The 72,089-nt window shown below is 35.8% G+C and overlaps 5 protein-coding genes and 1 long non-coding RNA gene across 6 annotated transcripts; 3 read left to right on the top strand and 3 right to left on the bottom strand.

Moving 5' to 3' along the window:
- Positions 1-66: 66 nt before the first annotated feature.
- LOC106153582 (uncharacterized) lies at positions 67-3,646 on the top strand. Its single transcript, XM_013527560.3, has 4 exons — positions 67-402; positions 935-1,075; positions 1,520-1,856; positions 2,196-3,646. The coding sequence occupies exons 1-4, from the start codon at positions 77-79 to the stop codon at positions 2,751-2,753; spliced, it is 1,362 nt and encodes a 453-aa protein (XP_013383014.2). The 5' UTR covers positions 67-76; the 3' UTR covers positions 2,754-3,646.
- Positions 3,647-9,236: 5,590 nt separating this feature from the next.
- LOC147762195 (uncharacterized) lies at positions 9,237-12,309 on the top strand. The gene is made up of 2 exons (XR_015333863.1): positions 9,237-9,949; positions 11,133-12,309. It is a non-coding gene; the product is annotated as an uncharacterized LOC147762195 (long non-coding RNA).
- A 29,142-nt stretch (positions 12,310-41,451) lies between these two features.
- Positions 41,452-43,400, bottom strand: LOC147762194 (uncharacterized). Its single transcript, XM_087010204.1, has 3 exons — positions 43,116-43,400; positions 42,690-42,815; positions 41,452-42,495 (listed from the first exon to the last, which is right to left on the bottom strand). Exons 1-3 carry the CDS (start codon positions 43,144-43,146, stop codon positions 42,275-42,277), a joined length of 378 nt encoding a protein of 125 aa, XP_086866330.1. The 5' UTR covers positions 43,147-43,400; the 3' UTR covers positions 41,452-42,274.
- Positions 43,401-47,180: 3,780 nt separating this feature from the next.
- LOC147762191 (uncharacterized) lies at positions 47,181-61,291 on the bottom strand. The gene is made up of 6 exons (XM_087011430.1): positions 59,720-61,291; positions 49,451-49,703; positions 48,305-48,451; positions 48,102-48,135; positions 47,768-47,824; positions 47,181-47,570 (listed from the first exon to the last, which is right to left on the bottom strand). The coding sequence occupies exons 2-6, from the start codon at positions 49,511-49,513 to the stop codon at positions 47,443-47,445; spliced, it is 429 nt and encodes a 142-aa protein (XP_086867556.1). The 5' UTR covers positions 49,514-49,703; positions 59,720-61,291; the 3' UTR covers positions 47,181-47,442.
- LOC147762193 (uncharacterized) lies at positions 49,751-56,199 on the top strand. The gene is made up of 12 exons (XM_087011428.1): positions 49,751-50,400; positions 51,382-51,501; positions 51,810-51,897; positions 52,084-52,255; positions 52,469-52,745; positions 52,934-52,984; positions 53,526-53,666; positions 54,008-54,117; positions 54,407-54,765; positions 54,991-55,130; positions 55,408-55,579; positions 55,922-56,199. The coding sequence occupies exons 1-12, from the start codon at positions 50,248-50,250 to the stop codon at positions 56,197-56,199; spliced, it is 2,061 nt and encodes a 686-aa protein (XP_086867554.1). The 5' UTR covers positions 49,751-50,247.
- LOC147762192 (uncharacterized) lies at positions 56,240-59,441 on the bottom strand. Its single transcript, XM_087011429.1, has 5 exons — positions 58,743-59,441; positions 58,033-58,203; positions 57,747-57,942; positions 56,942-57,488; positions 56,240-56,658 (listed from the first exon to the last, which is right to left on the bottom strand). Exons 1-5 carry the CDS (start codon positions 59,074-59,076, stop codon positions 56,449-56,451), a joined length of 1,458 nt encoding a protein of 485 aa, XP_086867555.1. The 5' UTR covers positions 59,077-59,441; the 3' UTR covers positions 56,240-56,448.
- Positions 61,292-72,089: the final 10,798 nt, after the last annotated feature.

The following is a 72,089-nucleotide window of genomic DNA, read 5'->3' as shown; positions in this document are numbered from 1 at the left end:
GTCCCAGCGGGGGTACAGTCATTAAATCTCGGTTCTATTCGCCATGCGGAAGCTACCTGAGAAATATTAAGTGCGCATGCTCATCAAACAAACTCGAGGTGAAGAAAGCATGGCGGCTGGAGGCGATCGAAGGAAAAAAGCTCTTCTGTTCTATTATCTTTCAAAACAGAGACGAAAAAGGAATGAATTGGCCCGTAGAGCAGCAATGAATCGGCTATCTACGGAGATAATGTCACCAGAGATATTCACGGAGATGTTCACGGAGATACCCAGCCCCAGTAGATGGAGGAGGAGGATGGCAGAATTTTTGCGTATGCAGTCTCGTCAGAGGGCGCAGTTCGTTCTTATGCTGATGTTTGCCTTGTTCCCCACGCCTGATCGAACTGTTTGGATGAAAGAAAAGTAGGTGACATGCGTCATTTGATTTGTTTTGGTGAGCGAATAAAATTTGCTTCAAAAACTAGAATCAAAAAAAGTGAAACCAAACGTCTGAGTCTCGATTCCATAATTCGCCCATTACATGCTCGACCCAGAATACTGTAGCCTGTGTGATATCGCTATTCGCAATACGCGATGCTTTTCGAGGTACGGGACCCAGATTTTTAATTAACTAGAATGTATTTAAAATAGGTGTATTTTAAATAACTGCTACTGTCCACTGTATGTTAGCACAGGTACATTTAAATCACTTCATGCCAATACCCCTGGTGGATCACTTTCCAGACTTAAGATTTTCATACTTTTCACATTTATTATTTTTTGCACATTATTATCACATTTAGTATTTACTTTTGTCTTATTTTGCACAGTTAAAATATTTTTATAGGTAATTAAAATTTCTTTACCTCGATGAATGAACGTCTAAAGGTGTTGTCTGTATCGTAAAAAACTGGGTTTGTTTTTCTTGACATAAAATTCAAAATTTACATTTTAGATCAAGCCACTGGTGGGAACATATTGTGAATCGGACTTTTACGGATGGAGATTGGATGGAAAATTTTTGTATGAAAAGAGCAACATTCCAGTATCTTTGCCATAAACTTAGACCTTTTCTGGAGAAAAACTCCCACAGAAAGTAAGTGGCAGCACATTCTTGTGGCATAATATAAAGAGGAGGAATGCATGTATATGATTGCTCATGTTTGCAAAAAAAAAAAAAAAAAAAAATTACTGTGGTGTCTTCTTGTTGATCTAAAGGCTAATGACAAATAGCATGCAATTATACAGTCATGTAACGTTACTGTTGTATGAAAAACATATGACCGATTTTGCATTTGTGCAAAATCAAGTTCCAAATTTTTTGTTTACAAAATTTTGCAATTCCCAAGTTGGAGATTATTCATAAAAATGTCTGTAACATTAAACAGTAATACAACTAATGTGGGAAAATATCATGGATAATTGCTGTCGTTATTGAAAATTGTAAGGCAAAGTATTTTTATATTCATAACCAAGACTGTGGAATTGCCATTATGTATTAATATTTTGCAATAACAGCTCAAATTTATGCTTTTTGTAGGTGTTATTCAGTAGAACTCAGGGTTGCAGTGACTCTGTGGATATGTGGCTCTGGTATGGAATACAGAAGCATTGGGCATTTGTTTGGAATTGAGATATCTTTAGCCTGCACCATTTTCCAAGAAACTCTGCAGGCCATAGCCACCCATCTTTCTCCTAAGTTCATTCAGATGCCCACTGGGAGAAGACTACAAAATATTGTGGAGGGATTTGAGGCCAAATGGGGTGTTCCACAATGTGCAGGCGCTATTGATGGAACACACGTGCCCATTATTGCTCCAAGCCAAAACAAGACTGATTACTACAACAGGAAATGTTTTTATTCCATTGTTAGTCAGGTAAAGGAGAATAAATATACAGCGTGCATGATTCTCTCTAGGATCCTTGGTCCTTTAATAGCCAAAAGGTGTCCAATAAGTACAGTTACACCTATTCCACTCCCACCCCTCTTACAAATACACATGAAAAATATCCTCATTACTTTACAACACTTTTTGGTGGTGCTAAGTTGTGTTATTAGAACCTCATAGTCTTGGAATGTGTTCAAATGTTGGGAGGTTGAGTTCAGCTCTAATTTATATGTGGCTTTTTTTTCACTAGATTGTAGAAACAGCATTTATTATAATATTATTTTAGTTTTGTCACATTTTGTATATTTTTTCAACTTTCCGTTACAGGTGATATGTGATCATGAACTAAGAGTCTTGCATGTGGTATCCGGCTGGCCAGGACAAGTGCAAGATGCACAAGTACTAGCACAGTCGAGCATCTTTCAAAAGGCAGAAAGTGGGACTTTATTCCCCCCGTCAAGTCGACTGATAAATGGAGTAGAAGTGCCCATTTTGATTATAGGTGACCCTGCCTATCCCCGCAAACCTTGGCTGTTAAAAGCATTTTCAGACTTTGATGTACTTACTCAAGCTCAAAAGAACTTCAACTATTGCCACACTCGAGGAAGAATGTGCATTGAGGGATGTTTGGGTAGATGTAAAGGGAAATGGCAGATACTTCAACACAGGCTAGATTTTGAAACTGAATTTGTGCCAGTGCTCATCCTGGCATGCTTAACACTGCATAATGTTGTCGTGGTTCACAATGAAGGCTTTGACCAGGAGTGGATGGACTTGGTGGAGGAAGATCGAAATCATAACGGATACCAACCAGGACATGACATGAGACAGTACGATGCCAAAGCCATAAGGGAAGCATATGTTCATTATTTTAACAACAGATAATAAGGTGTCTATTTTGTCTTACATTTTTTAGTCTTTAAAATGTTAAACCATTAAGTATTTACCTACTAGTTTCTGCTTTTACAAACACTATTATTGAGTAATTCTTACTCCTGAGTATTAAAGAAATGGACTTTATGGTACATTATATAGTTTAAATGCAAATAAGGCCTTATAAATATTGCCTACAAGAAAAGAATGTATCTTAATCTGTTTAGAGTTTTAACATTCTTTTTGGGTTGCTTTGTGTTGCATTTTTGATACCAAAAACCCAGGTATTTGTTTGCAGTTCACTGGTATTTAACAGGGATGAGATGGCATTGTATCCTTGAAATTAATGTAGAGTTTTGGAGAGTTTGGATTTGCATTACTGAAGAACAAAAAGAAATTTTGGATTACGTGACTGAATCAAGCACATGAAATTGTAAAACTATTATTTGAAAGTAGATACAGAGCTCTTCTAGTTAACTGGATAAATATTAATGCTGCCATCACTTTCTGAATACATTTAATTCATTGAAATTGGCCAGAAAGGGGGCATTATGAGATTCAATTATATATAACCTTCAATAAGTCATTAGTGCAACATTATCTTTATGTATGAAGCTGCATTGACACACTAACCACTGTTAAGAATAAAGAAATTTGCCAAGTATCATTTTGAACTTGCAAAAAGCGTAAAATGTGTTGGCACAACGCAAGGAGTGTGTGTGCATGTGTGCATACATGCACAATCACATTCCATCAGTGTAATAAATAGATGCCTATTATATTGACCCTGCTGTTTTACCTCTCTCCTTCATGTCCTCTGTCACAGTTTTTGTCTTTGACATCAACTGAAGAATAACATGGAAACCATACTTGTTCACAATAAAGATATCAAATATTCAAAGATATACCTGGATATGTTTTTGAGAATTGTGTGTGTGAGACGTGATTTGAATTGTATTGTACATTGTAATGATTATTTCCTAAGTCTAATTAAAGAAAATATACAATTTCCTAGAGAATGTACGTGTCTAATTCTATTTTGAAATATCTTTAATAATATAGAATACTACGTGTTGCTGAACATGGAAAGTAATTTAACTCGTCACAGGCATTTGTAAGTAGCAGGAGCTCCAGATATGTAAATTAAAACAAATCTGCAGATTGTCACTTTTGAAATTTGTATCGGCATCTTGTTCAAAATAAAAACCATCAACACAAACTTGTAGAAAAATGTATGAATATCAGGGTGGTATTATTGGGGAGTGGGAGGAGGGGTTAGAGGGGTCAAGGTCAGTCTCAGCATCTCTGTGACTTAGGTGTATCCTTCCGTGGTTTAGTGGTCGCCTGCCATGAGGATTCGACTCCTGGCTTGTTTGGAGACATATGAGCTCGATTTCTGTCTTATGAAATGTACTAGTATATTCTTTACATCTACTTTTTGGGGAAGAAATTTTAAGCTTATGGCAGCTGTCTACCACTAGAAGTCCAGCATAGGGCACTTTATGTTGATCTTTGTTTTTTTTTTCCACCAAGTGAAATAAAATAAAAATTTATTTAGCCAATAAGAATATCAAAATATAAATATCAGAAATTGTTTTCATTTGAGAGGTCAAACTAAATAAAGAACTGGACATTATAATATTTATGACCTAGGCTGAAAAGAAGAATTAATATTAGATACTGCAGAGAGGCAAAAACTACTTAAAAAACCATTTACTGACCCTGTGTGTTAAAAGTCTACTATTGCTTGGTAAGAATTTTAAAAAAGAATTTGCTGAATGGATGGGACCCGTCCATAATTCCTTTTGTTGTTTTCTCCATTCTGTCTTCCAAGATACCATCCAGTTAGGGGAGATCTCTGGTTATTTTACTGGCGGCGTCAATAACATTCGAGTTCTTTTCCTGTTCCTCCACTGTAGCTACCATTTATTTAGGGTGATCCGTGAAGCACTTCATTCACGTGACTCGTAAATTTTTGAATTGATGATTTTATTTCCCATGAACTTTGATCACCCCTCCCCAACAGTATCCTCATTTAAGAAAAGAAAGGAAAACAAAATGTACAAAATGTATATTTTATTCTGAAATTACGAGAATGACACTTTAAAGGTTTTTAAATATAATTCAGTTAAAATCTATTAGCTGTAAAAAGATGTTGAGAGTAACTTTACATCCACCAGCTCTTGGCTGCTATCATATAATTACTGCTTTCATGTACAGTTTTACCAGCTGTTTGACAAAGTTTTCTTATAATAAACTGAAAGCTTACTTAATTATTATACAATTAAGACAAAGAGACAATCAAAACTTATTTAAAAAACATAATAAATCTGTCGTTTTCAAAAATACTACTGCAATTTCCTCATTTCTAAATGTCTGAAGTTATTTGATTTATTTATTTAATAATAATAATAATAATAATAATAACCATTTATGTTCTTGGCCTGCGCCTGAAGCAAGACGTGAACAGATTCAATACCCTCCTCCACCGAGATTGGTGGCAATTCTTTGGAGCTGAAATATATAAGACAATATTACTTACTACGATTCAATAATATATGTTTACTATTGTGAGCTATATGTATGAAGTAGTTAGCTAATATGTATTTAAGTATTTGAATGATCTAAAGTAGTTATACTTATTTAAGCTTATGTGCACAATTTATGTAAAACTGTAGTTTAGAGAGCTTGTAAAATGTAACTGTACACATTTTAATGCTCAATAAATTATTATTATTATTATTATTATTATTATTATTATTATTATATAACAATTCAATAAGTAGTCAGTGCCACATCATATTTCATGTATGGAGCTGCATTGTAACACTTTTACCAGTATTTGGAATGAACAAATTTGCCAAGTATCATTTTAAACTTTCCAAAAGCACAAACTGTGTTGGCACAACATAAGGAGTGTGTGTGTGTGTGTGTGTGTGTGTGTGTGTACGCACATGTGTGTACATACACAATCACATAATAAATAGATCCCTATTCTATTGGCCCTACTGTCTTACCTCTCTCTCCTTCACGTCTGCCATCACAGATTTTGTGTCTTTGATATTGACTGAAGAAAGATGGGGGAAAACAAATAAAACCTGCACAACAAGGATTCAATATGTTATTAAATATAGTCAAAGACACATTCAAAGTTTTAGATCCCTTAATTAATTAATTAAATTTCAGTGTTTGTGTGTGAGTCTCCCCCCTAAAGTCCATCTGTGTGTTTACAATTTTCAACTGTCTTAAATGAATCCCTGTTAAATTGTCCTAAGCTCATTGTCTTACCTTTTTCTTTGATGTCCTCAGCATCTGACTCAATCTTTGTGTCTTTGATATTGTCTAAAGAAAAAATGATATCAAATAAAAACTTCATATTCCATGTCTGCGCTTGTCCAAATAGGATTCAATAGTTTAATACAGTTTGTTGAAGACACATCCAAATGTTTAATTGACTTTAAAATAAATTATTTTTTAAAGTATAATTAAGACTTTGCTTGAGCAACATGCATGCAGTGTGTGTGTATATGTGTGTTTGTTAGTGTATGTGTGTGTGTGCACGGATGTTTCAATAGTATATTAAATTTAAATTTTATCGAGATTCCTGTCTTACCTATCTCCTCCATGCTTAGCGTCTTCACAAGTGTTACATTGTTCTTGTCTTTCACTTTGGTATCAACTGAAAGAACAGAATTGAATTTTCAAGACATTCGTATGCATGTTCAATCATTATACACAGCAAAGGCATTTATTCTTTAAAAGATAAAGTATATTCTTCAGTCTGTCAAAGGCCAGACTTTGCATGTGCAACATGCATGCAAGTACAGTACCTTGGTTTGTGTGTGTGTGCGTGTGCGTGTGTGTGTGTGTGTGTGCATGCATGCACATGTATAATCACATATCATCAGTATTATAAATAGCTACTTATTATATTGACCCTGCTGTCTTACCTCTCTCCTTCACATCCTCTGTGATGGTTGTTGTGTCTTTGACATCAACTGAAGGAAAAAAATTAAACAAATTCAGCATTCCATGCCCATGCACAACAAGGATTCAATACCACAGTCAAAGATGTATTCAGAGATTTAGATCACTGAACAGGGAATAAAAACACAATGTTTGTAAGGGGCCCGATCTAGAGAGATTTTCTGATAGTCTTGCAAATTATGTTTGTTGATCCATCCTCCATTGTGGACTGTCTTCTGACAAAAAATTAAATCCCCAACAATGTAAACTTCTGACCATCTTCCAGAAGACCCAGAAGATGGCCTCAATTTGCCCCTGTTTGTGTCTGAGAGCCTGTTTGTGTGTATGTAAATTTTTAAGTGTTTTAAATGAACACCTGTTTAATTGATCTTACTGTCTTACCTCTCTCCTCACTGCCCTCAGCATCTGACACACTCTTTGTGTCTTTGATATCAGCTAAAGAAAAAAATGATATTTAATAATATTTTAATATTTAAAAATACAAACTTAACATTCCATATCTGTGCATGTTCAAAAAGGATTCAGTAGGCCCATTACACTTTGATGAAGACACATTCAAAGATTTAATTGACATAAAAATAAATAACCTTCTTAAGTATGCTAAAAAATAGACTTTGCTTGAGCAACATGCTTGCAGTGTGTATGTGCATGTGTGTTTGTTAGTGCATGCGTAAGTGCAAGTATATAAAAATTCATAATTATTTTACTAAGATTCCAGCCTTACCTAGTTCCTCAATGCTTAGGGTCTTAACAATTGCTACATTATTCATTCTTTCGTATCACCTTAAAGAACAAAATTGAATTTTTAGGAATACCATTTATGTGAGTATGTTGGAGTATGTTGGAGACAAAAAGAAGTGTGTTAGTCTGTTAATCTGATTGTATTCAGTGAGAGTTTCCATGGAGTCAGTGCACATTAGCTAGGTCTCCAAATTCATTGCCAACAGCCCCTGAGGGTCCAAACTTGCACCCTGTGAGTCAGGGTGTTGTTGTAATTTTATTTCATGAATCCTTCCTAAAAGATAAAAAATGCATCAAGTTGATTGAATAGAGCAATGGTGTGGACTTACCACTTGTGTGGACTTCAGGTTTGTACATGTAGTCCCACTCTGGAATAAGATGGCACATTTATTTATTATTTACAAGTTATGATATACACTAAAATAAAGTCTTAAATGTATTTGACAATATTAAAGGACCATTTCATCATTTTTCTACAGTTTTTTTATAGGATAGTGAGATCAAGTAATCTTTTATTCCCAAATGTTGTACATGACAGATATAAAAGGTTACGAGAATTATGAGTTCAAGCACCTTTTATTTCCATGTCCGGTTCTCCCCAAGTACAGGTCACTTCCATGCTGTCCTTAGTGGTCACCTGGAGGCACCTGTTCCTAAAGGGTTCAGGCTCCCATGTCCAGCCAGACCCAGGGTGGTAAGGCTAAATAAATTTAAAGACTGAATGAATGAATGAAAAAACAAACAAATAAATAACTTAAAGATATGTTAATTTCTAAAATGAAAAATAAAATGTTTACTAATACATACAATCTCTGATAAATCAAATACACTAGAAGAAATGAATGAAGGTTTTAATAAATACTTAAATGTATCAGACTTTAAATTTTCTTTTTCAATTTTAAAGAAAATCATTTTTACCTGAGATCATTATTTTTGTGAAAAAAAAGTCTCATACTTACATTTTGTGGCTTAATGAATTTCCATTCTATATTTGAGCCCTTGGGCAGGAGAAACTCTGCCCTGAGGGATGGGGCCTCCATATCAGTGAACCTTGATAGGTTCACACCTTTCTGGGGGTCCCATCCCCCGAGGGCAGTTCCCCTGCCCACCACTTTGGCCTTTAAATAGTTGTTGGTTAAGAAAACTCTTACAGTGGCCTTGGCTGTTCAAAGTAAAAAGTAAAATAACAAGAAATACTATCAATATATCGTTTTTGATATTTACATTACAGACATTCAAACTGACCACTTAATTAATGTAAATAAAGAATAGGATATCTTACTTTCTTATTATGAACAAATTAAATCTTTTTTTTTATTTATATAGATCTAACAACAAAAAACTGCAAGAGTAGTTTTAGGCCCGTTGTATTATAAAACACATATAGTCTGATTATACAAACACGCACACAACTTACGAGCACACTGTTCTTCTTTATTTATTTCATTTTCCATATTAGCTTTCATCTGCAATATGTACAATAATTTGAAGAAATCATGTTAACGGGATACATAGAATTCTGTATCTTTATTTGGTAGTTTGTGATGTAAACTACATTTGTACCATTACCAGAATGATCAGCATATCGTCATGTGACAATAAATTTTTAAGAATTTCATTTAGAATATTAATTAATCACATAAAAAAAAATCATGAACGATGGACAAAAAGGCGCTGTGTGGGCTTACATTGAACTTGCTACAGAAATTCAGATTTGAATAAAAAATAAAACTTACCAGCGACTGTGTAGACATTGTCTCTTTTAATTTGCTTTGTTTACTAAAACAATAAACAGGAATAATTATTGTATAAAAGAATTTCATTGGACGGTTCCTGTATTGTTTCCTTAACTTTAAACCAATCAGATTTACGCTTCGTTGACGCTCTCGACCTTGAGTCTTTCTACTAAATAGAAATCACAATATATCGTTATATATATCACAGTGCCTGGATCCTGGTCATATCTGTTGCGGTTCCAGAACTCTCTCACTCCTCGCACGAGTTTCTAAGAAAGCAGGCGGTGAACCTGTTGCTGATACTGGCCGCAGTCCTTTACAAATCCTAAGTCTCACCTCTTGCATAGCGCCATCTATACTTAACAATTTTTATATGGCGTAGACTAGGCAAAGAGTGACGTTGAAAAGTCGGAATTTTCATCAAACGTTCTGCACACTGAGTTTCCCCATACATCAGGACACTTTTCTTAGATGGTTTTGTTATAGATTCTATTGAAAAACTTAATCAGTGAATTCAGGATGAGACATCTAAAGTGACGGATACATATGCCATGGTATCGACTGTGTCAGTTGTTCACTGTTCACATCACGATGCAATGTGCTGGTGAAGATTTTACAATGTGCTGCAGAACCTTGACGCTGCAGATTAAAAGTGTTTTTGGAAAACTGACACGATTGCAAGCCGTCATCTACTTCAACTTTTCCATTCTCTTTTCTTCTGTAATTACCCAATGGCTTATGAAGGTGAGATAATTAATTGGAGAGCTGACGTTATGCCTTCTAATATAATTTTTATTTTAAGTGGGCATTTTTCTTGTTTCTTTTGAGTCATCTGTCGAAATAGTAATATATGAACTTAACTATGAACAACTAAAACTTCCCATGGCGTGTCCACTTACGTGAACTAGCACTACCATCCCGAGTTTCAGAAAGCACCATAAACCCACCTCTTTAATATCAGTGTAACGCAGTTGGTAGCAAGATGAGCTTTTACATAACATTTAGTAATTAAAACTTCTGTGTAATAGACCAATGCCACACCTGGCTTCCTGTGAATATATTAGTCACACCGCTGTCATCTCTATTTTTATCTCGGATTTTCTGCAAGAGCAATTCCAAGTGATTATCCTTTAATCTCTCAAAGGTACAGAGAAATCTTAAGCTATCTTGAAAGTCGGTGTTGGACGGTGCTACCTTAACTGAAGATGCAATTGTGACCATCGAGCCTTATGAGATTATACATTCGAAGGGCCGCACACGTATTATAGTAAGCGCCCGGTATTATGTTTATTAATCATCAATTACGGGTGAAAGTATTGTTTTATCAACGAGCGAAATATGCAATAGAAGTTTAAGGCCAAGTAGCCAGTATAACTAGTAACTGTTTATATAAAGAGAAATATCCTGTCACCATCAGGCACGGTAAACAGTGACCTCACCCTCAAAATTCAGTATTAAGGGCGTCCCGATTTCTACACCAGAGAACTAACGCTAGACCGATCCCAGGGACGTCAGAGTGACCAGCAACGACGAGAGCACGAGAGGGAGACTGAGGACTGAGGACAGCCGGGTCAATCAGAGCCTAGATCGAGGGAACGATTGGGTCACTGTCTTACCGTAGCGCTGTGCCTACCTGAGCTAGATGTCCCTGTATATGTAACGGGTTAAAGTAATAAACTGTATTAATAGGGAAACCTATCTTAGACTGTTGTGTCCTTCTTACGAACCTCCGCGCACACGCCAAACAACCTCACCGGCCCCGTTACATCAGTACTGGTACAGTGTATGCTTCAGCCTTGACTTACATCAACACTTTTTTTGGTAAATTTATTTTATAAAATATTTCTTTGCAGTTTATTTGATGTAATTCTAATATTCTGGATCTTGAGGAAAAACCCTGGTCATTGACTTTTTTTGTCTTTTCCAGTCTATCATCTGACTCCACACTACACTGTACTACACTGTACTAGGAGGCACAGGACTATACTGCCACAATGGAACACAATGACTCCAGACTACTACACTGTTCTAGTAGACACAGGACTATACTGCCACAATGGAACACAATGACTGCAGACTACTACACTGTACTAAGAGGCACAGGACTATACTGCCACAATGGAACACAATGACTGCAGACTACTACACTGTACTAGGAGGCACAGGACTATACTGCCACAATGGAACACAATGACTGCAGACTACTACACTGTACTAGGAGGCACAGGACTATACTGCCACAATGGAACACAATGACTGCAGACTACTACACTGTACTAGGAGGCACAGGACTATACTGCCACAATGGAACACAATGACTGCAGACTACTACACTGTACTAGGAGGCACAGGACTGTACTGCCACAATGGAACACAATGACTCCAGACTACTACACTGTACTAGGAGGCACAGGACTGTACTGCCACAATGGAACACAATGACTCCAGACTACTACACTCTACTAGGAGGCACAGGACTGTACTGCCACAATGGAACACAATGACTCCAGACTGCTACACTCTACTAGGAGGCACAGGACTGTACTGCCACAATGGAACACAATGACTGCAGACTACTACACTGTACTAGGAGGCACAGGACTGTACTGCCACAATGGAACACAATGACTGCAGACTACTACACTGTACTAGGAGGCACAGGACTGTACTGCCACAATGGAACACAATGACTCCAGACTACTACACTGTACTAGGAGGCACAGGACTATACTGCCACAATGGAACACAATGACTGCAGACTACTACACTGTACTAGGAGGCACAGGACTATACTGCCACAATGGAACACAATGACTGCAGACTACTACACTGTACTAGGAGGCACAGGACTATACTGCCACAATGGAACACAATGACTGCAGACTACTACACTGTACTAGGAGGCACAGGACTGTACTGCCACAATGGAACACAATGACTCCAGACTGCTACACTCTACTAGGAGGCACAGGACTGTACTGCCACAATGGAACACAATGACTGCAGACTACTACACTGTACTAGGAGGCACAGGACTGTACTGCCACAATGGAACACAATGACTGCAGACTACTACACTGTACTAGGAGGCACAGGACTGTACTGCCACAATGGAACACAATGACTCCAGACTACTACACTGTATAGGAGGCACAGGACTATACTGCCACAATGGAACACAATGACTCCAGACTACTACACTGTACTAGGAGACACGGGACTATACTTAAAAAAAAAAAAAAAAAAACAATGACTCCAGACTAACATTTTCAAGATGGTCAGATAACAATAGAGTTTCATAAATCGTCATAAGATGATTGCATTGTCTTCTAGATTTTTACATATTTCAGTGAGTTTTTGAATCTGTAATGCTGCTTAATTACAGCCTTTCAGCAAGTTTTCTTCTTGTTCAATGTAATACCTGATATTTGAGTGATTTTGTGTTGCTACTGATGTAAGAATTTTTATATAAATCTTTCGGATATTTTATTGCTTTGTCAAAGAAATTGAAGGAACAGTTTTTAAGACACTTGAAAATAAAGTAGATTGTTTTAAAGATGTATTTTTTATTGTCTTCCTGTGGATCACACATGTCCTCCATATAAGTATGTATGTGATAATGGCTGCTTTATCAACTTATCATGAAGATGTGACCACAACAATGACTGTAGAGATAACAGTGATGAGGAAGGGTGTAGTAAGTATTGCTTAGAATGAAGATGGATATCAAAGAAATGGGTTGTCAGGTAGTGCACTGGGTAATGGCCTTCATGAAGCTGTAAAGATTGCTTGTCAATTTAGTACACACATGGATTGAGAGACAGGTAATGGGTTCATTTTATGCAGAAAATTAAAATTTCTGTGTTAGAAAATAAGATATAAATTATGTTCCAGATTTTAAATTACAGATATTATTCCTTTTCAAAAATTGTTGCACAGCTGATTCATATACTGCTATTGAAAAAGTTGTATATAGTCACCTGTTGTAAATTCCAACATATATTTAAATTATTGTTAAGCATCATTTGTACAAATGTTAGAAACATTGGACAAGATTTGACAAAATTATTAACGTTTAACTATTTTATGTCATGGGATTTGCCAGTGTTTTCAGTGTAATTTTCAGTTTTTTCAAAGATATTGTCGAAAGAAGATACTTTTCATTAGACACAGTCATTTGATCAGCTTATCACAGGTGTTTATTGTTGTTAAGCATCATTTGAACAAATTTCAGAAACACTGGACTAGATTTGACAAAATTATTAACGTTTAACTATTTGAAGTCCTTGGATTTGCCAGTCTTTTCAATGTAAATTTCAGTTTTCCCAAGTATATTGTCACAAAAAGACACTTTTCATTTGACACAGTCAACTGATCAGCTTATCACAGATTTTTATTATTGTTAAGCATCATTTGTACAAATTTCAGAAATATTGGACAAGATTTGAAAAAATTATTAACGTTTAACTATTTTATGTCATGGAATTTGCCAGCATTTTCTATGTTATTTTCATTTTTTTCAGTTATATTGTTCTTTTTCCAGAGTACCTTTAACATGAAGATGCAGGCAGCGAAAGACAGCACCAAGAGCAACACTATGTCTTATCCATGTGTACAATACATGATATGTGGCAAGACTGAGGACATTGTCAAATGTTGTGATAACAGCAACCCATTCCAGAAACCCATTGTAAGGAGTAATCTGCATCTGGCATTGATAGTAAGGAGAAGTCTTGTATGGGTATATATTGTTTTCCAGATAACAACTATAGGTTATTTGCAACCTCCTACACAAACAACCTCAAATCATCACATTTGCTATTTTATTTTATAATCACATTGCATAATTATTAACATTTAACTACTTTAAGCCCTTGAATTTGCCAGATTTTTTCAGTGTAATTTTCAATTTTTTCAAGGATATTGCCAAAAGAAGATACTTTTCATAAGACACAGTCATTTGATCAGCTTATCACAGGTTTTTATTGTTGTTAAGCATCATTTGTACAAATTTCAGAAACACTGGACTAGATTTGACAAAATTATTAATGTTTAACTATTTTATGTCATGGGATTTGCCAGTGTTTTCAGTGTAATTTTCAGTTTTTTCAAAGATATTGTCGAAAGAAGATACTTTTCATTAGACACAGTCATTTGATCAGCTTATCACAGGTTTTTATTGTTGTTAAGCATCATTTGTACAAATTTCAGAAACACTGGACTAGATTTGACAAAATTATTAACGTTTAACTATTTGCAGTCCTTGGATTTGCCAGTCTTTTCAATGAAAATTTCATTTTTCCCAAATATGTTGTCCCAAAAAACACTTTTCATTAGATACAGTCAACAGATCATCTAATCACAGATTTTTATTATTGTTAAGCATCATTTGTACAAATTTCAGAAATATTGGACAAGATTTGAAAATTTAATTAATGTTTAACTATTTTAAGTCATGAGATTTGCCAGTGTTTCCAATGTAAATTTCAGTTTTCCCAAATATATTGTCCCAAAAAACACTTTTCATTAGATGCAGTCAACAGATCATCTAATCACAGGTTTTTATTGTTGTTAAGCATCATTTGTACAAATTTCAGAAATATTGGACAAGATTTGAAAAAATTATTAACGTTTAACTATTTTATGTCATTGAATTGCCAGCGTTTTCTATGTTATTTTCAGTTTTTTCAGTTATATTGTTCTTTTTCCAGAGTACCTTTAACATGAAGATGCAGGCAGCGAAGACAGCACCAAGAGCAGCACTTTGTCTTATTCATGTGTACAATACATGATATGTGGCAAGACTGAGGACATTGTCAAATGTTGTGATAACAGCAACCCATTCCAGAAACCCATTGTAAGGAGTAATCTGCATCTGGCATTGATAGTAAGGAGAAGTCTTGTATGGGTATATATTGTTTTCCAGATAACAGTTATAGGTAATTTGCAACCTCCTACACAAACAACCTCAAATCATCACATTTGCTATTTTATTTTATAATTACATTGCAAAATTATTAACATTTAACTATTTTAAGCCCTGGAATTTGCCAGATTTTTCAGTGTAATTTTCAGTTTTTTCAAGGATATTGTCGAAAGAAGATACTTTTCATTAGACACGGTCATTTGATCAGCTTATTACAGGTTTTTATTGTTGTTAAGCATCATTTGTACAAATTTCAGAAACACTGGACTAGATTTGACAAAATTATTAACATTTAACTACAGGTATTTGAAGTCCTTGGATTTGCCAGTCTTTTCAATATAAATTTCAGTTTTCCCAAATATGTTGTCCCATAAAACACTTTTCATTAGATGCAGTCAACAGATCATCTAATCACAGTTTTTTATTGTTGTTAAGCATCATTTGTACAAATTTCAGAAATATTGGACAAGATTTGACAAAATTATTAACATTTAACTATTTGAAGTCCTTGGATTTGCCAGTCTTTTCAATGTAAATTTCAGTTTTCCCAAATATATTGTCACAAAAAGACACTTTTCATTTGACACAGTCAACTGATCAGCTTATCACAGATTTTTATTGTTGTTAAGCATCATTTGTACAAATTTCAGAAATATTGGACAAGATTTGACAAAATTATTAACATTTAACTATTTTTTGTCATGGAATTTGCCAGCGTTTTCTATGTTATTTTCAGTTTTTTTCAGTTATATTGTTCTTTTTCCAGAGTACCCTTACCATGAAGATGCAGGCAGTGAAAGACAGCACCAAGAGCAGCACTATGTCTTATCCATGTGTACAATACATGATATGTGGCAAGATTTAGGACATTGTCAAATACTGTGATAGCAACAACCCATTCCAGAAACCCATTGTAAGGAGTAATCTGCATCTGACATTGATAGTAAGGAGAAGTCTTGTTTGGGTATATATTGTTTTCCAGATAACAGTTATAGGTAATTTGCAACCTCCTACACAAACAACCTCAAATCATCACATTTGCTATTTTATTTTATAATCACATTGCAAAATTATTAACATTTAACTATTTTAAGCCATGGAATTTGCCAGATTTTTCAGTGTAATTTTCAGTTTTTTCAAGGATATTGTCGAAAGAAGATCCTTTACATTAGACACAGTCATTTGATCAGCTTATCACAGGTTTTTATTGTTGTTAAGCATCATTTGTACAAATTTCAGAAACACTGGACTAGATTTGACAAAATTATTAACGTTTAACTATTTGAAGTCCTTGGATTTGCCAGTCTTTTCAGTGTAAATTTCATTTTTCCCAAATATGTTGTCCCAAATAACACTTTTCATTAGATACAGTCAACAGATCGTCTAATCACAGATTTTTATTATTGTTAAGCATCATTTGCACCAATTTCAGAAATATTGGACAAGATTTGAAAATTTTATTAACATTTAACTATTTTAAATCATGGGATTTGCTAGTGTTTTCAATGTAAATTTCAGTTTTCCCAAATATGTTGTCCCAAAAAACACTTTTCATTAGATGCAGTCAACAGATCATCTAATCACAGATTTATATTTTTGTTATGCATCATTTGTACAAGTTTCAGAAATATTGGACAAGATTTGACAAAATTATTAACATTTAACTATTTTTTATCATGGAATTTGCCAGCGTTTTTTATGTTATTTTCAGTTTTTTTCAGTTATATTGTTCTTTTTCCAGAGTACCCTTACCATGAAGATGCAGGCAGTGAAAGACAGCACCAAGAGCAGCACTATGTCTTATCCATGTGTACAATACATGATATGTGGCAAGATTTAGGACATTGTCAAATACTGTGATAGCAACAACCCATTCCAGAAACCCATTGTAAGGAGTAATCTGCATCTGACATTGATAGTAAGGAGAAGTCTTGTATGGGTATATATTGTTTTTCAGATAACATTTATAGGTAATTTGCAACCTCCTACACAAACAACCTCAAATCATCACATTTGCTATTTTATTTTATAATCACATTGCAAAATTATTAACATTTAACTATTTTAAGCCATGGAATTTGTCAGATTTTTCAGTGTAATTTTCAGTTTTTTCAAGGATATTGTCGAAAGAAGATACTTTTCATTAGACACAGTCATTTGATCAGCTTATCACAGGTTTTTATTGATGTTAAGCATCATTTGTACAAATTTCAGAAACACTGGACTAGATTTGACAAAATTATTAACGTTTAACTATTTGAAGTCCTTGGATTTGCCAGTCTTTTCAATGTAAATTTCAGTTTTCCCAAATATATTGTCACAAAAAGACACTTTTCATTTGACACAGTCAACTGATCAGCTTATCACAGATTTTTATTGTTGTTAAGCATCATTTGTACAAATTTCAGAAACATTTGACCAGATTTGACAAAATTAATAATGTTTAACTATTTTAAGCCATGAGATTTGCCAGTCTTTTCAATGTAAATTTCAGTTTTCCCAAATATATTGCCCCAAAAAACACTTTTCATTAGATACAGTCAACAGATCATCTAATCACAGATTTTTATTGTTGTTAAGCATCATTTGTACAAATTTCAGAAATATTGGACAAGATTTGACAAAATTATTAACATTTAACTATTTTTTGTCATGGAATTTGCCAGCGTTTTCTTTGTTATTTTCAGTTTTTTTCAGTTATATTGTTCTTTTTCCAGAGTACCCTTACCATGAAGATGCAGGCAGTGAAAGACAGCACCAAGAGCAGCACTATGTCTTATCCATGTGTACAATACATGATATGTGGCAAGATTTAGGACATTGTCAAATACTGTGATAGCAACGACCCATTCCAGAAACCCATTGTAAGGAGTAATCTGTATCTGACATTGATAGTAAGGAGAAGTCTTGTTTGGGTATATATTGTTTTCCAGATAACAGTTATAGGTAATTTGCAACCTCCTACACAAACAACCTCAAATCATCACATTTGCTATTTTATTTTATAATCACATTGCAAAATTATTAACATTTAACTATTTTAAGCCATGGAATTTGTCAGATTTTTCAGTGTAATTTTCAGTTTTTTCAAGGATATTGTCGAAAGAAGATACTTTTCATTAGACACAGTCATTTGATCAGCTTATCACAGGTTTTTATTGATGTTAAGCATCATTTGTACAAATTTCAGAAACACTGGACTAGATTTGACAAAATCATTAACGTTTAACTATTTGAAGTCCTTGGATTTGCCAGTCTTTTCAATGTAAATTTCAGTTTTCCCAAATATATTGTCACAAAAAGACACTTTTCATTTGACACAGTCAACTGATCAGCTTATCACAGATTTTTATTGTTGTTAAGCATCATTTGTACAAATTTCAGAAACATTTGACCAGATTTGACAAAATTAATAATGTTTAACTATTTTAAGCCATGAGATTTGCCAGTCTTTTCAATGTAAATTTCAGTTTTCCCAAATATGTTGCCCCAAAAAACACTTTTCATTAGATACAGTCAACAGATCATCTAATCACAGATTTTTTTTTTTTTTTTTTTGTTGTTATGCATCATTTGTGCAAATTTCAGAAATATTGGACAAGATTTAACAAAATTATTAACATTTAACTATTTGAAGTCCTTGGATTTGCCAGTCTTTTCAATGTAAATTTCAGTTTTCCCAAATATATTGTCACAAAAAGACACTTTTCATTTGACACAGTCAACTGATCAGCTTATCACAGATTTTTATTGTTGTTAAGCATCATTTGTACAAATTTCAGAAATATTGGACAAGATTTGACAAAATTATTAACATTTAACTATTTTATGTCATGGAATTTGCCAGCGTTTTCTATGTTATTTTCAGTTTTTTCAGTTATATTCTTCTTTTTCCAGATTTACCCTTGCTATGAAGATGCAGGCAGTGAAAGACAGCACCAAGAGCAGCACTATGTCTTATCCATGTGTACAATACATGATATGTGGCAAGATTTAGGACATTGTCAAATGTTATGATAACAACAACCCATTCCAGAAACCGATTGTAAGGAGTAATCTGCATCTGGCATTGATAGTAAGGAGAAGTCTTGTTTGGGTATATATTGTTTTCCAGATAACAGTTATAGGTAATTTGCAACCTCCTACACAAACAACCTCAAATCATCACATTTGCTATTTTATTTTATAATCACATTGCAAAATTATTAACATTTAACTATTTTAAGCCATGGAATTTGCCTGATTTTTCAGTATAATTTTCAGTTTTTTCAAGGATATTGTCGAAAGTAGATACTTTTCATTAGACACAGTCATTTGATCAGCTTATCACAGGTTTTTATTGTTGTGAAGCATCATTTGTACAAATTTCAGAAACACTGGACTAGATTTGACAAAATTATTAACGTTTAACTATTTGAAGTCCTTGGATTTGCCAGTCTTTTCAATGTAAATTTCAGTTTTCCCAAATATATTGTCACAAAAAGACACTTTTCATTAGACACAGTCACTTGATCAGCTTATCACAGATTTTTATTGTTGTTAAGCATCATTTGTACAAATTTCAGAAACATTTGACCAGATTTGACAAAATTAATAATGTTTAACTATTTTAAGCCATGAGATTTGCCAGTCTTTTCAATGTAAATTTCATTTTTCCCAAATATGTTGTCCCAAATAACACTTTTTATTAGATACAGTCAACAGATCGTCTAATCACAGATTTTTATTATTGTTAAGCATCATTTGCACCAATTTCAGAAATATTGGACAAGATTTGAAAATTTTATTAACGTTTAACTATTTTAAGTCATGGGATTTGCTAGTGTTTTCAATGTAAATTTCAGTTTTCCCAAATATGTTGTCCCAAAAAACACTTTTCATTAGATGCAGTCAACAGATCATCTAATCACAGATTTTTATTGTTGTTAAGCATCATTTGTACAAATTTCAGAAACACTGGACTAGATTTGACAAAATTATTAACGTTTAACTATTTTAAGTCCTTGGATTTGCTAGTCTTTCCAATGTAATTTTCAGTTATATTGTTCTTTTTTCAGAGTACCCTTACCATGAAAAAGCAGGCAGTGAAAGACAGCACCAAGAGCAGCACTTTGTCTTATCCATGTGTTGAGAGGAAATATGTCTCGCACAAAGCAGAATAGATGTTGGTAGTTATGATGGAACTTTATTATGAAGTGTTATATTAAACCCATATAATATATTTGTTCTTTTATGGGTGAAGCTTTCCAACTCTGCTGAAGAATTGGAATTCCTGTTTACTAAATAATTCCAGATAAAATGTTATGCTATTAAAGAGTCAGTCCTCCTGTTTGAATATAGTGTTTGTGCTGATGTTCTGTTTGCAGAAACTTTAGCCCACATGCTTGCACATAAAATATTCCTCAAAGAACTCTCATACCAATATTTGGTTTATTTGTTGCTAATCTAACAATAAGAAATCAATAAACAGATTTTTTAAATCTTGATTAATCTGTAGGCTATACAGATTGCAAGACGTAACCATGAGACTGTATTGTTACATAGTAGTTACCACGATTCTATCAGGACAATCCCCCCCCCCCCCCCCCCCCCCCCCCGGACGATTCCCCCCCAAGAAATATATATTTATAAACAAATATAAAGTAGAAAGTGTAAAGTTTAAAATATTTCAGCCATTTTATTAATATTATTTGTCCCACACCATTAATATATATTCTTCGGGGGGAATCGTCCGGGGGGGGGGGGAATTGTCCTGATACCGTTAGCACATATATTAACTGGATTAATGGACTGAATTAAAAGAAGTTCTAAGGCAAATACAACCAACAAAAAAGTTCCATGACAAGTATTATCTGACCTGTAATAATGATATTTTTGTTTTATTTAAAAATGTGAGGGAAATGATACAGCTTAGTCAATGTAACAGCAGAGTTGAAATTAAGAATCCAGATGAAAATCCAAAATAGCACTTTGCAGTTTGTTTTAATACATAATCCTAGAAATACATCTGTGTTGGCTTCCTTGGTGTACTCAACATTCCAAGAACTTTTGTCTTGGTTCAGAAAAGGGTAGAAGATCAATTTTAATTTTACAATATACAAGACTTAATAATGCTTTTTCCTTCTGGCTTTAAACTGTATGTCATGTGACATTTGTATAGACGTCTTCAGGTGGAAATTTTATTAATGTTGTACAAATATAAAAGCTTTAAGAAGGCTGGAAGAAAATTTGTCCCACACCATTGGAACATTCACTTAAATATGATTTTTATTATCAGCCATGTCTGTACATTGCTGTCACCTATGCTATTTTCAATTCTTTGGCATGTTAACCGTCTCATTATTGAACTAATTACCTCTGCCAAGGAGGTTATGATTTCACCCCTGTTTGTCTGTCATCCACATAACTCAAAAAGCTAATTTTGATGAAATTTTCAGTAACTGTCAGAAGTGGGCCAAAGAACAGATGAATAGTTTTTGGTGGTGATTCGGATCAATAATCAATCAATAATCAATCAATAATCAAAAATAAAAAAATTTATTATTATAGAATGAAAATTTAGGGGTGAAACGGCATTGTGTGGAGACTTTGTTGACTTGGCAGAGGTCTGCACTCTGGGAGTGCTTTTTTAGTTGCATATGTAAACATGTTCTTTTGACATTTTCTGCATCTTAACAATTTTGTTAGTTATTTATATTAAAATGATGGTAAATCTGTTAGCGTGTATTGTGAAATAAAGAATAAGAAATGGAAATAAAATTATATCAGTGTAGTTTGTCAGGTTCGTTCCCTTTACTGTTTTCAGATCAAGGAAATTAGATATTTAAAATTGTTCTATTGATGTATTTTTTATTTGTTTGAATACAGGTCTGTCCATACTGTAATGTCATACTTGAAATTTTGTTAATTCTTTTGGAGGTGATGCATTGTTCTTTATGTATGAAGATATATTGATTTTCATTTTTAGATACTAGTGAAAGTCTTTTTGTTTTTGGTACATGCATGCCAATAGTATGTATGTTCTTCATTATTTCACTGTAATAAAGGATATTTTTGGGGGAAATACCGGTATGTATGTTCAATTGTTGCTCTTTTTCTCCCTCTAATCTATTCCCTTTCACTTTAATTTTTATAAGAAAAACAAATAATTTTTGTGAAAAAATGGAATAATATCAATAAGTAGATTTTCCAATTAAAAATATACAAAGGTTAGACAAAATTCTAATTTCAAGAGGGGAATATTGGTGCAATATATTTTCAGAAACCTCTTAATCTGCCACTGCGTTACCGATATACACGTTACCATATTGCGTGTAGATTGTTGTTGTTGTTGTTGTTATTTACATTGTGAGTTGTCTGTCGGCGCAACACTCAATAACTCCCTATCCTTTAACTTGTTTGATTCCGTTATAATCTTTATCTGCAGTTAGTGAAAGTGTAAGTCATTTACTTTACAACATCAATTGAAAAGGCTACAAGTTGCCTTAACATTTTGCATGTGATCCTCTATGAAGAGGAACTGTAGTGGCCAACAAGATTTTTTAACTCTGAATTTTTTTACTTCTGAATAATTTGACTGTTATGCGCATTATTTTTTTTCGCTCGGCTTTCTCCTTTATATTCGCTTAAAAAGAGAGAGAGGGTATTCTAATTAAATTCATCCTTGTCGAACACAAATAAACAGAAATCAGGCCCGTAGCCAGCAATTTCAAAAGGGGGGTTCTTTTTCTGAAAAAGTGGACCTTTTCCCATAAAAACTTCATGTACCTAGATCAAATTTTACCCCGAGTGGACCTTAGCCCAGCAAAAGGGGCGGTTCTTTCGAACCCCCCGAACCCCTCCTGGCTACGGGCCTGGAAATGCTGTCAAAATTTTAATGCTTTGCCGATATCCATTTTCAATCACAGTTTTTTACCTATATTAAATAATTATGACGAAATGTCGCGTGTGATTTTCGCCCAAAAGCCGTGACGTCTGCAGCGCATCTCTGAGGCGCGTTTACTAATTATTTTTCACTCGTGGAATGATTGTGTTAGTGCAGAAAATATCTTTCTTACCAGATGACAACTGAAAACTTTGATAATATTTTTGAACCACCATTAAGATCTTTAAGGCCATCAAGATCATCATCATCATTACAAATCTCTGATATCAACCTCACTTCTGGCCAGTCTTATATTACTTCAAGGAACCTAATTTGCATATAAGAGAAAAAATGCATTTTTTTCTGATTTTGGCTTGTCTCCAATTTTTTCATTATTTTCAAAAAGTAATGACTTATTTTGCTCACAAATCGGGACACCTTTGATCCACATGCACTATACAATACAAAACAATACAATACAATACAATAAATTTTATTTCATGTCGGTTATAAATTGAATGGAAACATTAGCTTTACAGCTATTCTCCGACTGTGTAAGGACAATAACATATCTACAATAATGCAATATTACACATGAAGTCTAGTTTGTAAATTATGTAATTAGAAATAATTAGAAATAATTTTTATATCACAGACGTGTATCACGTTTTCACTCCACAGCCATAAAACTCGACAATAGCTGCACCGGTTTAAAAGTAGGTCAATTGCCTGTATAAAATTGCCATACGATTATTGATTTTTTAGTGTGGACCGTTTTATGGGGGAGACACAAGTGGGAGATGTATCAAGATACCAGCAAAATATTTTGGTTGCATGCGGGTACTGAAAGTCAGAGTATATTGCAAATTTTGAAAGAAAAGAGTAAAACTAGCCCACATCTCCAGCTTCATAACGTAGAACTTTATAGATGCCACGGTCCCTCTATATTTCATCTGACTCTCCCTAAAATTTTTCGGACCGCGTTAACTGTTCAATTCCCGGGAACCGCGAAGCATCCAGCGTGGTAGCAGACGCTGAGCTCTGCAGACGGCACATTGCATTCACAAGAGGGGGTAAAGGTTTTCTAGGGAAATGCTGTATTTTATTACATCTGACGAATTACGTGATAAAGGAAAGATTTTTTTAAACATATTTGAATTTATATTGACTAAGTGCAATGAGAGACACCGATTGACTGTATTTCTTCTCAAAATTGACAGGTTAAAAAAAAAGAGCAAAAGGAGATTACCTATCTCCCCTATGAATCCTTACATGGCATATCCTATCCGTGAACTTTTGATCTACTTGAGTTTTCACACTCCTACACACGCTGAGTTTGATGGTATCAATAGAAATGGGGCGTATTGGTGGGACGGGGGGGGGGGGGGGGGGGGGGGGGGGGGGAGAGAATTCTAATGTGACTTTTCATGTTCAAGAAGATATGGTATTTCTATTTTGATAATGCTACATCTACAACATATTTGGGTTCATGCACAGTATTACACACTGCTAGATTATCGACCGAAGTATGTTGTTTTGTACATGTTTTTTTTTATATACAATAAAACATTTTATTTTAAAAGATGGACCTGAATTGAGAGCGTTGGTAACGGGGAAGAGCAGTTTTGTATCCAAACCCACAGGTGTTGATTATGCTGGTCTGCACATTCCGCGCTTTATTGTAATTTTGATCTGATTCGTTTATTTTATGATGATTTACTTAGGACAAATAGTGAACCGATGTACAACTTCAATGATTGAATTTGGTTCTCCCCCTCTTCGACGATGAGCCTGTGCGTGTGAGCGCGCGCGTGTACACGTGTGTTTAGTGTATGTGTAGGGGAGGGTGATTGTCGTTTTCACGTAGTCCTGCCATACATTGACAAGGTACCGCCACTATTTTGAAAATTAATTGTAGCTTAACTCGTAAGTCAAGGGTGTGTATATTCTATTTTCATTTCCATTTGCTTGAAGCTGTATTTGTTGTTCAGATTCCATTTTTAATTTAAAATTATTTTGCCTTCGTTCTTTTCATTAATTTTTCTTGTGTTATTCTGAAAAGTATTTTTTTTGTTTGTTTGTTTGTTTTTAGGTAATAATTACTTCAAGTTCAAATTTGTTATAGATAGAGTCATCCAGATTTGTTCATGATTCTATAAATTAGTGACAATACCGCCAACAAGAATGCCTTAATTAAACCCGTTCTCTAGTGCGATGTTTCCTATGTAAGGACTCCTAGCTATTTATGGTTTTGATGTGCACTGTTCGAACTTCGTCGCTTCGGACTGCGACTGAAGTATGATGGTGATGAAGACGTACGTGCCGAGATTTAACGTAAATGCGAAATGATAATAGATAAAAGAAGATCCAGCTTTAATTTCAGTTTATTTTCCATGAAAGTTGTCTGATATCTTATTGATTCATGTGCCGATGTTTGTTTGCAATATCTACTTTATGTAGAAGTGGTAGCAGCAACAGTTCACAATTCACTGCCAGAGACTTTTTGCTTGCCTTGCTTGTATCTGTAATAAAAAGTACAAGCTTAAAGCGCAGATAATTGGTAGCTATGTACAGTAATAGAACTAATAGTAATTAAAAGTGAAAACGATAGAAAAAAAGCTGTCTTACGCCCTTAAAACTCGCATCAAGAACCACCACAGTACAAACAGTCACCATTTTAAAAGGACACATACGCGACACAAGACAAAGTCGGATTGTCGAGAAGACGTTCATAAAAATATTAGACACTTCTAAAAAGGACTTTATAGAGACAATGAATATCTCAACGAATATTATTCTTGTTTTTTATTATTACGTAATTTTCAAAACGTTAACCTTTATCACGCACTTCTAACTTCGTGTCCCTTTTACATGCATTATACGCCACTTATACCAGTAGTTTGCTTGTTTATTCTTGTTTTGGTACCTGAAGAAGGTTCACAAGCCAAAAGCTCGGGCATTTTTTATCTTTCAGAGTTAACCTTTATAGATGCGTTATCAATATATATATTTTTTCGTAAAGATACGAAAAATGCGGTCGAATGAAAATCTGCAGTTTTATTTATCAGTCATAACAATTAATTATCATAGAGGTTGGTAATCTGATTCTGGTCCGAGGATCAATTGCTTGTGAATTCGGCCAGAGACAATCGGAGAGAGAGAGAGAGATAGAGAGAGAGAGAGAGTACACTCTACTCGAGCCGCAGATGGAATTTTCCCTAGATATTCACAGATATGTATAAAATTTAAAAATACCTTTAATAAATTTTTAAAGAAATATTTCTTTGTATGATTTGAACGCAAAGGGCGATCGCGTTTGTTATATACGTTAAGCAAAAGCAGTATTGACGACAGCTATCATCTGAGTCCTCAAGTGGGTCGAACTCCCAACACGGTCGGAGGTACGTTGTGTAGATTAATAATAGGCCTAATAACATTCTGTCTCTCTCGCTCTTTCTTTAGTGTGTCTTTCGATGGACATGAAAATCGTTGCATACGTTAGCTCAGCACTTGTGCTTATTATCTTTAAAACACGAAATGCAGACTCAATTTTCTGTGTCGCTCGCAACACCATTTCACATTTGCCTATACGTTTATTTTCAATAAAGTTAAGAAAATAAGAACTTGTTAGGAAGCAAGTAAAATGTCTTACGTCTAAGAAAACGTCTAGAATGTTTTTCTTAAATAACACAATAAACAGCTTGCAGCTACTTTCTCGGTGTCACCCGGCTTTTAAAAACTGAGAAATCCTCCGTGGCGTATTTTTTCTACAGACTTGGACATAATAGGCCTATTCGTAATTTGTCCATGCCGCAGCACATTAATTTTAGTTGTTTGATGCTTTTGAAAAATTTAAGTAATTAATAAAATCTTCATTTTAGTTAAGACAATGACTGAAGGCCCCGTTGGGTATTTTCCTTACCCGTAACAGCCACTTATCATTCCCCGAGATGTGAAGCACCCCATTCCTGTGAATCGTTAATTGCGGGTTTCTATTCCTCGTCTTTAATGGAACGAAGTCATTATACTCGATGATAGTTATTTTCAGCTCGCCGGACTAGCATTTTCAATGAGATGTGAATAAAGTTTTAAATGAATTTAGGCCTATGTGATTTGTGATTTGATTATTCTATTTCCTGTGGCCGTGAACTGTTATCACTACCTCCCCTCCTTCCAGCGGGCCCTCATGATTAGATGGACGATACGTTAATAGGGCACAGTCAAATGTTTTACACGAAACACGACAAAGCTGCTTTCTCTTAGAAAGCAATTTGCAAAACCTTTGTTACCAGGCATTAAGAAAGTATACTTGGAATTAAGGAAAAAATTCAGACGTTTTGAAGAAAAATGAACGCGCATCTAATATAAAGCCTACTAGCGCAGTCTACAAAAGTAAAGTACAGGTACTAGAAGCTTTGCAGGATATTTAGGCAAAAATTGACTTTAGAATATTTCCAAGTACGTTTATTATACTTTTAATGGTAATTACTCTAAATGTGAAGGTCCTTAAATGCTCCATTTGCTCAAATTGAGCGTTGTGTTAGCTGAGATCCAGCAAAAGTTGAAGCAAAAAGAAAATAATAATAATAACAGTTAAAAATTGAATTACCTTTTTGTGAAAATATTTTCTCAATCAATAATCAATAATATCATATCTAAATGAAAAATCAAAAGATATAACAACTTGGACGCAGAGCAAAACTGCGGCGCTTCTTGTGACTGGATGTACCGAGATGCGACACAGTATTCACTGCGGGTTTTCTTTGACCTACTTAGTCGGGCTTAGGCGGAGCGGGAAAATTTTACACGTGAAATAACGTTATTCCAAGGACAAGATATATTTATAAGTTACCATAAAAGTTTGATCTAAAAAACATTAGGAGATTCCACGATTCCGGAATCTATTTAACTGCATTCAAAGACATTCTTGATGACAAAAGGGTGAGTACTTTGTGCAGTGATCTGGTACCGGAAGTCTTGGGATTGAAAGCGACAGATGGGCGGGATGTTTGAGAGAGAGAGAGAGAGAGAGAGAGAGGAAGTAGCTTCAGAGTCAAGAGGTAGAGGATAGACAAAGGGATCCGGTGATCCTAGTGTTATAAGTGTTATACAGTAGATCTGGATTCCTGGAAACATCTGAGGTAAAACGTAAAAAATAACAATACATGTTTAAACTTGTAAAAAAAATAAAAAAAAAAATATATATATATATATATATATATATATATATATATATATATATATATATATATATTTTTTTTTTTATTCAATAACAGTGGCCTCCAACCCCGATCAGACTGACGTTAATGCTAACGACATCATCGCAGTGATAGTCTGACGAGAAAAAATATAGGATTAAACGGTGACAACTGTTGATTCAGCAGTTGGTCACATCACTGATACAGTGATAGTCTATCCACAAAAATAAATACTGGAAAGCCAAAAAGTGAAATTAAAGTTGGGGACATTCCTTGGATTTGACGGAAGATCAGAATACTAAATAAATAATATAATAGAAATAAATAAACACTTGTGCTGGTGCACTGTACCTAATTATATAAACACAATAATGCAATAAGTGCTTCTGAAATACACACATTTGTGTACATAACATGATAAGTGATGGATATATATCTAAGGGCTGCAGGTGCCATAGTGCTCTTGTGCATCAGTGTATCTGTAAATTGATATATAAGTAAATAATGAATGATAATCAAATAAATAAATGAATATGGTAAATATACTGATGGTAACTTTCATAGCTCCGATGATCTGCCAGATCAGGAAGAGGAGAGGGGCTTCAGTGAAATTTGAATTTTTCTTTTTGAATTTATAGTGCTAAGAAGTTATATTTTTTAGAACTTTTTAGAAATGCCCAAAATTAAAGTTTTGTCATACTTTCAATTTTTCCAAATTCCTGGTTACTCCCTTTTATATAAGGAAGTACCATTTTGAGTAGTAATTTTTTAAAATGTGAGAGAAAACTACCCCTCTGTGCCCTGCCAAAATCTCTGCCGTTTCATAGATAGTGAAAGGTGTTGAATGGCCCCCCCTTTTTGTGAGCGAAATAGGGGGCATCAGACTCCAAAAGAAGTTTGGAGTCAGGCACCGCCCTAAGTGCTGCTAGTTGGTTTTTGTTAAAGGTGGCAGCAACCCCGGTGAAACCAAAATAGGTATTTGGTTGCTGCCTTCCCCAAATTTCCAGAGGGGCTTTTGTGCCTGTAAAGCAGTGAAAATGGATCCTCTGGGACTGCGGAACGCCACACTGTTTCAGATGAAACAAAAGAGATCTTATGGCAAACTCATGGTCTCCAGAATCTCCCCTCACTCCCCTATAGTGCACCACCAGGACATGCCTGGCCTCTAGAAAAGGCAGAGGTCTGTATAGCAACTCAACCTGATCCTGCCATTTAGACATGGCTTCAGTGTGGTCGAAACCTACCATGCCAAAAGCTGTTACTAGCGGCATCTTAACCAACTCTGTGAAAGTCTTAATTGCCTGCTCTAGATTGCCCTGAGAAAGCTTGCTGGCTAGCCTCAGGTGGAAACCAATGGCTACATTTTCCAACTATTCTTTTAACTGGCGATAACTTTCAAACCTATTTTTGAAAGACTCCCAGTTATCACAATTTCCATCAAAATAAAATTTCTTGGGCAAATTGCTGGGTTCCCCTCTGTCCTTCTTATTTTTAGGACATACTGGTTTTGGTATCCTAAAATATTCATTTTTTCTGTCACTTTTGGAAAAAGTGGTTTGTCATGAATAATGGGAGATGAGATTCTATGGAGTGTACACTGTTTTCTTATTGAATTTGGCTGGTAATCATGTTTACATTCGACTGTATCGGCAACACTATGCTCAATGTGAAGTTGCCTCCGTCTGGGAGGAACATGAAACTGAGGCAGATCATAATTCAAAACAATTTCCTATCAAAGTACAATACACTACCAGGCTCGTAGGAATTTGTTTGGTCTCCAGTAAGTCACTCAGTTCTTCATAAATAGCTTTTCCAATGGCTTGTTATATAAATTTCCAAATTACAAATAAATTTCATGGCTGAGTTAAATTTTCTGGGTCTAAAATTCTGGCATAAATAACAAGTTTTTTCTGAACAGCTATGTCTGTGCTTTTGTCACACAACACACTCAGCACATGTGAAGTAATCAGCTCTTCATTGACTTTGTTGTGGATGACAGTGGCAATTGATACCAACATATCACATGCTGCACGGTCAGAAGAATATTGTGCTTTCTGACCAATTAAACCAAGAGACATTTTAAACTTGTCTCAGTTTAGTTACCACAACTGTGATGTCTGTCGTATTAGGTGGACATTTGGCAGTATATCGTAGTTTTAATATTTTGCTGGCTCTTGTAAACTGTCAGGGTTCTGTCTTTTTATTAAGATAGTTTATGTCACTTCATTAATAAATTCTTTGGTCTCTTTTTCAAGCTCCAGTCTCCATACAGCATGGTGTCTTCTAGGTGAACTGACTTTACCTGGCTGGACATGGGGGACATGAATTGCTAATATGAAATAGACAGGAAATAACAGCTGCAGGAATATCCCTTCATCTCACACAGTTATGGAGACACAGCAAGTTTCAGGATGAATGGGTTGTGAAGAGCCAGAGACAGGACAGCCATGGTAAACAGGGAACTGGACTTCTTGCAGGTAGTACACAAAATGAAGGTTGGTTTTGTTTTTCAAGTAACAGTGGGTATAATTGGTCCTCTTTCTTACCTCTGACAGAAACACCAATTATCACAGTTTTTTTTTTTTTTTTTTTGATTTCATGAACAATATGACTTGAAAATTATGAGTTATTATAATCATAATGAATGTTTATCTTTTTTTTTTTAGCTCACACACATGGTTTGACAGTTGTTGTAAATTGTGAAGCGTCTCAGTAGTGGCCTGCTTGATGTGGTCAGATTGTGTTGAAATTTATTGGACCCAAAGTGGAGCAGTGGTCATTACTTCCCTGGGATGACCCATTGTCATGACAGTAACTGGACTGCTTGCAGGTGCTACACTAAACTAATGGTGGATAGTGTTTTACAAGTCATGTGACAATAGATAATTGGTCTCCTAATCTTCCTCATTTGAGAGAAAAAAAAGCAATAATCATATTTTGTTCCCTTAAAGTTTGAGTAATTTTGTCATGATTTAAAATTTATATTAGTAATTTCCTTAGTGACTCCTCCCAAATTACCCATCAGAAAATGTCTTTCAATTAGTCACAGCCAATTGATATAATTATCCCAGCTTTTTACAATTGTTAAGCATTTTGTGTGCAAATTTCACAAAAATTCCAACAGATTTGGCAGAGTTCTGTTTATTTAACTGTGTTCAATCTGAGAATGTGCTGGTCTCAGCAGTCACAATTGTGTCCAGCAGCCTTCAAAAGACAAGGTCATTATTAACTTATCACAGTTCAATCACCACAACAATGATGTCTACCATATAAGGTGGGCACTTGGCTGTGTACCATAGTTTTAATATTTTTCCCAACTGGCTCTGGTGGACTGTCAGGTTTTTGTCTTTTTTTTGTTTTTAGATAATTTGTGTTCCTTCACTTATACATTGTCATGTCTCTTTTTCCAGCTCCAGTCTCCATGCAGCATGGTGTCTTCTAGGTGAACAGATTTTAACTGGCTGAACATGGAGGACATGTATATCATATGAAGCAGAAATAAAAAGACAGCAGCAGAAACATCTTCATCCCACCCAGTTGTTCAAGACATGGGATGTGACATGTTTTAGGATGAATGAACAGCCAGAGACAGGACAGCCATTGTAAACAGGTAACTGGACCTCTTGCAGATAGCAGACAAAATCTATGGTTGCTTTTTTTATACAAATAACGATAGGTAATTTGTTTCCCCTCTTTCGTTCTAAAGACACAAATACCAATTGTAACATTTTTTTTTTTGGGGGGGGGGGGGGGGAGGGGGTGAAATGATTATTTCAATGTTGAAAGCCTTATTATTATGAATAAAATTAAAGTCATAATAACTCTTCGTTTGGCCAAAAATTGGATTTTCCTGGAAAAAACTGCAATTTTCCCGTACTTACCAATGGTCAATGACCCCATTCCTGCATTCAAAGTTAATCCAGGTTTTTTTTTTCCTAAACTTAGGTTTTTTGTTAAAATCTCTTAAGAGATTTTAACTGACGGAGTTCTTTCTGAATTTGCGTAGTCACTGGTGACCTACTTAAAACCGCGGAAAAAGCAGACAACAACAACACTATATAACAATAATATAAGATTCATGAGATATATTCGTCTTTTTGTTAAAAATGCATTTATATCCACAATGTGTACCATTCTGGGCTTTTCGTTATCCGATGCACTGTACATAAACTCGCAACTTACGTCTCGTTTCGCGCCATGTTATTTTGGTCTTGAATGAACGCTAGAATTTGCATGACACCTTTACGTCATTAGCAACGGATGCCTTGACGACCAGGAAGAAAGGCATCGAAAGCCCTATTGACAAGCACAGATTTTAGTTTTACTACAATAATGGCCGTTTTAGTGGTAAAATACAATAGAATATATTTCCATGCGTTGTTTACAATGTATTTCTTGCAGAATTTTAAATCTCAAAGGAAGAGTTATTATTGCTTTGATGTTTCACTGCTTTAATTGTAATGTAAATTTAAGTTTTATAGTTGTTAAGTACTTTTTTAATCACACCTGTCATTTGTTAAGAATTTGAATCCAATTCGTCTTATATGCACTAATCACATAAAATGAATAGTTGTACCACCAGCGTTAGCGCTGGCGGTACACATGGTTTCGGTCTCGTCCGGATCGTTCCGCCGGCTCCGTTGGCTCCGCCGGCTCCGCCGGACGGCTACCGTTACCGCTTCTCCTCCTAGACGGTAAGGGCCCCCGTACCCATCTCATGGATTTAGGTCACCTATAATCTCAACTCGTTCCACGTAAAATTTGGGCTTTGTCGGTATTGGGGTCTGGGTGTGGCACTCATTGCAATGCACCCTTGTCTAAAAATGGCAAAATTAAATGCTAATTATCTACCCTACGGAAGGAGTTATGGGAAAAATTTCTATAGACGGCTTTCCAAAAGTCATATGTGTAGATTTCAAATATACCCTTGGATTTGACCTTTGACCTCTACTTCAAGGTCAAATGGGCCAAAATTTTCAAAAAAATGAAATTTTTTACGAAAAATTTTTTTTTTTCCCTGTTATTCAGACACCACACAGACTTAACCAATAATATTATTGGAAAGTGTTACCCTTCAGGTCATCTTTCATCACCATGAATTTGGGGTCAATCGGTGCATTTTCACGGGAGTAGCGGCCATAAGATACCGAAACTGAAAACTGTCTCTAATTCGGGAACCGTTAATGCTAGAGACCCATTCTTTTTTGCATTTTGTAGAGCATGTAAAGCCCAACACTGGAGGTGGTCTCGGGTTTTTTTGTATTCCATACGGTTTTCGAGTTACACTGTATCAAAAAGTACATATTGGTGGTAAAAGCAAAATGTGCAGTATGGTAATGGATAATAAATTTTGAATTCTGGAAAAATAAAACATAAGGCTTGGCAAAGCAGACAACTTGTGTTCAAAAATGACATTATTTCATCAAATTTGAACTTCTGAAACTTCAGAGCACCTCCTATTTCAAGAATTTTGACCAAAATGACATTTTCTTTATTTTAATTAATTTTTTCTGTACGAAATTTAAGGCATATTATGGTAACTCCAAAATTATAACATCTAGTCCCTTATATCTCCAAAACTGGCAGAGATAGGTCCATAGTTACTATTGAAGTTGAATAGGAAGTCATATACTGGCAATCTTACTATGACCTTGAAATTGACCTTTGACCTACTTTTCACCATGAACTGAACTTTGCAAATTTTTCTTCCCTTTTATCTCCAAAACTGGCAGAGATAGGTCCATAGTTACTATTAAACTTGAATAGGAAGTCATATACTGGCAATCTATATGTGACATTAAAATTGACCTTTGACCTACTTTTCACCATGAACTGAATTTTGCAAATTTTGCTTTCCTTTTATCTCCAAAACTGGCGGAGATAGGTCCGTAGTTACCATTGAACTTGAATAGGAAATCATATACTGGCAATCTAAATGTGACCTTAAAATTGACCTTTGACCTACTTTTCACCATAAACTGAACTTTGCAAAATTTGCTTCCCTTTTATCTCCAAAACTGGCAGAGATAGGTCCATAGTTACTATTGAACTTGAATAGGAAGTCATATACTGGCAATCTAAATGTGACCTTAAAATTGACCTTTGACCTACTTTTCACCATGAACTGAACTTTGCAAAATTTTCTTCCCTTTTATCTCCAAAACTGGCAGAGATAGGTCCATAGTTACTATTGAAGTTGAATAGGAAGTCATATACTGGCAATCTAAATGTGACCTTAAAATTGACCTTTCACCTACTTTTCACCATGAACTGAACTTTGCAAAATTTTCTTCCCTTTTATCTCCAAAACTGGCAGAGATAGGTCCATAGTTACTATTGAACTTGAAAAGGAAGTCATATACTGGCCATCTAAATGTGACCTTAAAATTGACCTTTGACCTACTTTACACCATGAACTGAATTTTGCAAATTTTGCTTCCCTTTTATCTCCAAAACTGGCTGAGATAGGTCCATAGTTACTATTGAACTTGAAAAGGAAGTCATATACTGGCAATCTAAATGTGACCTTAAAGTTGACCTTTGACCTACTTTACACCATGAACTGAACTTTGCAAATTTTGTTTCCCTTATATCTCCAAAACTGGCAGAGATAGGTCCCTAGTTACCATTGAACTTGAATAGAAAGTCATATACTGGCAATCTAAATATGACCTTGAAATTGACCTTTGACCTACTTTTCACCATGAACTGAATTTTGCAAATTTTGCTTCCCTTTTATCTCCAAAACTGGCTGAGATAGGTCCATAGTTACTATTGAAGTTGAATAGGAAGTCCTATACTGGCAATCTAAGTGTGACCTTAAAATTGACCTTTGACCTACTTTTTATCATGAACTGAACTCTGCTAATTTCTTTCTCTTTTAACTTCAAACTTGACAGAGATAGGTCCATAGTTACTCTTGAACTTGAATAGGAAGTCATATACTGGCAATTTACTGTGACCTTGAAATTGACCCTTGACCTACCTTACGAAGAACTTAAATTTGATTGTACCATATATATTTTTTGCAATAGTTTAAAAATTCTTGTTGATTGCATTTTTACAGCTTGTCAAGCACAAAACTGGTGGCTGTGTCCCTTATTTTGTGTATGTGGGGGTCTATACGAATGCGCTTGCTCCAGCTGGTGGTACAATATTTGGAGGCGGTATCGCCTCTCTGATCCTCTAGTTATATTTTAATTTGATCACCATTACATGCGAGCATTATCAAGATATAAATATCAAGTATGGTGAAAAAATGATTCTGTGCATCTTACAAAAGCACCCTACATATGAATAATGTATCATTAGATGGTTCCTAATAATAGTTTGCACTATATTACAGATATGATCCAGTTGCATTGCAAACAGTTACACTCATTTCATCTATATTTTTAGCAAGTAATTTTATAAAGAGCTGCCAGCAGACCAAGAGGTCAGTTTTATACTGAGTGAGAGGGAGTGATGCCAGAACCACCCAGAACAAGACTTCCAAACACGGCAAATCCTATGGAGCCAGTTATATGGAACAGTACAATTACACAACAAATGTGGGTTCCAGGTAACACAAAGAATCAATTTTCCCATATGCATGGAAAGAGGCAGGGTATATAAAGCAAGGAAATTGTGTTGGACAATACCCTGTCACTGAAGATGAATAGACACAATGGAAATGTTTAAGAGTGAATTGATATTTCAGCTCAGTTGTGATGCGTTATAATAATTTTCCCCATATGCATGGAAATTGTTACAGTACTAGTAGAGGTAGCATATACAGTGAGATTGTGGTAGACAATAAGCCATCACTGAAGAGAAAAGGGCACCAGTGAAAATGTTTAAATGTGAATTTATATTTCAATGCAGATATGATGTGTTATAGATGATCTCTGTTATTGTGAGGTCATTAAGGTATAATTGCAAGTTTCATCACATATTTATTATATATAGACACTTTCAGTCTGTCTATATTCTGATCACTGTGTCTGTCCAGTGTCATTACCATAGTCAGCACTTTGTGACACATCTGTTGTTTACCCTATAACTGATAAACTGTTTTTTGTTTTAATTTTAATTTTAATTTCTGTCAGCATGATTGGATTATTTTATGATATTGTTTCATCTTTGGCAGTTTGGATATTATGCTTATGTGTCCCGAGTATATCAAATTGAAGTAGCAATATGTAGATATGTTTGTGTATTTTTGCCTGTCTTTGTTTGTGATTCTGATATTTATTTTAATTACTAAATATTGTTGTTTGTGAATTTATGAAATTATTATAAGTTAAATGTTAAATGATTTGTCAGGTGCATGACAGCAGTCAGACGGTTCATTGGTCTGATAGTTTGATGATGCCAAGATCCAATGGTTCAAAAGGTTCAATAGTCAGAAGGTTCATTGTTCTGATAGTTTGAAGATGCCAAGATCCAGTGGTTCAAAAGGTTCAATAGTCAGAAGGTTCATTGGTCTGATAGTTTGATGATGCAAATGCCCAGCTGTTCCAAAGGTTTGCTAGTCTAATGGTTCACTTGTCTGAGGTTTCATTGGTTCAAAGGTTGTAAAGTCTGAGAATAAGATTGTGTATGGTGTAATATGATGAGGGCATTTATGATTTTAATAGTGTCATATTTTATTCATTGAAACGTATACACCCACCTGGGTAGATGAAAATGAAAATATGAATGTTTTTTAAAATAAGTATGCTGTTAACCAATTACAATGTGTATCACTACTAACTTATGAAAGACAATTTTTGTAATTTACCCAAGTTGCTTTTACTATTACTCAATTGCCAATAGGCGCAGCACTGTCTTGTAGATCCTTCCTAGCAAGGAGAAAGATGAAAGGCAGGGGAAATAGTTTCTGAGCCACCTTTACATTTTAATGAGTACTTTAAACAATTTTGACAATCACCACTGTAACAACTAACTATATGTAGTTAATGATGTAATAGTCAGTGCTCTTTTAATCAACTCTATGTCCCCTTTATTTGCTCTAAAGCAAGCATCAAATTCAGAATAGCAGCGCATATTGCTATGGACTGAGCAAAACGTTTTTGCATTTTGTCTCTAGTGTACTTTGTTTTTTCCTGGAAACACATGACCAGAAAATGGTGCTTTTTCTATTTGTTTTTTCAGAGCTTTGGTAAAGTGTCATGTGTCCCAAAAATTTTCAACATTGTCACATGCAGCTGGGCTCAGCTGTCCCCATCAGTGGTTAAACTTGTCCTCAATGCTATAATAATAATAATAATTATTAATAATAATAATAATAATAAAATTAATAATAATAATTAAAATTTATTAGTTTTTGTTAGGCTGTTTTATTGATTTGCAATGGGTTGTGATTGCCTTAGTTGTGCAGCATATAGATTGTGCTGAATTGTGCTGAACCGCCGAGTGAGAACACATGATCAAAAATGAGTGAGCGGTCCTGTTTACTATTTCTGCTGCCGATCTTTTTAGTGTAAGACATGCAGACTTTACTAGGCTGCTAACGATAGATTCAACATTTGTGAATGTTATGTAACTTATGTAGAAGGATTGCAATTCGGAGAGGTGTGGGAAGAAACATGATACGATTTATTACAAGGATTTTAAACTAGGCCACGGATCTTTAATTCCTGCACTTGTCTCTATGCCTCCTGGCAAACCATCAAACGCTGGAGTGCCAGCATATATATTGACAATCTTTGATGGGCTGAGCTCCTGGGCAGGTGGACCCCCTCCAGTCTGCTTTCTTGCCTTGCTTACGTCACTATGTGTCCTTTTCACTGAAGAGACAAGATGTCTCCATTTCTCACGGCACTCTGTAGCACTTCTCATTGATACAGCAACTGATGACACCTCTTTTGCTATGGTTTTCCACACTTCCACCTTGGCCTTGTTGTCCAAGGTGGAAGTGTGTTTGTATCTTATTACTGTGTGGTTTTTTTCACACAGTTCAATTAACAGAGATGTCTCTGCTTGACTCCAATTTGCTTTTCTTTGTCTTTTGCTTGTCAGTGTCAAAGCCGACTCCATCTTGCAAGACAGAGAAGCAGGCGACAGAACAAGAGTATTGTGGGTAATATATTTCCCAAATATGGTATAGATCACTTCTGTTGTTAGCAACTATCATGGCTTTTACAATGTTTATAGCAACCAATTGCATTATGGGAATGTCTTTTTCCAAATATGGTATTGGATAAAATTCTTATCCACTGGATAACTATCATGCTGTTTATCCAGCCTTTATGAAACACAAATTTATACAGAGGATAACTATCCAGAGGATAAGAGATTTATACCTTGGATAGTGTTATCCATAGGATAGCCTATTCAGCCTTGATGAAATGGGGCCCTATACATATTTCATGAGATGGGAATATACTTTGCTGTCACCAGCTACCACTAGATAGTCCAGATCTTTTCCCACTTTGAAAGAAATATACAAATGGTCCAAAACAATAAGGACAGTTTCAAATTTATTTGTGTTTTCATCTAATAGCCCAAGATAATTCTTGAAACCTCTGTCAGTTGAGGATACTTGTTTGCAAAATAATGCAAAGGAAACAGGGAATATCTGCATTCTTAACTGAATTGGCATATTATTACTATAAATAAACAACCCCAAAGGTTGAAGTTATACATATATTTTTTTTATTTTAAATCAAATTTTATTTAAGTCAAAGGAAGCCTGGTCATTTTGGCCCTCTTACACACTATAGGTTATCCACACTATAGGATAGCCGTATTAGGCACTCGGAGCTAGCAAACATACCATTTCTCCACTGCCACCCCTGCTTCAAACCCTTAGTGCTGAGTACAAAGCGGGTAGACAGGTACCGTTTGTAAAGGTTCTTCCTCTTTTTCCTTGTTTTAGTGTGCCACTAATCCTTTGCTTATGGTTTTCCAAAGAGATGCATCCAAGAGAAATACTTCCTGACATGCTTCCATGTTTGGCTTTTTGCTGTCGTAGCTTTCACATTGTCCATTCACCTGGGGGTGGCAGGCTGTTGTACGATGATGATCGCTGCTAAGTTGCTGACATAATCTCTCATTAACTTGGTTACAGAGTTCGTGCCCTTGGTCGGGAATTAGCACCTTGACACTTACATAACAGCACACAATATTCATTATAGATATAACTGAGGCTTTCTTGCTTGAAATTGCTTCTGCTTCTGGTCACTTTTTCAGGAAGTCTGTTAGAACAATAATGTACCTGTTTCCTCTGGGCATTTTATTCAGTGGCCTGACTAAGTCCATTCCAAATCACATTTGAAAACTTAAAAAAAACAACAACTTCTAATACCTCAGCAGTAAATCATTAATGAGGAAAAGTTCCAGCTTGCACTAAATAATTACTACTATTTGACAGAGAAAGATTTCTTAAAATATAACTAGCCAATCCTGTTGGGAATAAACCCCTGATATTGTCCATATGGATCTGGGAACTTGTCTCTTATTGCCCACACAGAGCAAGATGGAATCACTCATCTATTGCCAGCTCCCAAATGACCATGTACCCATAGTGTGAATAGTCTGTAGGCTTGGTATCTGTTTGCCTTAGTATTGTGTTCCTCATCATCCAAAGCCAGCACATCTCTTCTGTATATTGCAAGATTCAAGTCTATTCCAAACTGGACAATGGTCTGGTTGGGGGAGGGGGGGGTACAGGGCCTGGCTGTCCATTAGACCCAGGGATATTGTCATTTAGAATTTTTTCTATGTTCAGTGCCAGTGATGGGTTTCTATTGGAGATTTTTACATCAGGGTCAGTTAGGACATCTTTTTATGTACAGACACAGATGTGTCTGTACATATAGCCATCATCTGCGTCTGTCGTCACCGTCGTCGCCGTGCACTTTTACCGATAACAAGATAAGTGGAAAACCATTTTACCTTTTGACTTGAAACTTGCAGAACTGATGAATATTCATAATACGCAGGTCAAGTTCGAAAATCAGCATGATCGGGTCACTTTTAGGGAATTTATGCTGTTTTTTCACTTTTTTCAGCATATATGCAGCACCGATAACACCATAAGTGGAAAACCATTTTACCTTTTGACTTGAAACTTACAGAACTGATGAATATTCATAATACGCAGGTCAAGTTCGAAAATCAGCATGATCGGGTCACTTTTAGGGAATTTATGCTGTTTTTTCACTTTTTTCAGCATATATGCAGCACCGATAACACGATAAGTAGAAAACCATTTTACCTTTTGACTTGAAACTTACAGAACTGATGAATATTCATAATACGCAGGTCAAGTTCGAAAATCAGCATGATTGGGCCATTTTTAGGGAATTTATGCTGTTTTTTTCACTATTTTCAATATAAATGCAACACTGATAACACAATATAAGAAAAACGGATTGGCCAATTGTAATTATACTCACAGGAGTGGTCAATTTTACTAAAACGCAGGATGAGTTCGAAAATCAGCATAATCGGGCCATTATTTTAGAAGTTATACTGTTTTTTCACATTTCCTCAGATTCAATTATTAGGCATGTTAACAGTCTCATTATTTAACTAATAAGATGCCTAAAAGTGTTTGTTTGATATTTCCTGCATCTTTACAACATTGTTAGTTGATTATGTAAAAAACATGGTAAACTTGTTATCATGTATTGTGTAATAAAGTGTCAAAAATGGAAAGAAACTATCATTGCAGTTTGTCAGATTCAATCGTCCACTATGTTCAGAATCTCAGAATGGAGGAAATTGGACATTTAACACTGTTCTATTGATACTTTTCCCATCTCATCAATTTTCTTAGTTGGTCATATAAAAATGGCAGTAAAATGTTTATTTTGTTTTATGTTAAAAAAGTGCTAAAAATGGAAATAAACCCATTTCAGAACAGTGCTGTCTTGTTTACATTATGGCATTTTCAAGGTGTGACTTTGAAGTTCCATGGGCCTGAAGACCTTTGCTAGTCACATTTTCTGAATATCTGTGATACAAATATTTTATAATTAAAAATTGATGGTCATTAAGCTGTTAAACATGTAATATTGCATCAAAATTTGAAGAAACCCCTATTTTGGGCACTGCTTCCATGATGACCATTTAAGGAAAATCATGTCACTTACTGTTCTCAAACTTACAGGAAAAAAACATGGGACTAAAATACAGCTTCAGTAGGCAATGCAGTTTGTTTGGTAAATTTTTCTGGCAATTTAACAGTTTTTTGTGAAAATTTGATTTTTCACTTATTTGCATCTTTATTTTCTGTTTTTTGTCTGTACATTTGACAGCTTTGCTGCCTTGTTTGATATAGTAATATATGTCACCTTTACTGATTGGGTCTTAACCTCACATGGAAACATTACCAGTTTCCCCCTACAAAAACTCTCATAGTAGCAGTAGTAGTAGTTTATTATCATCACTGTATGCGTATGATTACATACAAGTGTCTTCTCATCTGCTCTTGACTGAAAACAATGTCATACAGGTCAACCTTGTTATAGCTAAACACACAGCTGTTGCAATAGCAAATAGGTTACAATCCTGACCACCATCTTGTCTCTGTGGAGAATGCATTTCAACAATCATTTTACCATCGACCCATTACAAAAATTAGAATACAAACTCAACAATTGAGCCCTTAAATGTCATACAGGTCAACCTTGTTATAGCTAACCACACAGCTGTTGCAATGGCAAAATAGGCCACAATCCTGACCACCAACTTGTCTCTGTTGAAAATGCATTTCAACACTCAGTGCACCATCAGTCCCATCACAAAAATGACAGGTATGGATGCCCTTAAATTTGGTATCACTTTTGGAGTTAAGGGAATATAACCAGCCACATATCTCAAAGTTTTCCTCTCTTCTGAGTTCAAAGTACACTGGTGCATCAATGGCATCTCTGTAGGATGACATACTCTCTAGAAATTTGGTAATATAGTAATGTTCTGTAATAGTAGCTCCTCAGTTAAAGTCTATGTTAAACATAGATAAAAAGCCCCTGAATTTCTGTTTAACATTGTCACTTAATCTAAATGAATGAAAGTTACTAAGCATGGCCACCCTGGCTGAGGACAGCATGGACTTTGTGTCGCCTGATACCAAAACCTGCCATAGTTCACTAACCAAATAGGATAAAAAAAATTGAAAATTCTTCTGTTTCTTTCATGTGTAGCAGTTGCTTGGCTGTCTCTGGCACCATCTCACCACATTCACTGAGGGTATTAATTGGGTCCTCCACAATGTCTTTAAGACATCCTTGTAAAATGGAACTGCCATCCAACATCTCCACTGTGCACTGAGGGGACCTGGTGCCCTTCTTTTCTTTCTGCTCGGTTGTATCTGAAAGGTGTTATAATACAACTTGAATAACTATGAATTAAATTTTTAGAATGTAGCTGCCCAAAAATGGATTCTGTGACATGAATGTTGTACAAAATAAGCATGAACAATATATCTTAAAGAATGAAATGTTACTCAAGAAAAAGTAGAAATAAAGTAATTAAATCAATTATTTTTCTTCATGACAAACTTACCAACATTTTCTTTCCCATCTCTGTAAGTGTGTTTGGTCAGGGACCCCTTCGACTTGTAGCCTTTGCTGCAAAAGCGACAATGGAATTTGTTCTTCCTATCAACTTCCAGCTGTTGCTCATGCTGATCTATAGATAAACACAATTTAACTAACAATCTGATATACATGCTGTATTTCTAATGAACTTCTACTATGCATATCGAGTAATAGCACAAAGTGTAGACAATGTTATATAATACCCAAAAATATTATGTTTTTAGGTAAACTCACATGACTACTTAAACACAACATATTTGTGAAAGAACCTAGAAAGGCCTGCAGAGAAAACTCATTATGGTACTGTGTGATAAAGCCCTTGTCTGCAGTACACATCTCTGTTACTGCATTATCACCTATAATCTCAAAAGAAAAGCTTCAAATTACAAACCTTCTTCTTCCACATCCATTAGCGAATCCATAGAGAGTTTTTTGCCATTCTCCTAACTGACGCCTTGTGATTTGCACTCCAACCAGCATCCCCTTTCCCTTCCTGCAGGTACTGATTCAAGACACATCCTCTAGGTTGACCAAACTGCACGCTGCCTTGACTGAATTAATATAAGTAGTGACAAGAAGTCTGTAAAACAGATCCTGGTACAATCCAACACTCCTGAAGACAGTAGGTGAAGTAGTGACAAGAAGTCTGTAAAACAGATCCTGGTACAATCCAACACTCCTGAAGACAGTAGGTGAAGTAGTGACAAGAAGTCTGTAAACAGATCCTGGTACAATCCAACACTCCTGAAGACAGTAGGTGAAGTAGTGACAAGAAGTCTGTAAAACAGATCCTGGTACAATCCAACACTCCTGAAGACAGTAGGTGAAGTAGTGACAAGAAGTCTGTTAAACAGATCCTGGTACAATCCAACACTCCTGAAGACAGTAGGTGAAGTAGTGACAAGAAGTCTGTAAACAGATCCTGGTACAATCCAACACTCCTGAAGACAGTAGGTGAAGTAGTGACAAGAAGTCTGTAAACAGATCCTGGTACAATCCAACACTCCTGAAGACAGTAGGTGAAGTAGTGACAAGAAGTCTGTAAAACAGATCCTGGTACAATCCAACACTCCTGAAGACAGTAGGTGAAGTAGTGACAAGAAGTCTGTAAAACAGATCCTGGTACAATCCAACACTCCTGATGACAGTAGGTGAAGTAGTGACAAGAAGTCTGTAAAACAGATCCTGGTACAATCCAACACTCCTGAAGACGGTAGGTGAAGTAGTGACAAGAAGTCTGTAAAACAGATCCTGGTACAATCCAACACTCCTGAAGACAGTAGGTGAAGTAGTGACAAGAAGTCTGTTTCATGTGCCTGACTGGTACTAGAGGTAGCAATGGCCTGCAGTTTTCTGCTTTTCTTAGTTAAGCCATCCTTGAATGTAGGTTGCATGCTGGTCGCAGAAAACCAATCATCAATTGCTGCATCAGGATTGAACTGCCTTATAGGTTTGGATAACAGACGTACTGTCATCAAGCTGTCCAGTGAGCTGGTGGATAAGCTTGACCTGTGGGCTGTTTTGATCAGCTTCATTCTGTTGAATGCCCTCTCATTCTCCGCACTACTGGCTGGTAGACTGAGGACCAGTTCAATAATTGCCAAAGCCTTACTATAATCTTTCCTGCAGATGGCAAACACCTCTCTCCATGTTAGGTCCTGCAGTTTTTCTTTGTGCCTAAAATATCATAATTTAATATAATTAAATGCCTTGCCCTTTTACATGATGTCAGTTGAATGATTGCATGGTGGCTGTAATGTAAATTAACTAGATGAACTTTGTAAACTTTCTTGGTGACATCTAGCAGTGCCTCTCTATGGTTGACCATGTCTTCATCTTTTACAGAAATGTCTTCAATACTTTCACCATCTTTGGCATTCATCTAAAAATGGAAATCACAATTGAAATTAGAAAACCTCTTTAAAATTCATCATGTTATTTTTTTGAACACGGGAGCTTGAACACGGGATGTTTCATGCTTCCTACTTCATTTAAGGTAAAGACAAGATCAGTAGCATGACTAGCAGCCAGCCTGTTAAGTAAAATAATCAGAAGAATGAAAAAATAAGTAGGTAAATAAAATATTTGTAGTGCGGCCATTTAAGCGTATATAGAAATAACTGACAATCTAAAAGAGGTCTGCATGATTTAAAAGATTAAATAGGTTTGATATAAATGCCAAGACCAAAGCATATCATATCTAATACACATTTTGACTACACATAGACTGCTTTTCAAACACAATTTCAGTGATGTAACAAATCTATTACTGAGATGTCAGAAAATAATAATAAAAATGTTCCAAAATTTATGTTGTCTACTTAATCATTAAAATTTTAAATCTAGAATTACCTCTCTCAGAGACCTAAGGTGCCTCCCAAACATTAGAAAAAAAGGGGTGAACTTTGTGGACGCTTGCTTTTGTGTCCTGATTGAATATGCCACATCCTCCAAATAAATATCCCAGTTGTTCTGGTGTTCATTAATTAGCTTGCTCAATGGAGTGTTCAGTGTCTGGTTTGTCTTCTCATCCAGACCATTGGTCTGAGGATGATAGGCACTTGTCACAGACCTCTCTATGCTGAGGGAGCGGCAAACCTCTGTATTTATTTCAGCCACAAACTGTCTTCCTTGGTCTGACAGGAGCCTTTTTGGCGCTCGCCACCTGACAATTCAAAATGAAATCGCATTAAAACCAACCAAAAACATGATTATCATACGAACCATTCCAATAGGGCAATATTATAATATGGGACTTCAGAATTAAACACCACTTGTATTTCAGAGAGTGAGGACAATAGTTTACTTGATGTTACTTTAACATGGGGTCTACTTTCTTTATCATTTACTTACATGTTAAACATTAAATAGTAAGGGCTTTGCTTTGTGCTTTCTTGTTGGGAAGTGTTTTATGAAAATACACAGCCTGGTAGCACCTGGTAGTACATTGTAATATCAGTATATGCATATCACTAACACTCCATTCACAGTAATATAAATCCAAAGATTGTAAAAGAATAGTAATATCTGTAAATTTCAGTCACTGTCACTGTGCATATGTTTGATAATTGTTTGCTTTTCTTCTTCATTTTCTACCACAGTGCGCCATGGTCTGTAAGTTAATTGGTTGCTCTTTCAAACATTGCCTCAATCAGCCAAGAATGTGATTTATCTGCGGACAAACTAAGCCTTTGGCGTATTGTAAGGAAACACGTGTTGGCTTTCCTATACGTTGATCTTTTGTGAACACCTTAAATTTCGATTGGCAGTGTTCATCGCTGAGATACATCGTCACCATAGCTCCTCGTTCATTACAGATGGATACAATTTCTGAATGCTGTTTTTGATATATGTATAGTCTAGTCTTTGTGGTGAGCAGATTGGTCTTTTGTTATATTGCGCTGTTCTTAAGCCCCCATGTTCCTCGTTGGGTCAAGGCGTTCTTCTTTAGAATATATCCTGCCCATTAACAGAACGCAAAAGTTACTTGGCCCCCTAGATTTCACTTTTAAGACGTCTAACTCGTCTATGTAAGACCAGACCTCCGAAGGGATGTTTCCATCACACGGTCTTATTGCCTGATGATGCGTTATCTATCCTACTTTGTCTAATTGCTCTGTGTTGCTAACCTTGTAAATCTTGAGCCAAAATGTCCAAAGTATACACTAACCTGTCCATACCTGGCGGGATAACTGAGTCTTGTCCATGATTGTTGTGTCCTTCTGCCATCTTCACAGAGTGCTGGTTCTCTTCCATGATAACAAAAATGGAATTGTGTGCGAGCTGTCGTGCCAGATCTGTACTGAGTTCTTACAGATACTGCAGGGTATATTTTACTCAAAGGTCTCTAATCCGTCTGCTGAATATTCAAGGTTCAGTCCACGATTCCTGACTTGGGTTATGCCAGGAGAGAAAAGCAATGCCACACCACAGCTTAGTTATAAAATCTATAACTATTTATTTCTAGGTGGCTGCCTGGTTTTATACCTTATATATTGGCGTGACAGACCGCACGGCTGCAAATTATTGTAACTTTCGATAAAGGATAATAAAGTGAGATAAAATTAAAGTTGACTGGGATCAATTAAAGTGATAGGAACAATTACATAACTACTTACGTGCCCATGCCCGCGGCTTTATTAAAAATAATTACACGTATCAGAAATTTTCTGCGGTCTGCACAGTTCCTGTATGAAAGAGATTGAAAAGTAATGCCATTCATGAGAAGACGGCAAAATTGTTGTACCTTTTTGATTGGGAAACAAATATTTTCTATAAGTTCTCTAGTTCCATCCAAAAGATTACAGCTGACAAAATGCCCTACTGCATATCTGTGTTCAAATAGCAGTGACTGTTGTGAGGTAATGTTTTCTTTGCTAATTTCAAATAGAATGTCTCAATTTCTGAATCTGGAACTAATTGCTTCATTAATCCAGTTTGTTTTGCATGTTGCAGGTATATCTCAGTTAAGTTTTCCTTAATGAATTTTATATGATTTGGGTACATTGCCTTTTTATTGTTCTTGTTTCTATCCTGGGAATCATATACATTGTACCCGGGATCGGACCTCTCATCTTTGGAGAAAATCTTTCCCATTAACCGACACAGAAGTTTCCGGGGCTGGAGGATCGTACTTTGAGTTCTAGTAACTCTTCCATGGATGGCATGGATGAGTCGTGTTGAGGACAGTGGGGTCGCAGTCTGTGACTGAACTGTCTTTAGCATTTCCATAACAGTGTCCATTTTTTTCCATTAATTCCGCCCTCAGTCTTGCTATGGCATCCAGGCAGTTGCTGGTGTTTAATATCAGACACTGGGAGGGGTTCATATTCCCTCGGGTCTCGTGCTGCAAGTATTTCAGGAGCATGTAATTCAAATATTCATAAAATTATACATACACGTACTACTTTCTGCCTCAGGAGTTAAACACCTCAAAGCTTCATTGTGTATGGGGTAGTAATACAGATATTTACATTTTTTGGACTAGTTAAAGTGTTAACGAAGAAAGAATGGCATGTGAAAAATGTTATTTATACTGCTCACCTCCTTCGTCTTTTGTTCTTTTGCTTTGTTTTTTGCGGACTTCCAAAGCATTGGTACCTGAAATGAATAACATAATTTGAGAAGAGTTTTACTTTTTGATATATTGTAGCTTCAATTATTACAGAATGCATGAATTTTAAATTGTAATGTTTTGAAAAACTTTGATAATTACACACAAAAAAAGAACAGAAAGAACAATGAAGGAACATTGCAATAAAGCTATTGTGCAACATTTCTAGGCTACAAACTTATAATATTTGTTCCAAAATTGCACTTATAAGTTAGTTTTGAACAGGTCATCCACGTTTTATAATATTATTGTGGTATTTCTCACCTCTTTCTTCCTCTGTCTGTGGGTTCCTGTTCTTCTAACAGATGACAACCAAAATGAAAAATAGCATACATAGTTTTCTATTTATTTATTTATTTTATCCATTTATTTTTTGCAGTATGATAACATAAATAAATTTCTGACCTTAATGTCCAATCAATTAAAAATTAATTGGCTACGTGTTATGACAATTTCAGAGTTCTCACCTTTTTGAATCGTTTGTTTCTATTCCCTCTTGCTCCTTTGTCCTCTCTCCTCTGTCTTTTCTTTGACATAGTCACCTTATCTTCCTCCTCTCCCTCGTCCTGTTTCTCTCCGCTCTCTATGGACTCAAGTTCTATTAATTTTGGAATCTGTTTAAAAAGGAATCTAAAAATTATGGGGCACAACAAATATTTCATTGGAGGCCATGTAATCACAATTGAAATTGAACTTCATGTCCTTTTCACAGAATTTCCTAATGAGTGAATGTGATATATATATCTGGACAGACTTAAAAAATCTATGCGCCTACAATACTTTAAAACATCATAGAGGCGACTAACCAATATCAGAAATAGCACTTTCCTAATGAGGAAAAACAGGACAATGTCACAAGGAATGGCAACCCTTAACACATCATATACATGTGTCTATATAAAAGGCATATTACCAAGTGTTTCACACCATTAGATCATAACCAACCACGGCCACAATGGCACCAGAACCAACAAATGTTTCTGCCATAAAACTGGATACAGACAGGCTGTTGGAAGAAGAAACAAAATAATATTTCAAACTCAAATAAAAATTAAAAATATGATTAAATAGTAGATTAATGGATTCATAAAATACTTGAATGTTTTAAAGGTTAAGTAACTTGTAATGATGGAGTCAGCTAATCATGGGCACATTTCTCTAGAATTCTTTGCTTGGGAATGAAAGAGGCAGCACCTGGCATGATAAAACTGTTTCTGAGCCATGGCGAAAAAGGGGGGAGGAATGTCTTGCCTATCAATGCATTTGTACCACTTCACAACTGCAAATATATGTGGAATATTCCTACCATTGATGAAAAGTATGTGCTTTATGAAATAAGAAATCAACCCAGGCCTGAGATCTCTGTAATCTGTAATCTCACCATCATCACCGGCCCACGACGCCACAACGGTACAGTTCTTGTCTTCTCTATTAAACTTTGATGTAAAGTAGTCTGAACCAAAAGAAAGGGAGTCAAATTTTAAGTAAATGTTTGATAAATTATGTGGCAAAACATCCAGACCTTAGTACATGGCAGAATAAGATTTGCAAAGAAACCTGTTGTCTTCTGTGTCCATCTAAAAATAAAAGCAACAGATGAATTTTATGCTTACTGGATCTACACTCCTGAAACTATGCTGTTGATTGCAACAAATCCTTTCAGCCTCACTGGGCATTCCCACAACAATGCTCGCACACACACCTCATTGGCTGATCACTTATAGATAGATGGCTAGGGATCTTGGGGGGACATCTCCACTCTTCTTCAGGGAGTGTTCTTATATCCATGCCATTTGCAGAGGACCAATCACACACCTCCACTATAATATCTTCCAACTCTTCTCTGCTCACTGCAGACATCGACCCCTACAAGTAATTATAATAGGATGATTGTTAGTATACAAATAACATATGTCATGTATGGGCGGCCAAAAGGGCAAAAAATCCTGTCGTCGATTCAGTTATGTTTCGTCGATTCACTGCCTTCCCATCGATTCAGTTTCAAGTTTAAACGATCCTGTCATAAATTCAACATCTACTGTCACTATTCTCGTCGATCGTGTAGGCCTAACTATTCTCGTCGATCGTCAAACTATTTTCATCGATCGTGTAACTATTCTCGTCGATCGTCAAACTATTTTCATCGATCGTGTAACTATTCTCGTCGATCGTCTAATCTCGTCGATCGTGTTACTATTCTCATCGATCGTCCAACTAATCTCGTCGATCGTGTAACTATTCTCGTCGATCGTCCCATCGATCGATCGTCAGAGGGCGCTGCGGTAGTAACACGTGTTTCTGTCTGTCTGTCGCGCGGTAATTTTTAAGTTGGCTGCCATCAGAGGTGAATACATTTCCATAGTTATCGATTACTCGAGTTACACCTTTTTATGCAACTAGAATACATAAAATGTCCCGCAACCGAACAGAGTCAATCGACAGAACCTTACTTCACTCTATTGGAGGACTGCTCAATCAAGCGGTGACACTTATTAATGGTGTTGTTGACAGGTCCAGATCCACAACTTCTACTTCTCGTGACCAGGAAAACGAGAGAGAGGAGGTAGGCTGGGTTAGATTTATTAAAATCTTCCTCATTGTGTTTTGCAAGAAACTTTCAAAAAATTGAGGTAATAGTCGGTTTTACGGTCCCTATTTAATTGTTAAATACTCGACCAATATTGGCCCGACTTTCACAAATTTGGAATCATTAGACTTTGCAAACCTTTCTCTTGACATGGAATATAATTATTATGTCTTTAATATGTTTTTAATGACGTTTTTAATTAGTTATTACAGGTACTCTACGAAAGGCCACGGCCACATATTGTAGCACGAGGCTCCAAATGGGGGTGAGTCAACTGAAATTGCACAATTTTTAGTACTCGGGGGAAATAAAAAGAAAAGGAAAAGACAAAATTAAGAAAAAATAGGCAAAAAGCAAGTGTTTCTTTTAATTTGCCTATTTTATCTTAATTTCTTGTCTTTTCATTTCCCCGACTACTAAAAATTGTGCAATTTCACTTTGACGCACCCCCATTGGGAGCCTCGTGCTACAATATGTGGCCGATAGATGACGCGCTGGCATTTCTTCTATTGGTAGAGTACCTGTAATAACTCATTAAAATGTCATTAAAAACATATTAAAGACATAATAATTATATTCTATGTCAAGAAAATGGTTTGTAGAGTCTAACGATACCAAATTTATGAAAATTGGGCCAAAATTGGTCGAGTAATTAACAATTAAATAGGGACCCGTAAAACCTATTATTACCAAAATGGTAATAGACCTAATCAATGAAAAGCCCTCTCTGGCTCTGCTGCCACACTGTCAACTGCCTGATTTTGATTTAAAGTGAATTAGCTACGCCTAAAAATAATCAAGAAAATAAATGAATGAATAATATAAGACATTTAACAAAAAGAATAGGCCTGCACAATCGGTCTTTTTATATGTTTTGTTGAAAAATAAGGCCAGCTATTTAGTCTACAATGTAGTTACATATCATATTTATAAGTGTGTACCTAACTCATTTTACAGGTTGATATCCCTGAAATAACTCAAAGACCTGTTCCAAATCAAAGGCAAAGTAGGGAAACTAGTAGGGAGACTAGAATAAAAGAGGAACATAGGAACCTTTTTAGGCCTAGATCTCTGCAGGTAATGAATCATATTGATATGTCCCCAAATCCAAATTTTAAAATACTATGTAAATCATTTGTCTCAAGAAACTGAATCTAACCTTGTAGGAATATTTTTGTGTTTCATTCAATATGGCATCCTCATTTCCTACTTGTGTTCTCGTGATCATAACTGGCTTACAATGCTATACATCTTTGTCAGTATTTGTTGTTGATTGTAGCAAGTGCCCTTCAATCAAATTGATTGTCTCCAACTTTTCTATGTACTGGGTATGAGGATGATGAATACTTCAGCCACCTGGAATGAAAATTATTTTTTATCTCCAGAGCCGTCCAGCTCAAGTAGACAGGTCATTCTCAAGATATCAGCCCTACTCAACTTCTAGAAGAAGCAGGTCCACCTCATCAAATGCTAGTGAGTATGCTCAATTTATTTACTCTGTAGATGAAAATCCCAATGAATAGAAATTTTCAACCCTGTCTGATCATGTAACTTTTTTATTTGATCTCTGCCTTAAAGCAGATGTTCATTTTTAATATCCAATGGGTTCAGCATATAATGGTCCACTCTCATGTGTCAATTCAATATTGCATCTTTCAGCTTGTGGACGCCCATTTACAAAAACTTTTGTTGTATTGAGTGATAGAAATAGTGACTCGCCTCCTGTATCATTTGTGGAGAAAAATCTTCTCTTAGAGAATGGTTTAGGGGAAAAAAAGATTGTTTTACCAGCACAAGGAACTGTAGATGCAGTGAGAAATGTCCTTCAAAAGTAAGTAGGCCTAATCACAATGAGTATGAAAATAATTAACTTGGGTTCTCTGTTATTACCAGTTGCATTTTTGAAAATCTGGAATTTTTGATATACTATCTAAGGATTGGTTCAATCATAGATAATCATAGATTAAATTCAATTGGGGGAATTAACGAAGGTCTCTAAATGAAATCTTATTAAGTTGCTACAATACGTATTAACATTTTGCAGAGCTTATCCAAGATTGGCGGAGTGCAACAACGATGTGGAATTCATGGTTACAGATAAAAGTGCTCGAAACAAACTTGTTGTTTGTAATGTTGGCTTCTGCAGTGCAGAACAGATAAAAATAATGACCAGCACCGTAAGTGCCAAAATATACATTAGACCAATCCAAAAAAGCCTCATTGTGACATCTGCTATAGAGGACCAAGTGCAAACTACTTCATGCGACAGTTGTGGCAAAAAACTAGAGCTCAGTGAACTACGGGATCACTTGGAAATATGTGTGAGTACCAGCCATGCTCATGTTCGCTTGTGTTTGAACCAATTTGTATTTTATCTGTGTTTAAGGTGTATGCAAAAATAGATAAGAGTCTCTTTTTTATTTTGGTGTGACCTAATAGGAAACAAATCTGTAATGCTAATTTCAATATTATAAATGGTGTCCTGTAGTATTTTTATTTTTATTTACAGGAGAATGGTGGGTCTAATGATGGCCAAAGTGGTGATTCAGATGATAATTCAGTAAGCAATCTTTTTATTCTGAACTTTAGAAAAGTTCATTAAAACTGAAAGCAAAACTCTGAGGCTCAGGAATTGAGAATAGGCCTCAGTTGAAAATTAGATGATCTGGGAAAGATATTTCAGCAAATTTAAATCTGCGAGAAAGATTGCATTTTGGTTTAGTTAAAGGGATAATAACTCTTCATTTTGGCCAAAAAATGAATTTTCCTGGAGTAAACAACAATTTTTCCATACTTAACAATGGTTAATGAATCCATTTTTACATTCAAAGTTAGTCCCTGTTTTGTTTTTCTAAAAAGTTTGTTTTTGTTATAATCTCTTAAGAGATTATAACAGAGTATAGCCATCAATGGATGTCACGTGGTCTAAAGACAATCTCAGATATCAGAATAATAGCTATAACTGCTGTTTTTGTCATAAAACAATATATTATATTTCTATGAGTTGTTCACAATGTTTTTATTGTGAAATATAGATCTCATACGAAGAGTTATCCCTTTAAATGAAACACTGATGAACTAAACCATAATTCCTCCTTCAGGTTTCCCCTCCATTCCATGTTTTCACTGAAAATGTTGTGGAGAAATCCAGTGATGAGCCCGTTCCAGGTAGAATACCCAACCAGACCAGCAATGAGGAAAACAGAGCAGAGATCAAGATCCAGGACTTGATTGAGATAGAGGTAAGCCTGTTTTCAAGTGGAATAATTCTGATATATCAGTAACTCGGTGATCTCACATCTAGTTCTCTATAGAATCCTCCCTCCCCCCGTATAGGTATACATCATCTTCCTTTGCCATTTGTCAATCGGCGACATTTTAACAAGGTAGTTGCCACTTTATTCATTCTGTACACTGAAATTATAGTACCTTTCTTTAACAGCTATTTTAGGAAATATCCCCAGAGGGTGTATATAGTTGTTAGCAATCAAGACTGGAAAAATAAGTGAATCAAAGCCTAACACCATTAAATATTCAAGATTATTTTATGAAATGAATTTTACTCAGTTATCAACTTTTCCAGGATGATGATAATGATGGTCTACCAGACCTCATACCAGAGTGTATACCTGAGAGTGTTATGCAAACAATCCATAGTAGTTCTCAAATAGTTCAAACTATCAATGACCTGATGTAAGTATCTCGGCGATGAAATTTTCATTGAAGAGGACTCACGTAAATTCTTCACCTTCACTATGAGCAAGTGAGCTTGATATGTTGTGAGACAGAGCAGAGCAGAGTTCACAAAACAACCTGCATCTAAATATTTAAAGCAGATTTAATCAAACACTTCAAAGTTTGATAATATCAAAAACTTCTAATTGTAATAAAATTGACTAATCACTTTTGCTTGTTGGTTAGCAGGAGAACCTGCAGTCCCAGCAAATAGCTGATGGATAAAAGGTTTTAATTTTTATTTCAGTCCTGATAATGAGAATCATAAGGAAATTCTGACAGCATTTAGGGAGCACTTCATGCTTGGTCGAGCATTAGATCTGTTCAGGGACGACCAAGTACTGGAAGGTGAAACAACTGAAATATTTGTTGCCCGTGACACTGGTCTCTTGAAAGATGGTCTGCAGACTCTATCCCTGCCTGACTTCAATCCTAGGTTACCTCTTGCTGTATTCTTCCTTGGTGAAGATGCAGCCGACTTTGGTGGTCCAAGGAGAGAATTTTTTCGAATTATGATGAAGGAAGTTGGAGATCATTATTTTACAGATGGCAAACCAACCAGTGGTTTTGAGCCCAAAAGCTATCGCGGAGTGGGTGTGCTCATAGGTAAATGTTACAGTATAGAAACAACATAATATTATATGGTTTTTAGGAGAGCATGTTCATATTTGTTTAGAATGCCACTATTTAGCATCCCATGTCTAGCATAAGGATAACATGTCAATTTACTGCCAATAAGATGTTGACCCCAATCATTGACTCCTGGCACAAACAGTTTGCCACATCTTCCACTATAATCTTTAGTTCTAAACCATACTTTCTCCTTTAAAGCACTATCAATTATCCAAGGAGGACCCTCACCTTCTTTTTTAAATGAAGACACAGCATTCAAGTTGGCAACTGAGGACACGAGTGATTCTCCCGAGCTCCAGTATATGTTGCAGGGTCTGAAGATGTGTGGATTTATACAGGTATTTTTCCATTTCATATGCTGGTTAGTGATCTGGTTTTGTTCCCCATAATAAGGTTGACTAATTTGTGATTCACAATGATTTGAAAATGCTTAGTAGGTTTCATCCAACCAAGTTGGCCAAATCTGAAATATACCACACCTTGTTGTTAATACAACTAGAGGTGACATATCTGTTGGCCTTCAACAGTTATTTAACTCTAATTTGTCACAAGTGCTTAAACTAATAGGATAAATCTGCAATCTCTTGATGTTTTGCTTCTGTCAATTATTTTCAGCTTATAGCAATTCGGCCATGCATTCGCCATCTGCTCACCTCAAAAAAGACAAACTTGACAGCTGGAAATGTTGTTCAACTCTTCAAACCAGAAATGTCTACTAATGAAGACCAGAAACGTAATGAAATTGAAGTTTTGCGTTATTTTACACATTACCTGTTGTCACTTCAACGTAAGTATAATCTTCTAAGTAAATTGATAAAAATAAACTCAGATGCCCAAAAACTTCTATGCTGTCTATTGTTCGAAAGAGGCATATCATTTTAATAGATTTATTTGGTATTTATTGTTGCATTTCCTTCAGAAGGGTAGAGTGCCTTAAACAACTGCTACAAGAAATTTTTATCTCTTCTCTGAAATTAGATAGATCGAGTATCTATAATAAAGGATACTCAGCATCTTACTTTTTTAGAGGGATTTGGTGCAGAAAATAGCAATATTTAGTCATTATACCAGGCAACATTGCCACAATTTTCTCTGACAAAATCAGTCTGATTCATTACTTTTAATTCAGATTCACCAAGAAAGGTTGATAATGTGGAGGTCAATCTTGGCAATATTCTTGCCTTTGCTACAGGATTGTCAACAATTCCAGCTGCAGGATTCAACCCTAGACCAAGCATCATCTTCAATGAAAGTCCAGGTGGTCTCCCTACCTCACAAACTTGCCTCAATAGACTGATTTTGCCAAGGCTCAATAGAGCAGATAATCAGGGCAGTGAGGAATTTAAAAGCCATGTTTTCAAAAAATTTGATATAGCATTTTCATCAACTTACTTCGGTCTGAACTGAGCTAAAGATAAGAGACAAGTAAGAGACATTGCACCAGGTCTACAATATATGGTTACTTTTATCAATATAAAGTACAATCATGCAAACATGTAGTTTAAAGTAGCAAAATTAGATATAGTTATTAAAAAATTACCCTTTGAAGTTAACCTCAAAAACTCAAACATTGTTATACTATTTAAATGTTCTACACTTTGATAATGCAATAAATGCAGTGCTGATGCTTTGTCAAATATGCCAGATAGTCTTTGATTAGTTAACATTTTGATTCTGGCTTTCACTCAAGTGCCTTAAAACTACTTTGTAACTTTCAATGCCAAATCGATCCTGTTCTTCACTTGGTAAATCAATGTTCTCAACAACTCCAGGACCAAAATTCACTTGAATTGCTGGAACAATCACACCCTCGTCAACTTCCTCCATTGGAATGGGAGCGTCAGGGTCAAAGCCATAGTTTGATTGCTGAAAAGGAAGCATCAGATTAAGAAATCCTAGTGATATATAATGTGCTTTGTTACTGATCAGGGTTGATAACTGGTAATAACATCATGTTGGACCATGCTAGGGCCAACATTTCTTTTTGAAGTCAAGGTAGTTTTTAGATAAAAAAAATTGTATGCCTCGCCCAGGCTAAGAGACCAAATTTCTTATGGCACATTTTTTGACAATCTAGAAAGAATTGCCAATGTATGACTGTTAAATCTGAAAGAAGACCTGTTCAAAATACAATGCTGGTTGTACTTGCCTCGTGGAAGTACTCGTGGGTAATCACACCTTCCTCTCCTGCAATGGCATTCATGCCGCGGAGGAAGAGATCCAGGGGACTTTTATTTCCAGCAGTCCTAATTTTATGATTGTTCCACATACGCACAAACTGATTCAGCCTTTTGTTTATCCGTGGCAGATATACCAAATGAAGGGCATAAAGAGCCATTTCATCATCAGGTTTGAGGTAACCAGTCTCCTCTAAATGATAGAATAAGTCCTGGTATTGGCAAACGACAGCTTCGTGCACGTCCCTCCACAGCCTTTCAATACGCGAGTTGTGGACCGATCTTCCAGTAATGAAGGCGCCTTGATCTGGACCACGTGATGGATGTGAGAGCATGTAACTAGCAACACCTCTGTTTTCAACCCCCTTATCAGCACGTACACGTAAAGGGAGTCCCCACTTATCAACAGCTTCTTTAAATACTGTCAAAACAGTCTCGGACAGATTGTTGTTACTACTATGGAGATAGACTATTAGTCTACTGTAGCCATCTATGCCACCATGTATAACAATGCGCCACCTAAAAATGCATTAGAACATAGTAAAAAATTAACATAGATTTTATCAATTAAAATAAGATGTGTAAAGAATAATATTATCTGAAAATAATAAGCTTCATAAAATTACATAAACTCATTTTTATCGGTTGTTTGCCTGCAGTCTGCGTGCCTCAAACTTTCTCTCTCCTTTACTTATGTACCAAGCTTGCAGGTATACCGGTTTAGGATAGAGTCAACTTAATAGCAAAGTAATACCTCAAACCTATTTCTTATTTCACCTTATAAGTTTATGATTCCCGTCAATATGCCATAAGGTCATAGGGGAATGAACACTATAACTTCTTCGTCTAATGCAACGACGGAGGGCATTCAACTGTCTTCCCTCTGGATCCACCCTTAACATTGCCTCTCGTACCCGACACCTCTGAACATTTATCCCCTCAGAAGTTAGGTGTCCATGAACTGACTTGTAACCTACAACAGCACAAAAAGTTTCAATGGTTCATCAACATAAATTTGTTATTGATTGCTATTCAGTTTTTCTTGATTAACCAACCAACCTACCAGCATTTGGGAAGTTCTGAAGAAAATGAAGCACTTTACTGTCAAGGTCAACATCTTCTATGTCAGTGAATTTCTGACTGACTTTCAATCCATACTCATTAAGCCTGTACTTAACAGTCCGGAGAGACACACATAACAAACCAGCTACTTCCTTCATAGTAAAACCATTGTCTGAAAGAATAAATAAAAATGATATAATTTCTATCAATGACAGAGAAAGCTACATGTTCTAGAAAAAATTCATAGAATTTTCCTGAAAAGAGTTTTGAAGGATAAATGAAAATGTGATTTCAGCAAGCTGAAAAGTGGCTGTGGATAGCCCTTGGTTTCTTATTATGCACTGTAGTTCTTCTCTCATTCTAATAAAACATCTGGAAAAAGTGAATTTCAAAATATTTCTAAAAATTCTTATTCTATATTTCTCCAAGAATGTATTACCATAATGGTAATACATTCTTGAAAATATGTTGACAATGTCTAATGATCTTGAAGAACCCATTATTTTTAATTTTTTAATTTTGAAGCATTCAAAAAAGATATCATTTGGCCTGGGTACACGGACTCTATAGGCCTAGGCTAGAAGATAGATAGATGGCCTATTATAATACTTAATAGGCTAAAAACTATATAATGAAAAATAATAATAACTAGAGACTACAAATATTACATGTACATGTATAAATAGAAGATTAGAGGCCTATCTAACTTACCAATGAAGAATTTAAGTTGCCTACGACTGATTTCAAACTTGGGTCTCCCAGGATTTCCAGTCGTTGTCGTAGTAGGCCTTCCTCTTGTGGAAGATGATCGTCTGCTATCATCATTTTGCTGTTGTTGTTGAAAATATTCTCTAAGCATCTCAGCTGCCCTGGCCAGTGGAAATGCTGCATTTTCAAGTTCGGTAACATCAAGTATGCGACGGTATAAATGTTCTAGTCTATATAATAAAGCATCGTCGAGCCGACTTGCGTTTTCCAATTGTTGAGAAAGTGTTATGATTTCCCTTACAAACTGTATTCCGTAATCGATCTCGTTGCCTGCCATTTTGAAATGTCACATGATAGTCATGTGGCTGTGGATAGCCCCGCAGCGCCCTCTGACGATCGATCGATGGGACAATCGACGAGAATAGTTACACGATCGACGAGATTAGTTGGACGATCGATGAGAATAGTAACACGATCGACGAGATTAGACGATCGACGAGAATAGTTACACGATTGACGAAAATAGTTTGACGATCGACGAGAATAGTTACACGATCGACGAGAATAGTGACAGCATTGGTTTTAATACACCATAGATGAGAAATGTTTGACAATTGAATTGACGAAAGTAGATGTTGAATTTATGACAGGATCGTTTAAACTTGAAACTGAATCGATGGGAAGGCAGTGAATCAACGAAACATAACTGAATCGACGACAGGATTTTTTGCCCTTTTGGCCGCCCATAGTCATGTATATGATTTTGACAGAAGTCAGCTTCCTCATATATTTAAAAGGCAATGGTAATGCATGACTTGTACACTTACAGAAATGAATTTAGTAATACATATGTCAAAGTAACTATCTTTTGTAAACATCTACCTTGAGTGGAAATGCATTGATCCTTATTCCCACACAACAGAATGAAAAACATACTATTTGTTTTCATTTAAGCATTTGTAAATAAAATGGACAGGTACCTGATTCTGGCTTGTTTAATCTGAGGAACCCCTTTAGCAACATTTTCAAGTGTGTTCTCCAAAATGGAGGCAACTGCAAACTACTCCTGTTTCACATGTTGCAAATTGTAAGTGTTCGATGCTGAAATAAAATAAAATTAAGGTCAAATACATGTAAATATATGTTTTGTCTGCTATACAAATACAAAGAAATAGCAGGTTTCATATTAGCAATATAATAACAGTTAACAATGAAATTATTACTTAACTGTATACTAACACATACTTCATTAGAATCGTTTCAGAAGATCACCACAGTCACATGCCTGGAGTTCTTGCCCAGTTGGCCAAACCAACCACTCTGCTTTTCTCTAAACTAAAAAATAAGCATGTATGTCTTAGGGAAACTCAATCTTTAATGCAATCTTTTTAAAAATCCAAATCTTCTCTAAACATATCAATCATCATATGTAGCAATTATGGTTTTTACAAGGTTTATTCTATAACCACTTCCAAATTGTTAATTTTGCAATTTTTACATCAAATGCCCTGTATATAAACATATATATACAGCATTGGTTATACAAATATATACAAAGCAAAGTATTATACAAATTAAAATAGATATAAATTAATCTGTATAAAAAGTACAGGGCTGTTTAAAAAAAACATATTTACGATATTGTACATATTTACAAAGTTAAAGCCTAAAAATACCACGGCAGTAACTTATATTTAATAACCTGTGGCTCTGCCTTCAACGTGAATAAGATGTAGATTTTTATTTTACCATCTCTGAGCAGAATATAAGTATATTTAACAAAACAAAACAAAAAAGTACATTACTTCAGGCATTACCTTCTGAATGTGGTAAATGTACTTAACACACTTAGCCTGATCCACGTTTGTCCAAAATTCTTCAATGGCAGCCACCAATTGATCTTCGTTCTTGGTTTTGCCCAGTTCCTGATGAAATACTTCAGTTCAGCCCACAGCAGCTTGATAGGGTTCAAATCAGGGCTCTCGGGGGGCGTCTGAAACCAGTTGTTGTGTTGTTAAAAAAATGTTGGAACCTGTGCCCCAAGAGAATAGCTGTAGTTAATTCAGAAGAGATACCTAAGTTTAACTATTTTCAGTACGTACTTACAGTTGATGAACAAACATTGACAATGTACGTATTTATATACGATAATACTGATTGACTCTTTTTTTTTAAATTGCTGATTGCTGCTTAATTACCTTTCTTGCAGAAGTGGAATCTTCAATCATGAAGAATGCCCTGGTGCACTTTGCTGTTCATTGTGCCAGTGAATGTAACTATTAGTGTTGCCCCTTTTTGCGGAATGCTTGAAATAGATAATATAATATCAGTCCATTAGTTTAGATGTACATGTACTCTTATATTAAAGGCCTAGTTCTCACAGTCCTGGCTATTTGGATTTCATACTATTAAAACACTCGGTAAATTTTAATTCATCACATTTCTCCAAGTGAAGTTAACATATTTTTCACATCAGTATTAAATATTCCACTGTAGTGTCTAACCTGCCCATACATGGTTCTTGTACGGGTGCTCAGGTCTGCTGTGCAGTGGGCGTGGCAGGCTAATGTTGTTTCAGTTTTCATCTCTTATCACTTTCTGGAAAATATGTCAGCAGTTTCAGTCCATTTCCACTGTACACTCATCTGAAGTAAATGAGCAAATAGTATAATTAAAACAATATAATACAAGAGCACTTATTCTAAATGTTTGTACATATATCTTTTCAACAACGATGCTTATATATATATATATGGATTTACAAAGTGAGCAGAACAAAAGATCTGAAACGTATGCACGTAATCAACAACACATGTTGTATTTTGAATGCAGATCTGTAGATTTTTGTTATTAATTACCAGGAAACACAATGTCCTCAAATTTGTCTTCAACTGCCAGGGCCTCCCAACACTAGTTTACTCTTTTCAGACGGCTGACAATCCTCACAAGCTGGCAGTAGTCTTTGCTACTCTTCACCCAGCCAACATTTTTTTCTTAATATCCGTACAGCGCTGGAGTTATATGAACTTTCAGTTTATAAAATTTTTTCTTGATATATACAAATTTATTTGAAAGTGGTGTTGTTTTCACCTGTATGTTCTTTGATAATTTCTTTCAAGTCTTTGGCAACCAGCTCCTTATTCCTGGTCATCTTGTCATCAATGACCGTCTTATGAAGGTCTGTGAACTTAGTGGGCTTTCCTGATCTGATGTGGTCATGTAATCCTTCTCCATCCTTCCATCTTGTCAGTAGATACCTTGTCTGCTCAGCTGGACATTATCTTGATCAGCATTTACACCTTTCAATTCTCTATGTCTGGCAGTCTAAAATGTTCAAAGTATATATGTCTACCAGCTGTATAATATTTCTTTAAATACTGTATTTATTCTGTATATAATAGATCAGCACAGCATTATTGTATATATTATATTAAGTTATAGCCTTTTGGTAAAATGTATGAATATACCTTTCTGAACCAACTCACATGTCCAAATCTTTCCACATGTTAAAAAGTTCACAAACAAATCTGCAGATATGAGCACCAACATGAAATCACATCATGGCATTAGAAAGGGTTAAAAAGAAAAGAAGAAATTAGGATAATTAATAGTTTCGATTTAGACTTAATGTGTATCCTTTGCTCTAACATGGTAAACTAATTGCTGTTAGTCGTGTATTTACACTGTTTCATTTGTTGTCATGCTGATCTAATTGTGGTTTTTCTCATATGCCAGAATAGAGCCAAAGCCAAGAACAAAAATAGTCAAATGCTATAAAATCAATCACAAAAGAAAATTCTAATTTTATGAAAGATGGTTGTGCAGGATCTTATCTCTTGATCAGCTATACTTGGTATGATGATAAGGATATGTGGTTATACCAACATTCTCAAATAACTGCGTTAACATTATTTGAAGCAAATAGGCAAAAAAGGAAGTCATGATTCAAGTATTAAACTTTTCAATTTCTACACTAAAAATAGAGCTATATCTAACAGAGCTTTTGATCACATTTATGATCTTCTTCAGTGTGATGTCATATGGGACGATCACTGCTCACCAGTGCTTTGGTGATTGCGTTGTCTCAAATATGTGACAATTGGTGCCTCCCCCCATCTCTGTTCAAGCTTGGGTTAATATGTGCCCTGATGTAAATGACCTCCTTTACCCCCCTTTCACACCAAGAAGGGTCCCTGTCCAAGATCTTTGCTGTCTCCCACGGAATTTCATGTCCTGGATAATCTACATGAATGTGCCTAGAAACCTCCGTGGTGGTGAGGCTCCATCTTTTATGTTCCATCACTCTAGATTTTAAAGTTCTTTCCGTTTCCCCGATGTAGTCTTTCTCACATTCACAGTTCTTGTTACCCTGGCACCTTATATGGTAAATTGCGCCACTAACCGGGCGGACCCGGCGAAGGATGCCCAAATCGTATCTGACCAGTTTAGGGACCGTATGGCCACCTATTCCGTGCCAGTGTACTGATTCGGGGAATCCAAAGTCTTTCGCCGTGCGGTTGTCCTGACCTTGGTCGAGGTAAGATTGGAGCCTGTGTACAAAAGAATGCCCAATGACAAGAACAGCCATGCTACTATAATTCGCAAAATCAATAACTCAAATAAAGAAAAAACTTACTTGTAGCAAATTGGAGTTCTGTTCGTGGGAAAGCCTGAGATGCGTCGATCTATCAGCAGGTTCGCCAAAAGTCCTGACTTGAAATATCTGTGAATCCGTAACTGTTAATACAGTTTAAATTGAAGATGGCGAACGTAAAATTATTCTTACAATTGCATACACTATAGAACCTTGTATAAAGCAGAGTGGGAAGGAATAGTAACGCTCATTTGGTTAAACGCTGAGGCGCGAACCTAAGTGAAACCCCCGTCCGTGATTGGACAGGGTGTCTGATCAAAAGATGCAGCGTTGAATCCGAGGCTTATGCGAATTTTCGGCAAGTTATGCCATAATAAACGGCTGGACAGTAAGGCAGGCAAGATAATGTCTGATCGCGATAGATGCAGCATTGAATCCGAGACTAGAGCAAAAATGTTAACAACTTGTGTAGCATTGAATCCGAGGCTACTTGCAAACTTGTGAAGAATCAGACCGTCGCCATAAATAAACGTTTGACTACGCCAAACTTCCCTTTTGGTCAGCCTTATCTTTAGGATGACAAAGAATCTGTTTGAGTATTCTTTGAGGTCTAAAGCAAACATTTGCTTTGTGTTTTGTATAAATTCGTTTCAGCTGTTCTGATCTCCCTTTCATGTATGGGATCACTATACTGGTTTTGGGCTTATCTTGTCTTCTCTCGTCATCCTCAGGTGTTGACTCCTTTTCAGCTCCAACATTGTTCAGTACCTTCCTTAGAGCCCAGCTGGGATACTTACACCTCTTCAGGGCCTTATTCACATGGTAGAAATTGAAAAGTTTAATACTTGAATCATATCCTACTGTTTTGGGTTAGAAAGAACAGAACTCCTTTTTGTACACGGTTGGCTTTATTTTCAGTTTATTCAAAATTGCTGATAAGCTGATAGTTGATAGCCGATAGCTGGTCACTAAAATAAAAATACAATATAATATAATATATTCAAAAGTATAATGTAAAACAATGATTCTCATAAACTTAAAACAAATACACTTACATAAATTGTGGAGTCTATATCTTATAAAGAGAGTCATGTCCTTCTCCTGTCCTTCTCAAGTAAAGTCGGTGTGTGCGTGTGATCTCAGTAGGTGTGGTCTTTTTTATTTATGCATTGCATGAGTGAGTGACCACATTTCACATTTGCTTGACTGAAGAGTTTTTGTCAATATTTTGTGGAGTCCCAGAACACCTACAACTACACAGATGAATTTCCATCAGAAAAAAGGAAGCCATTGTTCATTTGATGAAAAATCTGTTTCATTTTCCCCAAGCATTTTATCTGCCTCAAGCACTCACTGACAGGAAGACAAACAAGTATGAATAGCAAGCAGGCCAAAAGACTGGCAAAGGCACCACACTGGAAAATGGAGTTAAAAAGCTCACAATGACAGATACGGACAGAACTGACGGCTGGACAGTAAGGCAGGCAGACAAAGAAGTATTAATATCAAACAACACAAAAGACTGGCAAAGGCACCACAGTAGAGACAGTAGAAAATTAGATAAAATTGACAAGTGAAAACGGCAAAAGAGACAAATAAAGAATATCAAAACATTAAAAGCAAGACCCATTAAATGAAAGCAACAAGAATGAACAAATAAACAGAAACATTAACTAATGAGTAAGATCTGTAAAAGGAAAATTGATGTTAATATCGTAAGAATCTGTGAACATGTGAAAGTCACTTTTCAAGGGTCAGGGAAACGGAGGTATGTGAAGCCAAAACAAGGCTGAAATGCGGAAACAGCAAGCGTGCATTTTTTTTATGCACATGACTGTGAATTGATTTGTGCCATTCCTAGCTTAAGGCAAAGTTCTTTACATGATAACATTGACAGAAAGCTGAATAAATTTGCCACAACTCACTGGTAATTTTGAGTTGTGCGGAGGCCTCTGTAGATACAAAAATCAAAGTTAAAAATAAAATGATTTTAATAAAGGCCTGGGCAGGTGTGTCACAGATGAATGAATAAATGGATATGAATACATGTTTACAATGGCAGATAAATCCACCTTGTATTTGTTGGCACTCGTCAAAAAAATCCTGTAACTATTTGTCTAAATTATCGGGCTTAGATACCCCAGAGAATAAAGCAATGAGAAAAGGCTCTTTGTCAGGTTTACTATTTTTCCTACTATGGTATAACGGAGGCTCATATTGCAGTTGTATTATCTTTATTCTTCCTTTAAATACAAGTCATGATTCTCCATTAGATTGTCAGTGAAAACGTTGACGTCTATACCCTCTACTGTAATCCTGCAATAAACAAATAAAAGTACTTAGACTGCGTTCGTTATTATTTTACCTTTCGTTGCGTTATGATCTAAGTATACTCATTAACTTGTGTTACAGGTTCTCTAATGAGGGCTTTTGCTTACACACTTAAGTTATAAGACCTACTTCTAGTTTGCCCATTATTGTTTTACCTTTGCAATTCAAACTATTAGCCTTTAACTAATGTTATATAATAAAAAAGAGAGAATAATTTACCTTGACATTAAAGAAATATCTGTTAAATGTGAAGCGCTCTTATTCATGAAACCACATGGTTTCGGACATCTTACAACAAAAAATAGTACCGGAAGAACAAAAATGACTGCGTTTTAACAATGTAAAAAATATATATATGTTTAACTGCAAAATGTAACATATGAACACCAAAAAACAACAATAATTTAATGAAACACAATCACAAAGCATAAAAAGGTAAGTAAAATAAGCTATCTGTGAGCAGGACTTATTTCCCGCGTAGTAAAGCAAACGCAAACAAAAAATGCATACTTCCGTCGCAATCTTGAGAGCATCTATCACAATCACTACACTATTATTACTGGCTGCAGTTACATATGGGCCAGAAATTCTGGTTTGTGCTCTGAAATAATGGAAGCCAATCAATATTAAACTGCAACTGCAAGTTAAATATAAAATCATCGGAAATGCAGTCACCCTGAATTAGATTTGAAATGCTGTTTACAATGCCAAAATAAAAATATTGGCCACCACATTTTTCTATAATCTTATAATGGGTTTTTGTTTTTTTCATTGTTTTTGGATCTTTAGGTAATTGTGGGTAATACGTGTGTGTGTGTGTGTGTGTGTGTAGATATATAGATAATTTATGGGGTACGTTACGAAATCAATAAAAACTATAATGTTTTATCGTTTTATTACAAAATATCATATCAAGACCATTTACTACATTTCTGAATTTAAGCAGCTTCCATCTCGGAAACATCTAGGCACCTTGTTTCAAGAGAGATTTTATTATGAGAGATTATATTATGATATTATCTAATCTTAAACTTAGTTTATTGGAGTAGTTTATTGCTGTGTGGATTTGTCCAGTTGGTCCACTGTGTGAAAACCTAGGAAGTCCTTGCCATTGTCGCCATTGCCCCCTCTGTCTGTCTGTGTCTGTCTGGTAATGCCAGTTACATGGAAGGACTTCGCCACCATCTCTGCCAGCACCTCAGACCATGCAGTGGCAATCCCTTGCACCACTGTGGCCTTGGGATGCCTTGGAGATTTGGCCAAGTCTCCTGTCAGTCATGTCCACTGCCCCTCTTGAAGTCAGTCCACAGCTTTCTTAATTGGTCCTTAAAAGGCTTGTTGAGGCAGACATCAAGTGGCTGTGCCTTTGATGTGTATCCTCCTGGTACTATGGCCATTGTTTCCCCCTTTTTATTAAAAACATTCCCTTTAATGCAGTCATGTTGCATATATTATATCATCTCCCTGCCTTTATTTTGGGGAAAATACTTGTTCCTGACATAATGTCCTTCTGAAATCTTTTGTTGGAGATGATTTGTCTCAATGCAGTCAAGGTTTGTGTACCAGGCTCCAACCATTTCTTTTTCCTCCCTGATATCAGGCGATAGGGTCCATGTTCCTGTAGCCATCCCCAGACATTCACTGGTATTCATTCTGAACATGGTGCATGCCCCCCCCCCCCCCCCCCCACCCCCACCCCCCCCACTTTGACTGAGTAAAAAATAAAAAACAGTATTTATTTATTAATTTTACTTTTGCATGTATTTTGGTGACTGTCTTACTATAGATACCAAACCATGTTTTTTTTTTAAATCAAATCAAATATGCAGAGAGGCTTTGTTTAGTAAAAAGCTGCTTGAATTAAAAATTAGCAGGATTTGATTATTTTTACAAATACTTAACATGTACAGTTTTATAAAATGAAACAGTTTTATGAAAGAAGCTATTATATACGGTAACTAATGGTAAAACTGGTGAAGTTGTAAACCTATAGGCCTTGGCCCATATTTGTATATATTTGGTGCTGTCACAGAAAAAATTATTAAACTATTTTGTTGCTACATGTCTTATGTTTTGTGTCTGTATATTTTGGCGGCTTTGCTGCCTTTTCTTATGTTAGTGCTCATCTTATGGTTTTACACAAAGATATTTAGGTATAGAAGATGTCTGCAGCAATTCTGTATAAGTAATATGCAGATAATCATTTCATTATTATTTCTTTTAAATAAAGAGTTCAACAACTTTTTGCAGTAACTGTTAGTATACTGAAGCTTTTATACTAGTCTGTACACTACTGTTGTGATCCCATTGTACTAGTCTTTATACTAGTATGTACACTACTGTTGTGATCCCATTGTACTAGTCTTTATACTAGTATGTACACTACTGTTGTGATCCCATTGTACTAGTCTTTATACTAGTATGTACACTACTGTTGTGATGTCATTGTACTAGTCTTTATACTAGTATGTACACTACTGTTGTGATCCCATTGTACTAGTCTTTATACTAGTATGTACACTACTGTTGTGATGTCATTGTACTAGTCTTTATACTAGTATGTACACTACTGTTGTGATGTCATTGTACTAGTCTTTATACTAGTATGTACACTACTGTTGTGATGTCATTGTACTAGTCTTTATACTAGTATGTACACTACTGTTGTGATCCCATTGTACTAGTCTTTATACTAGTATGTACACTACTGTTGTGATGTCATTGTACTAGTCTTTATACTAGTATGTACACTACTGTTGTGATCCCATTGTACTAGTCTTTATACTAGTATGTACACTACTGTTGTGATCCCATTGTACTAGTCTTTATACTAGTATGTACACTACTGTTGTGATCCCATTGTACTAGTCTTTATACTAGTATGTACACTACTGTTGTGATGTCATTGTACTAGTCTTTATACTAGTATGTACACTACTGTTGTGATCCCATTGTACTAGTCTTTATACTAGTATGTACACTACTGTTGTGATGTCATTGTACTAGTCTTTATACTAGTATGTACACTACTGTTGTGATCCCATTGTACTAGTCTTTATACTAGTATGTACACTACTGTTGTGATCCCATTGTACTAGTCTTTATACTAGTATGTACACTACTGTTGTGATCCCATTGTACTAGTCTTTATACTAGTATGTACACTACTGTTGTGATCCCATTGTACTAGTCTTTATACTAGTATGTACACTACTGTTGTGATGTCATTGTACTAGTCTTTATACTAGTATGTACACTACTGTTGTGATGTCATTGTACTAGTCTTTATACTAGTATGTAAACCACTGTTGTGATGTCATTGTACTAGTCTTTATACTAGTATGTACACTACAGTTGTCATCCCATTGTACTAGTCTTTATAAAAGATGAGTACTTATTATTACTTTTGCTGCTTACTATGTAATTTTTTGTTAGTTTTTTCTGTAGTGAAATTTAATCAAAAGACAAGGTTATTTTTGTTTTAAATATCCAAAGTCATATCTCTTTGCAGTGAATTTGTTTCCTTATGAAATATGTACTTATAAATTAATATGGGAACATTTTAATGCACAAATGTAAATAGAAAGCACTGTACAGATGTTTATACCGGTAAATACAGTTTTTATGTCTTTGAAAACTTAATTGAAGGTCTGCAATGCAGTTAATGTCATTATTTATCATACTTGTATTACTTTAGGTAATTATATGATTTTATAAACTGTATTCATAACTTTCAGCTTTAATGCACTTCTTGAAAATGTATTTGGCCTTTGTTTTTCTTAGAATTATCATTTCAACATTATAAATGTACCAACCAACTTTTAATTATAAATAAATATTAAATATTATTATATATTGTTGTTGTTTTATTTATATGACTGTGTAAGAATATTTAGGTCTAAGAACTCAGTCCCAATAAAAATAAGAGTGCATTCAGTGCTTTATCTGTCTAGGTAGATCAATTCAGGGGGACTCTTGCTGAATGTAATCAGTTTAAGAGATTAGCATACCACCCCCTAGCTTTGAGTAGAAAATGGAAAACAAGCATGTTATAAACAAAAGGAGGTGCGCCAATCCAATTGCATTCAGCAAGAGTCCCTGTGGAGTTGGATCGATTTACATAGACCAATAGTGTCATTGGGAATGAGACCTAAATTGAGGCACTAGTAGATATGTCAGTGGCAATACTAAGATGAATAAAAATAAAATGATAAAAAGAAAGTGTAGTGATAGTTTCTAATGTGATTCTTCTACTTCCAAAAGTGTTTCATGCGATTCAAAGTGATACCATTGGTAATATTAAAGAATCGGGGACCACTGAAAGACAAAGTATTTTGCAAACTTTTTGAGAGGTACAAAACTAGGCCATGTCTCCCATTTCTCCCTGCAGAATCTTACAGATATCAAGTCAGCGACGATGTATTTATGTGCGCACGCATGTTATTACGTCGCTCATTCTTCTTTGTTACGTTAAAATGATACATACGTTACCATAAAGCGTGTAAATATTTTTTATTCTATTTTCATTGGTTGTCTCTCCTTTTGTGCGCCAACACTATTTTAATGAAACACAAATAAAAGACATAAGTGTTGGCCCACAAAGCGAAAGAAAACCAATGAAAATAGAATAAATATTTACACGCTTCATGGTAACGTATGTATCGGTAACGTATGTATCATTTTAGCGTAACAAAGAAGAATAAGCGACGTAAAAACAAGCGTGCGCACATATACAACGTCGCACGCAACCACAGAGTCGCGACAACAGAGAACAAACAATGAAATCAGAAAACAATACCTTCACATCATTTTGTAACGTATATATATGTATCATATTAACGTAAAAAATCAGAATGAGGACCGTAAAACGAAAAGCGCACATATACAAAGTCACATCCACTCACAAAGTCGTGACAACAGAAAAACAGTCATAGTCTAGTGAGATTTTTGAAAAAAGGCTCTGCATAAGAGACAAGGGGCATTTTGGGGTAAAAGTTGGGAACCAGGCTTATTAGCACAATTTTGGGATGCTGAATCCGATTTACCCGGTTCCCAAGCGAAATTTTGCGCTTTTAACGGTCTAATTTGCAAAAAAAAACAAAATGGCCGCCAGATTTCCTATTTTCTGCAATACCTCTGGAACTAGACAGGCAAATATGACAAACGAAGTGTCTTAACCTATATTTTCAGGGTCGAGGAACATTATTAAGATGTTTCTGTTAGAACTAGATTTACGCAATTTTCCTAAATATGCAAATTAGGATCGCCATTACTGAAAAACTGTTTTACTTCTGTATCTCTGTAACTAGGCAAGCAAACATGACAAATGAAGTGTCTACACCTATGTTCTCAGGGTCAGGGAATGTGATAAATCAGATGTCTTGTCTTATGGGTAGCACTGACTTTGCGAATCGTGTCCAAGTATCACCTTTTATTGTTTCTTCCCTGTATCTGTCAAACACAAGTCAATCTGCTGATAGTTAGAACCTGCCTTCAGAACTGCTCTTACGTACGTGTCAGCCAAACTACCAAAGGTCACTGCATTGTCAGGCTTTCCCAGTGAAATTGTCAGTGCTTGCCCATCAATTATAAGGCAAGGTGAGCAGAGGCGGATCCAGGATTATTTGAAGGGGGAGTCCGGGGATGCAAAGCCCCCCCCCCCCCCCCCCCCCCCCCCCCCCCCCCCCCCCCCCCACTTGGCAACGGGTTAGGGGCCTGTTGAAGGGCCACACAAAATTTGGTATTTAAGAGGGCGAACGGTGCCATTTGGTATGGTTTACAACTATGATTCAGCTAGTCAAAATTATAATTTCAAGGGGGGACCAGAATTCGAAGGGGGGGGGGGGGTCAGGGCCCGCCTTACGTAATATGTGGCAGTTTCTCTGAGCAGTCCTCTTCGGCTGGTTACAGAATGCGTATAAAAGGGCAGCAGTTCTGCAGAATAAGTCTCTATATTTCGACAACGTCCAGTCAGAAGAGTTTGATATTTTGCAGACTCTTAGCTGACCTTACGGTATGTGAACTAACGGCAGCAACATGCCACACTATTGTTGCATTATGCCAGAATGGACAGAAGCAAACTGCTATTGCCAGACAGCTGAATGTGTCCCAGGGAGCAGTTTCTAACGTCTTACAGAAACACGCCCAGACTGGTGCATTAACACAGAGACCACGGCCAGGATGTCCTAAAGTAACCACCTGAAGGGAAGACCGCTTGCTTCTGCGGTTATGTCGCAACAACCGGACAAAGACAACTCTTGCTGTACAAAATGAGTGGCAAATTACCATTCAAAAGCATGTTTCTAGAACTCTAGTGAATGCAAGGCTACTTTTAGCTGGTTAACTCTATGAACAGAGCAACATGGTGGGATAGACGCCATTTGCGTTTCCAGGCACAGCACTGGGCTCATGTAGATTTTTACAGA

This window comes from Lingula anatina, chromosome 4, assembly GCF_051362555.1.
Source record: "Lingula anatina isolate TDL-2025a chromosome 4, LinAna3.0, whole genome shotgun sequence".
NCBI classification, from domain to species: Eukaryota; Metazoa; Brachiopoda; class Lingulata; order Lingulida; family Lingulidae; genus Lingula; species Lingula anatina.
Note: the sequence above shows the minus strand (reverse complement) of the source record. Positions and strands in the feature narration are given on the sequence as shown.

Excerpts from the sequence above, each read along its gene's own strand:
- LOC106153582 (XM_013527560.3), top strand. The coding sequence starts at position 77 with ATGCTCATCAAACAAACTCGAGGTGAAGAAAGCATGGCGGCTGGAGGC. Across the intron at positions 403-934 it reads ACTGTTTGGATGAAAGAAAA|ATCAAGCCACTGGTGGGAAC; the intron begins GTAGGTGACATG and ends TTTACATTTTAG. Across the intron at positions 1,857-2,195 it reads TTTATTCCATTGTTAGTCAG|GTGATATGTGATCATGAACT; the intron begins GTAAAGGAGAAT and ends TTTCCGTTACAG.
- LOC147762194 (XM_087010204.1), bottom strand. The coding sequence starts at position 43,146 with ATGGATTCGCTAATGGATGTGGAAGAAGAAG. Across the intron at positions 42,816-43,115 it reads AATGGATGTGGAAGAAGAAG|ATCAGCATGAGCAACAGCTG; the intron begins GTTTGTAATTTG and ends GTTTATCTATAG. Across the intron at positions 42,496-42,689 it reads AGATGGGAAAGAAAATGTTG|ATACAACCGAGCAGAAAGAA; the intron begins GTAAGTTTGTCA and ends AACACCTTTCAG.
- LOC147762191 (XM_087011430.1), bottom strand. The coding sequence starts at position 49,513 with ATGCCCAGTGAGGCTGAAAGGATTTGTTGCAATCAACAGCATAGTTTC. Across the intron at positions 48,452-49,450 it reads GTTTCAGGAGTGTAGATCCA|ATTCCAAAATTAATAGAACT; the intron begins GTAAGCATAAAA and ends CTTTTTAAACAG. Across the intron at positions 47,825-48,101 it reads ACAGACAGAGGAAGAAAGAG|GTACCAATGCTTTGGAAGTC; the intron begins GTGAGAAATACC and ends TATTCATTTCAG.
- LOC147762193 (XM_087011428.1), top strand. The coding sequence starts at position 50,248 with ATGTCCCGCAACCGAACAGAGTCAATCGACAGAACCTTACTTCACTCT. Across the intron at positions 52,256-52,468 it reads GTGAGAAATGTCCTTCAAAA|AGCTTATCCAAGATTGGCGG; the intron begins GTAAGTAGGCCT and ends AACATTTTGCAG. Across the intron at positions 54,118-54,406 it reads CAAACTATCAATGACCTGAT|TCCTGATAATGAGAATCATA; the intron begins GTAAGTATCTCG and ends TTTTTATTTCAG.
- LOC147762192 (XM_087011429.1), bottom strand. The coding sequence starts at position 59,076 with ATGGCAGGCAACGAGATCGATTACGGAATACAGTTTGTAAGGGAAATC. Across the intron at positions 57,943-58,032 it reads TCAGAACTTCCCAAATGCTG|GTTACAAGTCAGTTCATGGA; the intron begins GTAGGTTGGTTG and ends GTGCTGTTGTAG. Across the intron at positions 56,659-56,941 it reads CCCACGAGTACTTCCACGAG|CAATCAAACTATGGCTTTGA; the intron begins GCAAGTACAACC and ends CTTCCTTTTCAG.